This window comes from Zosterops lateralis, assembly GCF_965231275.1.
Source record: "Zosterops lateralis genome assembly, chromosome: W".
Lineage (NCBI taxonomy): Eukaryota > Metazoa > Chordata > Aves > Passeriformes > Zosteropidae > Zosterops > Zosterops lateralis.
Window position 1 is genome coordinate 14,043,875 of NC_139801.1, and position 72,089 is coordinate 14,115,963.

At 41.2% G+C, this 72,089-nt stretch overlaps 1 protein-coding gene across 1 annotated transcript; it reads right to left on the minus strand.

Annotated features, from left to right (window-relative positions):
• Positions 1–4,738: 4,738 nt before the first annotated feature.
• On the minus strand, positions 4,739–30,939 carry LOC310922156 (PHD finger protein 6-like). Its single transcript, XM_083882560.1, has 11 exons — positions 30,922–30,939; positions 26,046–26,225; positions 25,765–25,866; positions 22,611–22,744; positions 22,266–22,309; positions 12,421–12,584; positions 12,100–12,243; positions 10,784–10,888; positions 9,785–9,918; positions 9,017–9,146; positions 4,739–8,730 (listed from the first exon to the last, which is right to left on the minus strand). The coding sequence occupies exons 2-10, from the start codon at positions 26,181–26,183 to the stop codon at positions 9,017–9,019; spliced, it is 1,095 nt and encodes a 364-aa protein (XP_083738686.1). The 5' UTR covers positions 26,184–26,225; positions 30,922–30,939; the 3' UTR covers positions 4,739–8,730.
• Between the last annotated feature and the right edge of the window lie 41,150 nt (positions 30,940–72,089).

Genomic DNA, 72,089 nt, shown 5'->3' on the forward strand with positions numbered 1-72,089 from the left:
CCCTCATCAATGATGAGAAGAACTCAAAGTCCTCAATAGGAGTTTATATCAACCCAAACCACACTTGCTTTGCTGATCTGCAACTCTCAACCTGTCAGGATGAGAAAAAACAATTAGTCATAAAAAATACTGCCACCTTTGAGCAAAGCTTAACTGGAGAGTGCTCTATAAGAGAATGGCTTTGGCTAGGCAAACCTCTCAGTAAGAATTTGGTTATTAGTTTGATAAAAAAAAAAATAAGCTACAAAAAGTCCCTAGTAGTCAAAAATGCAGCCCAAATTCGGATTCCTTTTAACACCAAAAGCACCTCAAAGAAAGCCCCCAAAATTAAACAAAAAATGACAAAACAAAACCAAGCTGTGATTGATATGAGCAAAGTCCAAACTTGAACAAGTAAAGTTAAACCCCAAAAACAATCAAAAATTATTACCATAAATAAGTTGATGCAGGTTAAAAAACCTGATCAAAAGAAAAGAGGAGGGAATTGATAAAAATGAAATTTAAAATGTTTATCCTGTAATATAACAGTGAAAAGCCACCTCCGTGGCACCTTACCCCTCAGACCACCTTAAAGGCAGACCTCTGGGGCAGGAGCCCGTTCCCTTCAGAGACGCTCGGCGCCGCGCCCCCCCCCACCCCAACGACAGAGCAGGAGAGGGAAGAGTCGGCCGCCCGCAGCCGCGGAGAAGCCCCTCCCCAGCCCTGTCTGCAGCCCGAGAACTGGAGCGGGGGATCCCAAAGCCCGCGGAGCCGCCGCCGCGGCTCCAGCCGCGGAGCAGTCGGCAGTCCGGCACGGGGAAATCCCAGACCCCCGCGGCCGCCGCCGCCGGAGCGGGAAAGAGAGGAGCCGGCCGCTTCCCCCCCAGGCTCGGCACAAAGAGCCCCGGGCCGGACCGCCGCCCCGTTCCAAAAGAAAGAAATCCACGCCTGCCACGTTCCACCCCCCACCTCACAAGCCCTGGCCCGAACCTCCGCAAACATTGCCGCCGCTGTGAGGCAGCGTGAGACCGAAACGCCATGGCTGCGGCAAAACTGCCACGCGGCCGCAAGAGCTTCCAAGCGCCCGCCCCGGCTGATCCCGCATGCAAATAAAAGACTCCAAGTGCATCTCGGGATGAAGTTTAACACCAAAAAACCCCTCATAAAATAAAAACCAAGCAAAATTGAAACGCACAGAAACCAATTCTAAGCCGTGTAGACCCTGAAAGATCAAAAGAGATAATTTCTCCGGTTTTGCTTACTAGCTGTAAGTTAAAAAGACCAAACCAGAGATGAGACCACAGGAGAAAACAAAGAACTCTCAGGACTCTGGGGTTGCTCCCAGCGAGGGCGAGTCCTCCAACTCTGTTGAATTGCCTGCAGCAGAGCTGAAAAGGACCCTCCTCCTTCACGGCGACCACGGGCAGCCAAAAACCCCTCGAGCAAATATTGAAAGAGCTGATCAATAAAGGCGTTTTATGGAGATTAATATTTTCTCCGCCCATTTTTATTCATAATAATATGATTGTTCTCAGGTCCCAGTAATTACCTACTGTGCTCATTAAATCAACTGCTTGTTTAAGGTGATGACACTGAAGCATTGATTTGGAAGAATTAAGGACTTTAGTTAAAATAGATGTTGCTGAGGTAAGGTAGCTAAGTTTCCCTTTTGTTAACAGAAGCCAGATTGAAGGAACTGATAAATCATGGAACCTGTCAAACTAGGCTTTTACATCCTGAATAATCAATAGACTCCATGAATACAATACAATCATAAATCAAACAGTCCTGGAAAAACAGGATTCAGTTGTCACGTAACACTAAAGGTTAAAAAGTCAGAGCTGAGGAAGACAATCTTTCTTCATCATTTTGGGACCTCACCCCATAAAAAAAGACCACCGACCCATTTCAAAGAACAAACTACGCATGCTTGATGGCTCTTTGGGCTAATTTCCATACGAAGCGGGGAATGGGATGTACCAGAGCTATGAATATGCATTTGTAGTTTGTGTATTCAATACTCCTGTACATAAAAGGACCCTGTGATCATCTGTAAATTGTGGTGTGTATTTGGGAGCGATCCCGCACGCTGCCCGGCGTCGTAATAAACATACACTTTCTAACTTTAAACTGTTAGAGAGTCTTTGTCCGTCATAGTTGGATATTGGTATTAGATCAATATCCATAGTTTTTTAATAAATCAACATAATTATAAAATCTTCATCAATAGGGCAATAGTGCCCTTTTTCCTATGGAATTTTTCCAGCACATTTCTTGATTCTTTAAAATCGCTGACAGGTATCACTGTCTTGGGGGTTATATTTGTTTCTTTTTTGCTTATAGATTTTTTTCCCATAAGTTGCTAGGAGACTAACTGCTGGGTACTTGTGGGTGCTTGACCAAAACAAAGAGGTGGCCACAAGTTGGGGGAGGAGGGTAGCATTGGGCTACACTTCTTTTGTCTCTGGGAGTTTCCCTCGGAGGGGGAAGATAACACGAGTTTTGGGGGCAGCTACACCCTCTCTTGCTCTCATCGGAAGGAGGATGGCCAGGCTGTTGCTTGCAGCAGGAAGAATTTACTGTCAGCACCAAATCAGTCCTAGGAAATCTACCATCATCTGCTTGTATGCCCAGGAATTCTGAGCTCGACTCCTCCTGCCCTGCTGGAGGAGCTGGGCTAGCCCTGTCCCGCCGCTTCTTCCTGTTTTGAGTCTTTTTGCTACGCTGTACCCCCTCACTGCCCTGCCCTGCCCTGCCAAGACATCCCACAGTTCCAGCTACCACTGGCAGAGCTTCTGAAATATCTCATCCACCAGCCCGGGATTTTCCACTGTTCCAGCTTGGTGCTCTCAGAGTCCTGCAGGGGCACCGAGATCAGACTGCCCCAGGCTTTGTGAAGCAAAGCCCCTCGAGGTTCCTGGTTCTGTTTTGTTGTTAATTCTGTAGCTGTTGTTGTTTGCCTTGTTATACATACTAGTAAAGAACTGTTATTCCTATCCCCATACCTTTGCCTGAGAGCCCCTTAATTCCAAAATTATAATAATTCGGAGGGAGGGGGTTTATATTCTCCATTCCAAGTGAGGCTCTGGCTTTCTCTGGCAGGCACCTGTCTTTCCAAACCAAGACACACTGTCTTGCTCTAGGTAGTTATGTATTTGGACAAATCCAGTGATTTCCAAGTGAACCTTTATTTTGTTAATCTCTTATGCTACATTTCTGTGGTTCCAAAGTACATCCTGGATGCAGCTGCATGTGTACAGTGTGCTTAATTTGCACTGTCATGGAACCCCAGCTGGTAACTCAGCCCCACACAGCTGCTCACTCACTGCTCTTCCCGGCGGGATGGGGGAGAGAACTGGGACAGTTAAAGGTGAGGCATTGATTTAGAAGAATTGAAGACTGTAGTCAAAATAGATAGTGCTGAGATAATGTAGCTAGGACTTCCCTTTTGCTAACAGAAGCCAGACTGAAGGAACTGATAAATCTTGGAAGGAACTGATAAATCATGAAAGCTGTCAAACTAGGCTTTTGCATCCTGAATAATCAATAGACCCCATAATACAATACAATCATAAATCAAACAGTCCTGGAAAAAACAGGATTTAGCTGTCACGAACACTAAAGGTTAAAAAGTCAAGGGAGGAAGACCCATCTTACTTCATCATTTTGGGACCCCACCCCATAAAAAGACCACCGACCCATTTCAAAGAACAAACTACGCATGCTTAATGGCTTTTTGGGCTAATTTCCATACGAAGCGGGGAATGGGATGTACCAGAGCTATGAATATGCATTTGTAGTTTGTGTATTCAATACTCCTGTAGATAAAAGACCCTGTGATGATCTGTAAATTGCGCGTTTGTTTTTGGGAGCGATCCCGCACGCTGCCCAGCGTCGTAATAAACATACACTTTCTAACTTTAAACTGTTAGAGAGTCTTTGTCCGTCATAGTTGGATATTGGTATTAGATCAATATCCATAGTTTTTTAATAAATCAAAGGGAGAAAACACATGGGTTGAGATAAGGACAGTTTAATGGGGCAGAAAAAGATGAAAATAATAATGGTGATGATGATGATAATGATAAAAAATTTAAAATATATGAATCAGGTGATACACAATCCAACTCTCACCACTTACTGACAGATGCTTGGCCAGTTTCCGAGCAGCAGCCCCAGCCAGCTTTCCCCCCATTTATGACACCATATGGTAGGGAATATCCCTTTGGGTCAGCTGTCCTGGCTCTGTGCCTTCCCGACTTCTTGTGTCCTTTAGCCATGAGAAGCTGAAAAGTCCTTGGCTTAGTATAAACACTACGTAGCAACAACTAAACCATCAGTGTGTTATCAACTGTATTCTTACACCAAATCCAAAACACAACACTGTGCCAGCTACTAGAAGAAAATGAATTCTATCCCAGCTGAAACCAAGACACTCTGCATTCCCTTGGTCTCTTAAGTCTAAATTAATTCACTCTTGGAAAAAAAAAAAGTTCTTGAAAGGTGAGAAAGGGAACCTCCAGCAAGTCAGTCACTTTGCATTAAGCAGTGGTAAATCCAAAGCAGCTTGCGCAGTGCAGAGTTAGGAACAGAGACAAGTAGAGTTAGCAGCAAGTGACACACTAAGCATGATGCCTTCTCAGCTCTCTCCTGGTAATGTTTTCCTGGGCCTGTAACCTCAATAGGAAATACTGCATTTATGCATTAAAATGACAGTTTCAAAAGTTATACTTTTGGAAAAAGGACAGATATGCAAACATGAAATCCATAATTCATTTATTGAATATATATATATATGCAAGGATACCAATAAAAAGAAACTAATACTGCAAACTACAACTTTGGAAGTAAAGCCCATATAAGAAGAACAAAATATACATAACATTGTAGATAGGAATGCATTTACTCTCTTTCATACATTCCTTGTCTTTACACCTAATGTAAATATATGCTAAAGCAAAAGCTGCAAATGTTGGCCTAACCTGAGTGGTTTCTGACAAGCAACAGCTCTCCAGGATTCACTAAGGGCTGAGATGTCACTGCTGTCTAATGGCTGTGCATACATATGCATGTATAGGAACTGCTTCACCAAGTATATAAATCAAGGGCTGTGTTCTGTTTTTTCACTTCCATCACTAATATAGTAGAATCTGACTCTGATGACATGGAAGAGGAGTTACTAATTGCTATCATGCACTTTCAGTTCTCATCAGATTAATTTAATCTAATGTGGAATAATTTTCTTGTCAATCTGATTCAGCGTATTAATATTTTTGGAATGCCCTGATTATTGCCTGCCAGATAAGTCTGATATTTCAAATAGATTATCACCTCTTCATTTTTCACTCCGTTTCAGCATGAAGTTCTCTTTCCTATAGGCAGGAGCAAGAGGCAAACTCTTCTGTTACACTACATTTTAGGGCCATATTTGGCAGACTCAAACCACTGTAGATAAGCACAGCTCTTTGTACCTAAAGCTGAGACTTTGGAGTGTAGGTAAGACTCCTACTAGAGCCTTATCACAGAATCTCCTGTGCATCAACCCCTACTGAAAGAGTAGATTCTCTGCTCACCTCATGCTCGGGAGCTGCACTGACACTGAACCAGCCTTTTCCCCCTGCCCTGGACAGCACAGCCCATTGCTACAGGGTTTGACCTTGGGACTCTGGCATTGCACCAGCTGTATCCTCAAGATATTTGAACAGGATCCTTGTGATGCCTGTCCTTCCTTGGCACGGTCCTTTCTGGGAATAGCACAACCACAGATCTAAGACCACAGAGACACAGTGAGTTGGGGAGATCTCTTAATGGAGAGGTGCAGGGAGCTGGAGAGAAACCTCCCTTCTCAGAGGTTCCAGGCATCTTAAAACAGGACACAATCCTCTTGTGAGCTAAAGAAATGCCCAAAGGCAAAAAGTAACAGTAATAAAATAAAAAAGTGAAACCAGTTTTTTAAGACAAGTTTTGTTGAATTCATGATGCTGAATTCTTTGTGAGATGAAAGCAGAAGGTGCCTAGTAAAAAAAATCCTCAGTAACTAAATGACTGTATTAATTTAACTAATTTAAACATACCTGGTTCACCTACAGAGCACTTTCATTACTTCTAACATTTCTGGGAAGGCAGTAGATGCTCCAGAACAATTTTCAATATATGTCTGCAAAGATTACATTGCTTTACCAAAAAAACAAAACCAACCCTGCAAACCAAAACAAACCCCCAAAAATTCAGACAGACTGTCTGAAATTCCAAGCTAAAACACACATAAAAAGACAGTAATGGCAGTATTTTGTCTTTAAAAAAAATGATTTAAATGTTGTATACTATGATACATTGTCATGCTTTTTAAAACTACAATTAAGGACGTAAGAGATGTACAGTAAATACACTGCTGAGGTACATTTCTTCTAAATATTAACACCACGTCTGAATTACTCCCCAGCAGTTGATGCTACTTGGGAATATATAAATACAATTTTTACATTGTAAGGCACTTTTACCCAGCATACATGAGTTAAAGTCAGTTATGACAAATTTGAGGCTTGTAAGAAAAGGTTTTTGCTGTTGACTTTGTTTCCATGAATTCTGAATTGATGACAGTTTCACCAGGCCATTTCAGCACACAGGGTAACAGGGAAACCAGCCACTTGCTTTTCTGCTACGCGAAGGTAAAGTGCTGTTCTGGTTCTTCGAGGCATGGAATGGGGTCATTTATCCATAACAGGCGAGCTATTGGACTGAATATTATACTAAGCCACTGACAATGAATTAGTGCTCAGTCTCAAGTACAGTCAGTATGCTGACAGATCTACCCCACGCAAACTTAGTTAAGTACAGTGGCTGCAAACAAAGTGCCTTTTTCCCATGGGAGGGATGTGTCTGAGGCATAAACTGAAGTAATTTGAATATTGAAGGATGCTATTTTGCATTCTAAAACTGTTCTGAGTGGCTGAAAAATGTTCCTATTCTAGGAGAAACAAAATACCTTGATAAATTTCAATAATTGACCTGTCATTGCAATTCAAGTCACGCTTTTAATTTTGCAAGTTACAAATACAAAATAAAAATGATCAATGGCATCATGTTTAGAGCAATAGCTGAATATTTTCTGTACACTGCAATATTTCTTTCCAAACAGGATTGTTCTCCAGGAAAGCAAACAGAATTGATTGAATTCTAACAGGTAAAATGTTAGAAACTCTAATATACAGTAATTGAGTCTCTCAAGACATTAAGGGAATGCATAAGAAGACAAATGACACACATTAAATCTTTTAAAAATACAAGTAAAAAATGCTACAGATACTCATGTTACAAATGAACCTTTTTTGCAATACCAATCACAGAAGAACTGTAGCAGTTTATAGTCAAATCAGTCTTTTGCTTGTTTCCTTCCTTCAAATTCAGAAGTTTTGTTGGGAGTTCAGAGTGAAACAAGTCAAAACCCTAAACAAACAATAAAGTGATGCAGTAGCCACAGACAAACATGTGGACTAGATGCAGCTTTTTGGTTTTATTTGTCAGTCTGAGGATGTGCTGTAACAAACCAGTTGAAAAAGCCAGTAGCCATTAGAAATGACAAGGTGTTTTGAAAGCAGTCAGAGGACTGTTCTGTTAGGTTTGGTATAGCCTAGATCTGATAATTCCCTCAAGGAACATCAAATTCTAGCAAGTAGAATTCCATTATGTGATTGTTGACTTGACAGAGAAAGGAAAAAAATCACTAAAACAATAAGGATGATATGTGAAGTTTCCCATATAGTGGTCATATGATTAAAAAATAAATACCAATCTAGCAAAAAAAGGTTGTTTCCTCATTCTTCTTACAGAATATGGGACCTTTATGCACATTCTTGTCAAAACATGAAGTGTTCCACACAACAGAGAACACCTGAGGTATGAACATCAGCTATGGTGGCTAAATTCCATAGTGAGTTAAGAGTTGTAACTCTCTAAAGTAAAAGAGATTGGGCTGCAAAGTCCAAACATTTGTATAATAGGGTTTTAATCACACTTGTTGAAGTGTTCTTTGTAAATCAGGACACAGAAAGAGATGGGTTTTTGGGGAAAGAATGAACTACAGCCCTTTGGCATGAGTTCTAAAGCTCACAGCTCAGAACCAACAGCTGCTCAAGTAAACCTCCCGCAAACAATGCTGGGCGGAATGAGCAATCACAACAGGAACAACCTGAAATGTTCAAGCGTGCTTCGTGTACACCGAGGCCTTTCCTACTGGTGCTTCCCAAGCAAAAACAGCGCGGCTTTGCCATGTACAGCCTCGAGAACTTGTGCAGGAAGAAAATGCAAAATTCACAAAGTACCAGCTCGTTGCCACCACGGACTTGTCCATGTTGTTAATTAAACTAGCTAAGACCTTCCCTCATTGCATGAATCCACTAAACAACTTACACATTCCAAATCTTAAAGTTTTTATTCAGTCCAGAAATATAGATCTTACTTCATTTCAATGTCTGCCTTAACTTTTGACACTGTACATATTACATATCATTTATATAGTGTTTAATATTTTTCCAGACACTGCAGACTACAAACTACGTAATATTGACATGTAAAACTCTGCCACTTACTGAAGGCTCACACACATGAACGTTTCAGGCAGTTCAATGAAATCTCTAACAGTTGGGTAGTAAAAACTTACTAACCCTGTTCTGATTTTTAGAAAACAATTTAAAAGAATTAGTAGTTATGATGTCTTAGCCATTCCCAGTTCTATAACTCTGTCCCTTGAACCTGTTTAAAAAATGATGAAAACAACAGTAAATTTAAAATCATACAGAAAAGCATTTTACAGCTCTGACATTACATCTACATTTAGCAATAGAAATGAGGGCCTCCTTTCTTACACTGTTACAAAGTCAGCCAGTTTAAAAAAAAAAATACTCCCCATTATTCTACAGTATGCCAATAAAAAGTACTCTGCATACACTAGATTTAAATACTTCACTGCATTAAACTACATTAATTGTATATTGCATTTCAGTCTTGGTAACAGATCTGTCAGGAGTAACTTCCATACCTAGTTTCCATTGAGCTGCTGCTGAGGAATGTCATTATGGTCAGTGCCTGATTTGCCACGGCTTTTGCTTTCTCTTTCTTCATCCTCTTCATCTCTTTCATCATTTCCACTATGGTTTTTACAATAGAGTCTGGCACAATAAAAAGAACAGTGAGGATTTACACTGAAAATATCCATCAAAAACCTGACTTATCTCTCAATTAGTTTTGAGATGTGCTACAAGTCAGTTGCAAACTCTTAAGTCATTCATGGCCTTCAGTCAAGCACCAGTTAAACTGAGAAAGAAAACAAGGTTCAAGAGCAGCCAACAAAACTGTGATCAATCCCAGTTTTGCAGAACTGCCACCGCACTGCTAGGCGAATGCCCTCTCGTGGGCACAGCGCAGCAGCTCAGCTGCAGCCAAGCCACAGCTCTTCAGGAAGGATGGAAAGTTGTGGGGTCCAAAAAGCCCCAGAAGGAAGCTATAAACACATCAACATGAAGGAATCATGACATCAATTTTCTTGATCTAAATTATAGATTACTGGAGAAGGAAAATATAATACAAGTCAAATAATTTTCTCATTTCTCCTATTTACACTACAGAAATTTTAAATTAGCAGAGTAACTGAAATGTTTTGTAAAGTCAATGACTACTTAAAAATACCGTTTTAACTTAAATAATATCCACTTTTTTAAGAACACATTGACAAGCCAAGTTAGGAGGAAAAAGCGTTATGAAATATCTTTACTTTTGTAATAGATTCAACAATTACATAGATCCTTACTTATAAATTCCTCGTGACATATTCTCAATGTATTTAGCTTTGTCTTCTACTCCACAGTGGTAATGGTATGTTTTTATGCAGGCTTTGATTTCACACCCAATAGTAGCACCAGGCTGGCTGCAGAGTGTGCATTTCTGTGCAGGGGAAAGAAGAGAACAGCAACATTCAGCATCTCAGTCTTTTGTCTCTTAGTATTCAGTTTAGTGTTTCTCATATTTATGGCTAACATTTTGGAACAGAGTAATTCCTCTGGCAGATCATCCTTCCAATGAAAAGTTAATCAAAGACATGGTAAACCAGAAACTATAAGATACCAACCCACTAAAATATGAACACTAGGATTTACCTGCCTGTTGCACAGAAAATTGCTACATGATTGCAAAACACATTATTGCATTTCCAAGGCCATTTTATTGCTGCTGAAGTTAGTATGCTAATATATAGAGTCTTTAAATTATTTTTTTTCAAGGAACTATATTGCTAGTTTTTTATTCTCTCTCTGATCCCCCATAAATTTCTTAGCACTTTAAAAACATCCTGAGTTTTAATAAAATACAGTGTGATATTTTACCAGCATCCCCATCTCTGAGATCTTAATATGTTTTCCTACTAAAACAACAAAACAGTTGGAAACACTTATATTCACTGCAAGAACAGCATATTCTCTAATTTTATGTGCAGCTTCACATAGTGTCTTTGTAGTAACACAGGTCCAAAGCTGTTACTCTCTTGTAGTTACAGCATGGCTAACATGAATCATATGATTCTATGATAATAACAGTTATGTACATTGTCAAAAAGAATCTCAAATACCACTTGCCCAAAGACCACTAATATTAAGGTGATTCCTATCTGGCTGCCCTTCCCACAAGTAACAATATATTTTAATTTTGTGTTTAGAAAGAGATGGAAAAGATTGCTCCATAAAAGGAAGGAGGCAGAGCTACACAGACCTTAGCAGAATCACTAACACATTCACCACATTCTGCAGGTACATACCATTCTTTTTCCTCTCTTGATTTCTTGAAGTACAGTTTTGATATCAAAATCACCAAATTCTGCCCTTGAAGTTGTTGTTAGCTGGACAGTACCAGAAGAGAACAACTGTAAAACAAGCAAGTCAAAGTAATGTCAGGTCACCAAGATGATTGGAATTTTTTTCTTTACAGGAATAACTGAGCCCTGACCATCCTGTTTTGTGATCAGACAGCATGTGCTTTACCAACAAACTAGGAAAAACCCTTGCTGAGCAATTAAAGTATTCCTTCTGATCCCCACTTGACTGTTTTAATTAGAGTTGTTGTTGCCTTGGAGAAATATATTTTAAAAGACAGAGGAGTAGACTAGAAATAATGATAGGATGAAAATATAAAGTAGCAAATGGGCAATATTATCAATTACACTACTCAACTTTTTAGGAATATTCCATTTCCTTCCCTGTGATATATATGTAATTCAGGTTCAACCCTGATGTCAATATAGCTGTGAAGTCCTGAGGGATGAAAATGGAGGACAGAAGTACCATCCTTTCCATCATCATCCTGGTATATTCTGCTTTAACTGCCTTAAAACTGAAGTTTGGGTAGACAAAGTAACAAAGAGCTTTGCTAGAGTAAGACTCGAAGTTGCTGGCACACACCAGCTCTCTGTTTAGTGAGGCTGGGTACAGAAAGTCAATGAGTAACTCCATAGATTGCCTGGACTATTTATTCATTTTGAGGTACAACATGAACCAGTGAAGTTTGTTACCCAAAGCCCTACCTCACTCAGAATGAGTGATATGAAAGATGGCACTGTCTGCTCATGTTCATTGCAATTAGATCCTGTTCAGGCCGACAGTTCTATAAACATGATCATCTAAAGGCAAGAGCTTTCTAGAACTTCCATATCCCACACTCTACTTAAGTCACACAGCCTGAATCCACAGGTCAGAAAATTAACGAAGTTCATGGATTCTTCTCAGATTGTGCCTATGAAGCTGATTAATTCTTGGAAAAGATTCTTTTAGTTAAAACTGTTTTCTGTTTTCCTTTTTAAATACTTCATATGCATTTAGACACTAAGGGAGCATTTTTAATAAGCTAAAGAGTCTCCCTGAGTTAATTCCATCTCGTAGCATGAAGCCAACTTTTATTCATATTGCCTGCAGTGAAAATAAATTAATTGCAGACTTTGCAACACTTCAGTGCTTAAGATCATCAGCATACAGACAATACTCAGCATAATTACATGTGAGGGTACTGTATTAAAATCCAAAATAGCAATTCAGACACATTTCACAGAATAGACTGGTTAACAACAATACTGTTACTCACCATGCACTTATAGTGTGCTGCAGCCTTTTTGGCATTAAATATATGAAGCTTTCCTCTAGCTTCATTTTCTTCTTCACCTGCATGACAGAATCCACATTTAGGTTTTGTATCACTGGGGCTGCTTCTGTGGGGAGACCTGTCTCTCTGAAAGAAAAACATTTTACTAAAATATACTGCTGGGATACAAATAAGGTTGCAATTTTAAAAGCCTGTGGCCACCAGCTGGAGGCTCAGACAAAGGCAAATTTTAATAAAACTTATATTTCAGAGAAGAAATATGCAATTCTGTCTTCTAAGAAGTTTAGCATATTTACTGCTTACATAGGAACTGCTTTCTATTTCATCTGTGCCATGTGAAGATGTAGATCTAGTGTCTTCCGATTGCCCTTTTAAATTTGTTTTTCTTGGCTTTCCCTTATGACCCCTCCTTTTTCCTTTGGGAGGTGAAGGCTCCAATTCGTGTTCATTGATATTTTCTTCTAAATCTGTTTTAGAAGTCAGAAAACATCATTATATAAGATTCTCCACAATTTTATAAAAAACAAACTAAGAAAAAAAACCAAACCAAAGAAAAAAAACCCACAACCCATCAAAACCAGACAAGAAAAACCACAACATGTATTTTCTGAATTTTGGTCAGAAATAAAAATAGCACCTTTTCCCCATTTATTACAAACATGCAACTGCAGATCCTGAAAACATTACTTTTTATATGTCACACAGCTTTGCATCTTTATAACATAAGAAGGTTCAGTGTTTCTTACAACTTCTACTTTAAGACCTAAAATGTGTCCTCAGATACACATCCTCACCTTCACTGAAAATAACATTCATTTAAACTACACTGAAACTGCAAAGTGTTTTCATCCATGAAATATGCTAATAATTTATTATTTTAGGATGCACAACTCCAATGTAAATTGATAGTATGCCAGTGTACCCAAATAATACCTCTCTCTGTGCTTTATTAATTCATGCCTGTTGACTTAAGAAAAAAATTCATACATTGGGTTATAACATTAACATCAAGCTTGAAAACTGAAAAGTATTTTGCCTTCAGTGAAACAAATCTACAATTTTATGTCATTACAGAATATTTTTTAGAACTGCAGCTAAAAGCAGCCTGAAGTTTAGAGGAAATCATCCCTACTGACAACATCCCATATCAAGTATTTACAGACCATTAAGAATATAAGAACATATTTTTTAATACAGACATACCAAAGAGGCCTGACAAATTCCTTTGCAAATATCAGCTGAGCTGTGAGTGCTACACAGAGCTGAGCCCAGCCTTTGGGCACCCTGTCCTTTGCACAACTCACAGCTCTACGCAGGATATAGATCAATTCTGCAAGGTTAAGATTGCTTCCAATGTGATATAGTTAAATTATGTCTGATAACTACATCTAACAATCAGCTCTATTCAGTCACCAACAACTTTCCTACTCACAGGAGCATCCTCCTTTTTTTCTTTTAATATTTAGCACCCACCCCTGCTCGATCCACAAACATATTTCAGCAGACTTGTTTCAAGAACATGCACAGACCCCACTGAAGGACTTTTCTTCTCAAAATCTAAACCACAAACATCAGCATGAGCCCCCAAACAGAAGGAAACGGTTATCAGAAGACTTGAAACATTGACTTGATGGATATTGCCATATTGTTTTAGTATCCAGATAGGACATCTTAGTTGGCAACTAAATGCTGCCTTGCCAGCACTCATCTTTCTTACCTATTATCACATAAAAATCAGATCACATTTCTATCTCTTAGTAAGAGTGACTCAACTGCACAAAACTTGAAGTCAAAGTGCCTAACATATTCCACAGTCACCAAGTGGGAGCAGAAGACAACTGAAGCCCCGGCCCAGCCTGGCGCACAAGTACATCCTGTTCAGCTCCATGTATTGTATCTGTCACTAATCCCCAAGACAGCTACAGCTTCTGCTCAGTTATTAAGGAAGGACAGAAAACTCATCCAAATGTATCACAACAGGTTATACTGAAATTTATATAGATCTGCAAATTATTTTGGTTTAAACTTACAGATTATTCAGCTATATACAGATTTGCCCAAGTTGCTACTAAGACACATCAGTCAGTCTACAGCATCCTTATACTTTAATATATAAACTACTCTTTTCTAATTACATGTCAAAAGCACCATTTATTTTACTCTGATAAAACTAAATACATGATGACACAGATTATGTAATGAAACAATACATTTTACATTTTCTTCTCAGCATTTCCTATCTAACATTATTTTTCATTTGTCACCACTTGCTAAATTCCCCAAGCAAGATTATGCAATTTAGATATTGACCTCTTAGACTGCATATATCAAATTTTATTACAATCTGAAAACCTCTTTCAAAAAGAATTCTCTTTTATCTTGTTCATCATATGAACTCTCCACTGATTATTCAAAGAAATCTGTGAATATTTGTCTCTATTTCTACATTTACAGAAATCATTGATGGTTATTCTAGAAAAATAGTCTTACAAACATGTGACTATTGAATCCATGACCCTTTAAATGACATCAATAAGAAGTTAAAAATATTCCTTCCAAAATAATTCAATGGACTTCCCTAGTGTATTTGATGAAGCAAAACATAGTCCATTCACTGCCATTCCTTATTTTTTCCAAAGCTCCTTGTCAATTTTGTCAGCCAAAATGCTTTCCACCTCAGTCCACCCTTATTTTCTACAATAACATTAAAGCATGTCCTGAACTCTTTACAGTCCCTCTTACAAAACTAGAAGTGAGTTATAATTGCTAAAAACCAAGCACACCTTATGAAAACAAATTTCTTATAAGAAGTGTCAATCTCCTAATAAAATAAGTCCTTAAGTGCTATTTTTTAGTCTATAATTATTAGCATATTTAAGATTTATAAAGTAAAAATGCTGTATTTTTAAAAGATAGTTTCAGTGTAAGATAAAAGAACATAAAGAATGCACAGCTTTCCTCAAAGGACAATCTCTCTTCTGTGCTCAAAACTATGACTTTCAGAGATGTTCAGACATCATTAAAATCCAGATGCTACATGACCCTCCCTTCACTAAAATACCATTCCTTGAAGATTTACATCTACTTCAAGTGACATGGACCTATAGAGTAAAAGCACCAAGATGTGAGGATCTGCTCTACCACATCTGTCCTTCAAGACTGATAGATACCTCAAAACATTAAAGCTCTTCTTGTTTAAACAGCACCTTGAACTCACAGAATAGAACAGGGAGACTGTAACCAGCTGTCAAACACATCTGGATGGTCTTCATGTTTAATTTACAGCTTGGTGAGTGCCCTATCCCTCCCCTCAAGCCCACTGCCAGCTTACCCTGTGTCCCTGGCATCTGATGGTTGGGTGTTTCCAACTTCTCGTGTCAGCTTGAACTAAGGAAAACAAAAAGTTGTTCAACTCCTCCTTGACCAGGTGATGTTTTATCATGGATATCATCCATCCTCTGAATCCCCTGAGATTCCCGAGAATTCCCTCTTCAACTACCCTTCATCCCATATCCCATTACTGCATTGATTTTTAAAATCATGACAATTTTCTCAATATAACTGTATCTAAAGTGCTCCAAGGAGGTTTCCATGAGCTTCCCTCAGAAGTCCCTAAATGCTAGATCTGAAAAGAGCCCAATATACAACATGGCCTGAGAAGGAGGGGTAAGGATAGAAATCAAGAGGAAATAATCTACATTTTAAAAAGCATCTAGGAATATGATATTTTAAATTCAGATGAGTAGCAACGAGCCCCTAATTTGCATTTTAGAAATCCATGAGCAGTACAAAGTACCACAGAAGGAAGCATGGCAAAATGCTGTATTACATCGACTGTTAACAGGGAGATTCAGCTTCAGAGAGAAATCTAAAAATTTTCCTTTGATCATGACTAGAAGGAAAAGGGATCAAGATGTTTTGCTGTTTGAAATAAGGCTTGGCAGAGAAGAGGTTGAGATATCACTGATCCATATTGCATCAGCTTGAAATACACATGGAATCACCCTTTTCCAAAAGCCAGGTTAAAGCAAAGTAATAAAGAATTACGTAATTTAAAGGTTGTGAAAGAACAAAAAGAGGATGTGTACAATAAATACTGTTCTATTGACATCCTACGTTACCTTAAATAACAGAGTAAGAGAGCCAGAAACAAAGGAGGCTGAGTTTGTATGAGGAAGATAAAAACCAAAACTACTGGCAAAATATATATTGCAAGTAGGACTGGACATGAAAAGAAGGGAAAGCATAGAATGTTGAGGTGGCTGAGACATGCTGCTATATAAATCTGAAATCACATATATGCGGGTAAAGTTTTACAGGGCATTTGGGATAAAAGAGAAACTAAAAATTCAAGGAACAAAATCAATCTTATTAGATTTTTAGAAGAAAAATGGAATATAACAGAGAAAGAAAAGAGTACTTCAGCATGCTAGAGTAAAATCTCCTTAAACTATGGCTGAAACCAAATAAACCATATGAGCCAACATAATTGTTTCAAATTGGAAAGAAACATCAAAAAGAGCCTTATTGGCTCAATAGTTAATACTAAAAATGTGGATGCATCTATAAGCAATAATAAGAATCAGGAATTTGCATAAACTCTCTTGCAATCAAATACAAAATCAGGTAAACTAATCATGAAATAATAGTGGTTTTTATCAGCAGCTGATGTGAAATTAACAACCAAAATGCTGAATATATTTTTGCGTTATCTTTTTTAATGGAAAAAGAATAAGTTACATTAAACACATCTAAATTAAAGTAATAACAGAGAGGAAAAAAAATTAAATTACCCCTTAGGTCCTGCCACTAATATGTTTTCCAAAAGCCCCAGATACTTCAAGGAACTGATGACTCTCATGCAAATGTTATGAGGTACTTGAGATTTCTTTAATTAAGTACATTTAACATAGAAAAATAATAAAACAGTCCTTACTAACCACACAATTTAAATGCATTTTCAAGCAAAGAAACATTGGCAAAGACTGAAGACAGATGATGCACTTGGCTTATTTGCACAATCACAAATCTTATGACCCCTGGTCTGATGAATTTGTAGAGTAGCTTGACCAAGTCTCTCTGTATAACACCTTGCCTTGATGAGAGGGAGAATTAGAACACCACAGGACAGCTCCTCAGACAGGACAAACCATTCACCACATGACTTTTACATTTTTCCTTTTCCATTGCGGTGTGATTTTCCACAAGAAAACCCGGTGTGATACTTCTGCACAAACCCTCATTAGTCTATAATGGGACACTGCTAATTCACTGCCTGGACCAACTGTTTCTGTGGTGTTTTAGGTTACAATGCAAGATGTAACCAAAAGTATGTATTCTATTACCAGCTGTTAAAACTAGGTGGGGCAGTGTTCTTTATCTCTTCCACGACCCATATTCCCTCCAGGGGGATATCTGCTGTTAATGGGCCATTGAGTCTCACCTGCATGACTGATAAAATTACATCATCCCATTGTGAGATGTTCCACCCAGTGGGAGTAGCCAAGCATTCCTAACTGGATAAAATCTGAGACTCAGAACACCAAGGCAGCCTGTTTCCACTGGATTCCCAGAGGAGGACTGGACCCATCTACACCACCACTGGACCTTCAGAGGAAAACTACACCCTTCTACAGGATCATCTCTGCTCCAACAGAACCATATCTGTCACTCCAGGAGGACTTAATTGGACTGCTACCAACACCCTGACCAATAGGGTGTCAGGTTTTATTCTGACTCTGTCAGTGTTTTGTTTGGTTGGTTTTTTTGTACTACTATATTTTAATTTTCCTAGTAAAGAACTGATATTCCTATTCCCGTATCTTTGCCTGAGAGCCCCTTAATTTCAAAATTACAATAATTCAGAGAGAGGGGGTTTACATCTTCAAGGGAGGCTCCTGCCTTCCATAGCAGACACCTATCTTTCCAAACCAAGACCATGTACTACACATTTGATGCCACACCCAGAGCATTCTCCAGGAGACAGACACCAAGCAGGCAGAGTTAGCAGAGCCTGGGAAGACTTTTTTACCATCAAAATCAAAGCAACCCCAAACTGCAACATTACAGAAACATTTACACCTGACTATGTTAGTGCAAACAACGTGAGGCAAACCTGTGCTAGGACCAAGGCTACAGAAAATGCAACAGGGAACAAACACTGCTTGAAGAATCCAAAGATGAATCAGAATGTTACCTAACTAGAATGCCAAAAAGTTGCAGATGTTTTTCCTGCCAGTCTCTGCTTTTCACAGCACTTTGGGTAAGTACTCAGTGCACTATAGCTTGCAGTGTCTCTAAATAGGTCTCAGAGAAATATCATCCTGACTCAACCTACTGAGCAGTGTATGAAGCACAGATTCCATGTCTGATCTTTAGAATGACATGAAAAGGATGCTAAGACAGGGAATGTCCTTATTTCCACTGTGGAAACATAATTCCCTGAGGCTTTGAGCACAGCTACGACAGAAATTACAGATATTTTATTTTCTGACCCCACAGTTCTCAAGCATCTGCTTTAAACATTAAGAGAAGTCACACAGCTATTTGTTAGTCTTTGTCTTACCACTGTCCAACAGATGAAATTACATTCTTATCTTAGTTTATATTAAATTATTCCTCATCAGCTGAACTTGTTTTAAATTCAACACATGAACCAGAGCAGCTCCACCTGCAGGGAACTGAAAGGCCAGTTTTTTCATTTTTCAACAATTATTTCCAGTACATTGGAATAAATTCCAACAAACAATTCCAAAACATTAGTTCAACAATACTTCATTCTTCAAAAAGAATAAATGCAATTGTATCAAACTGAACAGTAATTCAACTAATGGTTAGCTGCAATCATTTGAAAGCACTGGCACCAATTCCTGTAACCTATTAGGTACTGAAAACTTAGACAGCTTGCCTAAAATTATGAATGAAGCCAATACCTGAAGTTCAGTTATTTTATTAAATTTGTAACCAGCAAGGCAAAAACCTAGATGCCCTTTTTCCAGTTAATGGGAACAAAGCACAGAAAAATCACACCAAATTACACAAAGGAAATATAGGAGAAATACAATTTTCCTATTCTATGTCACCCAAATGCCAGGCCATATAGATAAATTAGATAAACCAAACAATCTGTTGAAACAGATAATGAATTTAGGAGCACAGTACTCTGCTGCCATGTTTCACATTTTTATATTCAAAGAAAGCAGAAGGTAGTTCATCAAGTCCTGTCAAATGAAGAAAAATTAATTCCCATCACTCACTAATTTCGTCTTGATGAGTAGATACCAAGTCAGATGAATCCTCACACCACCTGAATTTCGTAACAGCAATAAAAAACATCTATGAGGTCCTTTTTTTTAAGTTTTAGCAGGTAACTTAATTCCAACATAAGTCCTTCAACAACATTTCCATGCAGCCTCAAGAGATTTTCTTTAATTGTTATTAAGTGTTTAACAGACAGTCTTTTTAAACTAGAACTTCTAACAAAAGTACATGAGCCAGATCTCAGACTTGGGCAAGTATGCCCCCAGAAGCATCCATTTTCTAGGGAAAGGAAGGAAAAATCTCACTGTTATGCAGCAGTGCTGCCTACAGAAAATAAACTGTTCTGGACAAACCAAACATTCCTAAAAACTCTTTGAACATCTACTAACATAAGTGACAGAATAAAAATACTTGGACTGGAACAATTAAATCTGGATACAAAGAACCAAGCATAAGAACCCACAGATGTTCTAAACTGAGCAAGAAAAAAGCCCACAATAAATAATAACAAAAAATCCCCAACCAAAAAGCAACCCAGAGAAGGAGCAGTTAAGTTTCCATTGTAAAGGACTGATGGTTCCAGCACCTCCATGCACCCACACTGGGTGACAGAACCACAGATAAGTCTTAACTGTTCTGTTAGGAAAACACTGCTAAGCAAAGATTAATGAAAACAAAACTAAAACAAGATTTTAAAAAAAGCCACTATGTTAACATAATTTCCCTGCCTAGTCTAGTCACTCTTCTCTGCCAAGTCCTTTATCTGGTTGCACACACCACCATTCTTTCACACTGAAATGCCTCCTTGACATTCACATTTTCATCAAGAAACAAACAAAATACATATAGAGCTTAATCTCACCATCCAACACCTTCCAGCTGTCATTTCACTGAGCAAACTTCAGCATTTAAGTATTAAGGAAAAAAACCTCCCAATTCCATTCTGAAACTCAGAAAACCATCCTGTAATTTCTGTCTATTAAAGTTAATTAGTGTTCAATGTAGCAAAATACTATTGTTATGGAAATTACTTATAGCATTGTATCAGGCATATGCAATTTGTATTTCTACTTTATTTGATTTAAAGGAGGTCTACCTCATAACAGCCCCAGCTTCTGGCATTATCAAATTCACAACTGTAAATATTAATTATTTTATGGCTAAAGTTTCCAAAACTGTATGGACTAAAAAGAAAATTTATTCTTTGGGAAAGAGCACTGGATGGAATTTCAGTGAAATATTAAATAAAGAACTGAAAACAGGAATGTGAAGTATAGCTACACATAGTTCTAGAAGTGTAAAGCATGACAGAAGTAAATATTTTAAACAAAAAAAAAGTGTGCAAAGTGCTAAATAATATACTATCGGGTTCTTTGGCCTCAGCTATTCTGAGTGACGTGTATTTCTTCTCTCCTACCCTCAATCGAAGAGGCTCTTTATATGAGTCTAGATTAATGTTTTCATAAATCACCATCATCATTATTTAATAAAAAACCCACTAATTTTTCCCAGTATATCTATATAAAATTTAAAAGCCTTTGCTATTAGAAAATGACACTGTAAAATTGGAGATAATGGCTTCCAAAAGCTCTTAAAGAAAAGCACAAGTTCAGATACTGCAAGAAATCCCAAGCAGAAAAAGTAATCCATTGGTTTTGAGCTCCATGCAGAGTTGGAGGCATTTTTAAACACATATCAAACACTGAGACATTTGTGAGTAAGTATAAAATATTATTTTAAAATATCAGTTAAAGAAATTAATCTCTCTGGACTCAAAATGTCTTTCATATTCTGTGTCTGCTAACACACAAAGCAACCCCCAAATCAAAGTGCCAAACTACAAGATAATGTGGCCCCTTCTCTTTGGAGAACTAATTATAACATATATATTATTTTTCTTGTTTAAACCCAGTAACAGTAAAATAAGAGTTTCATATATAGGCACACAACAATAATTATGTAAATAGACTAAAAAAGAAATCCATTTTCTTTGGTATTTTCTGCTGCCTTCAGAATCTTTCTGAACATTGAAATAACATCCAAACCTTTGTCATTAATAAGTCTACTACCCATAGCATAAAAAGCAAAATATTCTCTTAAAAATACATTTGGCATAGAGACTGAAGTAATTTATCAAGTTTAATCTTCACTAAAGAGTTGTATACTCCTCATTACTTAAATCTGATGACATTTCAGTTGAAAGCAATGCAAGAAGTAAACTACCAACTGTTTGCTTATCCAAATTCAGATACAGTAGAAAAAAAGAAAAATACCTTAATAAATACACACTAGTCTGGAATTTTAAGAGACCACACAATATATCGACATTTGTGGCATTACACTATTCCTTTCTGCAAAGCTACACAGCTTTAATGAATGGATCCATAAAACTTTTTTTTTTTTAATCAATATGATTCAGAAACTTATCTGTAAGTGAACTCATCACAACCCTTTTCATTTACTGTTGGGTGTTTCTTTTTTCAAGAGTTAAACTCTATTTACTAGTCAAAAAATAAAAAAAGAATATTTAGGAACATTAGCAGTAGCAAAAATCAGCTGTTACCTGACAAAATATTTCAGATGTTAATATTGTGAATACTTAACTACAAATATAAGCCAGCTTCTTCCAAGAAGGGAATGTATAACTTCTACCCAAACTTTGGTTTTATGGAGCATTATATCTTTTGAACATCCTAAAATTTATGGTTGGGGTTTTTCTCCAACTCAATCAATAATTTTTAGAGAAAATATAGAAATCAGATGGGCTTCCAAACTTCTCAAAAAAATGTAGTTCCAATTTTTACTGAAAACATTTATATTCTCCAGAAAAATTAAATTTAATCAAGTATCTTTCTACAATGGGAAAAATTTATATTGAATAATTTTACCTTCAGAGTTATGCGTAGTTTTCTTGTGTTTTCGACATAAAATCCTATAAACAAAGTAGTTGAAAACTGTCAAGTCAGTCATGAATCACAGATTATTTACTCATCTTTTAAATTTAAAACCAGTACATTTTTCTCCCACTTATAAGACTCACTGATACACAAATCTTGCAGTGAAAATATGTTTTTCAAGCACATCAATATTTTGAATACCACAATCATAGTTAAAATTTTTTGCAACAGTTGTGTTTAGATTCCAAAGTGGAGTTTTGTTTTGCTTTGTTGTTTGTTTTTAAACAAAGAATGTAAAATACAAAATAAAAAATAAACATAACAAATAACAGTTACATGTAAATGCCTTGTGAAGGTTTCTCTCTTATCTGAGCTTTATCATGCAAAGCACAGTAGTAGTGATATGTCTTGTGACATGTTTTCACATCACAGCCAATGGTCGCTCCGGGACAGTGGCATAAAGAGCACATCTGGAAAGGAAAAGAAAGCACAATTCATGGTACTTTTTGTTTAGTACTGAGTTCAAAAATAATATATTTACCACTCCTGGTGACAAAACAAATGGTTTTATGCACTTGGTATTAGTCTTCCTGCTCTAAGGTGTTTTGCATAATTTATTTGAAAATTAAGAAATTTGTTAAAAGTGTGCAACAGTGCAATAACCATCGGATGCATTATCAACTCAACCACCATTATCAACTCAATGAAGAATATAAGTAATTTATTTTTGTGGAATGTATCTGATGAAAGTGACACAGCTATTCACCTGAATATCCATCTCACAAGGACAGTCTGTACCAACCATTTTAGAAAAGTTAAAATCATAATTGTACCTGTTTAATTCTGAATTATATTATAAAGGCAAGAGGGAAAAAAATTACATCCATTTGAGAATGAATCCTGCAGCCAGAAATACTGATGACCTGCAAATTTACCTCAGCATCAGCAGCTAACTTTAATTTTTTTTCTACAGTTACGTCCTAAAGTTTTTCCAAAACACTGAATTTAGTGAAATATTTGGTAAACACAATTAATTTATTTCAACTAAACCAAATTTTGCTCTTTATACTTATATTGCAAAAAATATTAAAAGTGAGGCTGTTGCTTTATTCTCCTTTCCCATTAATTAATTCTTCTTGTATCAGACACATAGATAACAGCAGCTATTTGCCTTCTAAATTGCTCATGGTCTTTCTTATACTGTGGTAGGAAAGGAAGTAATTGACAGTACCACAACATTTTTCTCTTTATTGTTCTCTACTGACTTAATATTCCCCAAAATCTCAGAATTTCCCATTAAACTCACCTCCCAAGACACTGGAGCATTTTCTTTGCATCTTGCATATTGCCCACAGCCCCAAAAGGTTATAATTAATTCCAAATTTAAGTATGCAATGTAGGATATTCCCTACGTATATTTATATATATATCTTTGTGGATACATTTTTTCTCCACTGCACTCATTTAGTCAAGTTTTCCTTGCTACCCTAAAATATGCAAAAAAAAAATATACCACCAAAGTTACCAAATATACCACCAGCCTGTTTTTCAATTTTAACAAAGTCAACTGAACAGTAAACATGTCAAAGCCTTGGATCATCTCCATTTACTCCTCTGCAAGCTCTGAAATGGTAGAGTTATATACTGTTCCCTAGTTGTTATCTAATTTGTATGGGCATTTTATCTCAAATCTGTTACACATTATGTTTTTATATATAATAATTTCTGATCAAAGTCCTTTAGAAAAGCCGAGGCTTATATATGCAGCCAATCAAGTTCAGTCAGAATCTCAGTTTTTTTGAAAGCCAGAAATGACTAAAAGAAAACTTTATTTTTATGAACACCATGATGTGTCTGTAAAACAGGGCACACATGTTTTATCCATGTTTCTAATAAGTAATAAAATACTTATTCCATTGGCGCATGTCTGCTGTCCAAATGGTCACTAACTCAAGTTATATTGGTTATATAAGTTTGATAAGCTGCAAATTACATGTTCTTCAAAAAAAACCAAAACCTTTCCATTCACAGATACTAGAAATAATACAAATAAATAAAATAATTAAGATATCAGTGACTTGTACTTCCAAATATTTAGACTTTATAAGCTTTTGTGACTGGCCTACCAAGGTTTGAACCTACCACCTTTTCTCAGACAGATCTATTACCATCAGAAAGTCTCTGCATTCTGTCACTGTCACTCTGGTAATGAGGTCCCCACTGTTAGTGCCCACCTGGCCGGCAGCACCTCCTGAGGGAGGACAGAGCCCAAGCCATCAGTATATTCACTTAACCCAGTGCACTGAGGTTTTTGCTGAATGTGTTCCCCCAGTATGGACCAGGCTAGACCAGCAAGCAGACCTGAGAGAAGGGATTTGGGTAATGATAAACCTTTACCTTTTAACTTCCTACATGCCAATGGAGAAAGATAAGTTTCTCCAGAGAGTGATTCAGAGCTGCAACTTTCTGGCAGCTACAGAGACACGGCACCTTAGTTAAGATCTAAAATTGTCTTGTACATTTTCTCCAAAGAGGAAACAACTCAGGACTATGAATCCATTAAATTGACCAGAACCAGATTTTCTACAAAAACCTGAACAAAGTGCCTAGTACACACAGCTGGTGAGCTACAAGAATGGAGCCATTGCAATAGAAGGAACATAGAGATTCAGAAGCAGAAAGAGAAACCACCAAAGACATAAAAAGAAAAAACCTTTAAAACCCTTTAAGAGAAACAAGAATCAAGAAGTTTCTTTATGATCAGTAGTTTCATTTACTACCATGTTCTTTGGAAAGTCCTAATCACAACATGAATGACTTGTGAACAATTATTTCTTTATACTTCAGCTAATTAGAGCAAATGAAGTTCCCTGGATTGGAAAAGATTCAAATGAGACAGTGGATGAAATAGTAGACTATTATTATAAAATTGTAGTTCTAAAATAATACTTTGGACTTCTCTTAGTGGTCCAAGAACTGGTAAATACGTAGCTTTAAATAACTAAGCTGAAAGGTTTTAATGTGAGGAGTAAACTGATAATCTGCTAAAATTATTTTAAAAAGAGCTTCACTCATTCCCCAAATGGAAAACAACTAGTTCTAAATAAATAATAATAAAAAAGTTCCTCATGAATTAGCTTCTCAGGAATTAAAAAAAGTCATTGCTGCTCAATCTCTTTAATTTGGTGGAGCTGCAATGACTACTGTACCCACATACCTCATAAGCCCTCTATATTCACAGCATTATTTTTAAATCAATATAAAAGGAGCAAAAAGTGTATTTGCTAGTTAAAACTAGATTTTGTTAGCAAACCCAAATACTGGTAAAGGCACAATAACACCCTCCCCAGGACCCTAGAATGTGGGTTTCTTTCAGAAATCTAACAGAAAATATTAAATAGATTAAATACACTGAACAACTTCCTTGCAAACTTTATGGAAGGTATGAAAATATCATCTTCCATTTTCAAGAGCCAAAATAGGGACTTACCAGTTTTGTGCCTCTCTTTATTTCTTTCTGAATATCTTCAATAGAGAATCCACCAAGACTCTCATTATCAGTGTGTGAAGAAACCAGTGCAGATGAGAATAGCTAAAATTGCAAAGACAAAACCTGTATTTTAATTTTTAAGGGTATAAGTGATAGAGAAATTTATAGATATGAAACCCACCAAATTGCAGTGGTTAATCATGTGTGCCAATTCCCATCTGGTTGGCTTTTCCACGTGTTTGCAGCGTTTTCCCGGCTTCATCCCATTCCAGGTCACTCACCATACACTTGTGATGTGCCGCCACCTTCTGGTTCTCCGACATCAGCAATTGCCCACATTCGTTATCTTTATTCGACCGACAGAACCCACACTTCCTTTGTCTGGAGGAGACTTTCTTCTGTCCGACTGAGCTTGTCATGATTTTAAATTACTTTAGAATGCCACTGCAATCCTCTCAATGCTACAGGGAAAAAAAACTCTGCAATCAGCATGTTAACAGCAACAAAAGGCAAATTAACATAGCTTTATACAGTATTGGATGCCTGGAAGTGATTTGTCCCTTTTCTTTATGCTACTTCAATATAGCCAAATAAACAAGCGACTGGCAGAGGCAGTATTTTGCCAAATTGTAATGACATTTCTTCAGCAAGAAAAAGCAGTTTCTTTACGCAAAAAGGTTTGAGAATTAAAATAAAACTTTGGATGCTAATACAAAAGCAGAAAATGGAAAAGAAATAAGTGGGAAATACAACAAGAGAATCACTGGGGGGAAAAGTTACTGCAACTCATTTTTATGAATATTTATTACAGGAAAGGAATTTGTAGAAAATATATATATGTACATGCAATGAAATTCATGCTACTGAACATCTTCAAAAACAGAAGCAAAGAAAAACCTAGAGTCCAGCATAGCCTCAAGCACAGGTTTTGGCTGTAAAGGCTCACAAAGTCTCAGGGCAGATGAGATGATAAAATGTTACCACTTGGTATCAGAGGTATCTTGTGGCTACTCAAACAGCAATAGGAACAAAACTAGACACCTCTCTGACTAAGGTGCTGCAGTGGAAACCTCTCTGTGACCCACAGTTAGTTTGGCAGTACCACACCAGGTTTCAGTAACTGTATGAGAGTTTGCTGTTCTCAGCTCAGAAAAGTAACTTAAAATTAAACTCAGTATCAATCACAAACTTTTCATGTGCTACCAGCAACACATTTTAAAATGTAACACTGAGGTCACAGTGCCCAACTCAGGCAGACACGGCTTGTGCAAAAGTGAAAATACTCAATAAGCATATGAACTTCTTGGCCCAGTATGAAAAAGTTTGTGTTCACTTGCTTCTACATCTACCAAGAAATAAAAAAATCATCTTCTTCAAATAGACTTTCTTAAAGCTTTTTACTTTGGAGATTTGAGCCTTACTATCAGAATTTGCCACAACTACAATAAAATCTTCCTCAGCCTTTCTCTTCATTTGACTCGGCTACGTAAGAAAAGCCATCGTAGAGTTTGATATTTGTGTTGGAAAAAAGTGTAAAATCCAGCCATAAATAAGAGAGCAGAGTTGCAACACATCTGGACTGGGCTACAATGGCACAGGATCTGCATGAAAATGCACGACTACTCTCTGGAATTTGCACAGACAGACCCGGTGCTCCCCAGTGTTGTCAGAAGCTCATAATGCTGGTATCACTCACTCCTCCTCTAACCGAAAGCAGCGCATCCTCCTGCTGACAGACACTCCTGCTGCCTCCTGCTTCAACAGATTTTCACAGATCGAGTTGTAACTGTTGGCCTTGCACTGTTTACTGCAAGACTCCGGCCTCAAAAGGTGCCTGTCCTGTCCCCCTCGCCTTTGCTCTCCCAACAGCTTCATTTGCTTTCTGTTCTAACTGCGAGCAATGTACGTGGCTGACACACACTCAGAACAAGAATGCAAAGATTTTGGATCTTGCTGATTTGCACAAAAAAGTGCCAATCTGGATAAACTAGTCATACCCTTTTGCAGTGGCAATAGGGAGTCCTTAAGAGTTAAACACAAAAGAATTATTATACTGTATTATTCTAAAGAAAAAATAAAACAAGACTTCTGTAATCCCTTCTGAGGAGAAAGAATGGTTCCTGAAGAGACAGAGAGATAGATATATAGATATGTATGTATGTATGTATATTGAAAAAATAATCTGGGTAATTTTTAAAACTTAAATAATATTTGGGAGCAGAAAAAGACCTACAAAAGACGAGTAGGAAGTAATACCACAAAGCAAAAAGTTCTGGTTTTGTATAAACAGTGTGGTATATACACACAATCACTTGGGTCTACCTGTTTCATTTTATATTCAGATTATATTATTAAAATATTGACACCGACAAAACCAGTTATTAAATGGAAGATCAGGAATTTCCTTGTACGTGTGCAAAGTTCCTACTGACTCTCAGGAACAAGAATTACTACTAAAACAGAGCTACCCTTGAATTTAAGCAGCATGTTTGTATTTTAGAAAATTAAAGTAATTTATAGCACACATAAAAAATTGTTAACTGGCTCTCATCATATTTAATTTATAGGAAAAACAACTTTCCAAGACATGAGATTATAAAGAACCTTCTTATAGCTCGCTGCTTTCCACTTCCCAGTGCACTACAGGCAATTCACTGCAGCAGCACCAGAACCTGACACAGCCTGACTTCCTCAAGTACTTCTGCATAATTAGATTTTTAAGGCTCACAGTGAAGTTTAAAATAATGCCAATCTTTACTCAATACATGGATGCTGATGTCTTTTTTTTTAAAAAAAGCAAATATATTTTGAAATATTTCACAATAAAAAATAATTTAACACTTGAAAAATTATTCAAAACTCAAACAGGCCAAAAAGGAAATTCACGTTCTTTTCACCATCAGATTAAATTACTCTGAAAGCATTTTACAAGGGTATCTAAAAATTTTTTCTCCAGCCCTGCATTTGGGTTTTTTTTTTTGTTTGTTTCACTGGGCATTTACCCTATTTATACATTTTTAAAGTGTAGAAAAAAACCTGAGCATGAGAAACATCTATAGACCTCTCCATAAATTATATTTGCTTTCTCATGTGAGAAGACACTACTCTCTGATCACTTTTCTTTGTGTCAAAATGCACTTATCCTGTCCATTAAAAAAAGAAACAAAACACATTTTCTGAGAAAGATGAACCAAGTTATTCAGCTACAGCCCTACAATTCTGAATGCAAGTATGCAAAATTCTGTTTTCTTCTCTCAAGTTAAATCACCCAGAGCAACTAATCTAGTTTGCCAAGTATCAAGCTACATTTCATTGGAATGAGAAAAAATGCAACTTAAAAACAGCTCAATATTTTGGTTTTCCATGTTTAAACAGCTAACAAATGAGTAAGGATTACAAAAAATAGTGATTACATCTACTGTTGCCAGAATCTTACTTGTCAGCTTTGTCAAAGTCTCACAGACTGGATCACAGGGAGTGACATACTGTGGAATCACTGGCTGGGAGATTTTCACTGTCTCCACCAAAATGGAACACACACACTACAAACACAAAGATTATTCCATACAGATCAATTTTCCACGGGCTTGATCTAAGAAATGAGAAGTTACCCTAGAATCACACAAGTAGAAATTCACTCAACCATTCTTCACTGAAAAATTTGGGTTCATTTACATTCACATTTCGTATGTGCACTAAAGTATTAAATGTGGTGCTTTCCCTCACAGCATCTTTATTTTATCATTAAAGCAGCAGGTTTTATACCCTCCTGTAGCTTCTGTGCTGCTTTACTGAGCTCTAGACAATAGATCTCCCAATATAATAGTGCAAGTTCAATGACTCTCAGGCACAAGATGCCCTCAATACAAGACATTGTTCAGCACCAAAGAATGGAAAGTAACCTGGACTCTAATTTCTATTTATTGCCTAAACATGTTTCAGGAGCCTGATTATAGGAGTTAAAATCTCACTTGTATTTTCTACAAAGGATAGTGACCTACATGTTGCACTTTTAAAGTTTGTTTTGCTGTGTGACCTGTACAATTCCCTAACTATATTTCAAAAAAATTACAATTTATATTTGTGAAGAAAATTTCAGACACCTAAGGAAAACCTGTGAGAAGTAAACAAGCTTCAGAAAATGCCACTGCAGATGCAGAAGTGGTTTAGTCTCTCAGGAAAAGCTACAGAAAATATTTGTGCTGTTTTTTCCAAGATACTTAATGGAGATACCAGAGTCACAAGCTTACAAGCGTTTTGCAGTTTCCCAGATCGGTGACCCATTGGAGGGAGGTTTATTTTGGAGAAGGGGGGAGAGAAGAAGGGGAGAGGGAAAGCATCCTGTAGGGTTCTGTGGCTGAGAACCCAAATCACAGGTCCCATAGAAATTCTTATCTAAGAGTTACATACACACAGTCACCATAAAAAGTAGGATGGGAATTTGTCCATGCAACTTCCTTAAAAAAAAAAACCCAAAAGACACCGAAGAGGGAGCAGATGCGAGGGGAGAAGGGCAAACCCTCGAAAGCCTAAACAGTGAGAGCAGAGCAGGTGACTAAAAATGACACAGAGAAAGCACGCGGTCAGGGAGAGCTGGCAGACGGCGCTGAGGGATCTCCAGGAAAGTTTACATCCTCCCACAGGGAGCGGGAGATGGGCCGATAGCGGCACCTCTGTCGTCGCCTCCCCGGGGAATCTACGAGGCAGGATGGCATCTCCCGGGGAGGAACCGCTCAACCTGTCCGCGGGACCCGGCCGGCACCACGGGGGCCCGACCCCTCCCCAGCCGAGGGGCTACCGGGGGGGCGCAGGGGGACGCGGGAAGGGCGAGCCCCTCCCAATTCCATGAAATTTTGGGGGAAACGGGACCGGGAGACAAGGGGCGGCAGATCCTCCCCGCAAGGAGGGCGCGGGCCAGGGCGGGCGGAGTGAGCGGCACCGCTGGCCCGGAGAGGGGGCAGGGGGGCGGTATTGGCACCCGGGGCACCCCTGAGGAGATACTGCGGAGTGCCGCGACCCTCGCGCGGGGCTGCAGGAGCCGGTTGAAGCCCCGGTCCCGGCGGGCGGGCCGGGGGCGCTGCGCCTGCCCCTGGCGCGCGGCGCAGCGGCGGCGAAGAGGGCAGCAGGCGCTCGGCAGGCCAGTCGTCGGTCACTCACCCGTGCGACGGGCGGGGTGCGGGCGGAGGAGCCGCTCGGCACGGCACAGCCCGTCCCCGCTCGCGGGTCGCTCAGGGCCGCTCGCCCGCCGGGACCGGCACGTTCATTCGGGGCTCGGGACGCGCCGCCGCCGCCAAGCGCACGCGCGCGCACGCACGCACGCACGCACAACGCACCTAGGCCGCGGCGGCGCTGCGAGGCGGTGCCCGATTAGCGGGAGCCCGCTCGCGGCCTCCTTTGCGCACGCGCGACGGCGCGCGCGCCTTTCCCGCTCCCGGTTCCCGCTGCCCTCGCGGCGCTTCTCCGCGAGACCGGGAAACGGAAGATGGGGGTGTGGGGGGAGCGGCGGCTCCGCGCGTGCGCACCCGCCGCCGCCACTTCCCCGCGAGGTCCCGGCGCGAGCGAGCCGGGCTGGCGGGAGGCAGACACACAAGGAGCAGTGCGCATGCGCAGCCCTCACACGCAGCCGTTGTGGGGGGGCACACGGGACACGCTGCTGCGGCCGCGCAGCCGCAGTGCCGCGGGCGTGCGCAGAGCGGGCAGTGTGGGGTGGGCGATGCTGTGGCCCCGCGCGCGCGCCCCTTGGGGAGGGGAGAGCGGGCCTGCGTGCGCTCCCTCACGGTGCCCCCTCCGCCCCCCCTCACGGCCCGCTGGGCCCGGAGGAATGGAATGGTCAAGGTTGAAGAAGACCATCGAGATCAAGTCCAGCCGTCCATACAGCACTACCACTACAACCCCTAAACCATGTGAAAAACGAGTTCCACTCTCTTAGAGAATTTTTTAAGTTTAATAAAAAAATAAAAATAGACAATTGGGAGACAGAAATGAGGCATTGATTTAGAAGAATTAAAGACTGTAGTCAAAATAGATAGTGCTGAGATAATGTAGCTAGGACTTCCCTTTTGCTAACAGAAGCCAGACTGAAGGAACTGATAAATCTTGGAAGGAACTGATAAATCATGGGAGCTGTCAAACTAGGCTTTTGCATCCTGAATAATCAATAGACCCCATGAATACAATACAATCATAAATCAAACAGTCCTGGAAAAAACAGGATTTAGCTGTCACGAACACTAAAGGTTAAAAAGTCAAGGGAGGAAGACCCATCTTACTTCATCATTTTGGGACCCCACCCTATAAAAAAGACCACCGACCCATTTCAAAGAACAAACTACGCATGCTTGATGGCTTTTTGGGCTAATTTCCATACGAAGCGGGGAATGGGATGTACCAGAGTTATGAATATGCATTTGTAGTTTGTGTATTCAATACTCCTGTAGATAAAAGACCCTGTGATGATCTGTAAATGGCGCGTTTGTTTTTGGGAGCTATCCCGCACGCTGCCCGGCGTAGTAATAAACATACACTTTCTAACTTTAAACTGTTAGAGAGTCTTTGTCCGTCATAGTTGGATATTGGTATTAGATCAATATCCATAGTTTTTTAATAAATCATTTTGGCGAGCCAGCCAGGAGAACTGCTCTCTCTGGCCGTGGGGCCGGTGGGGTCTGGGACCCCCTCGAGGCGCCTGCCCAAAGTTTTCGGGGTGAGGGCTCCTAAGACCTTATCGTCCACCCGGGGAAAGACCAGAACCTCCTGGAACTACGGACAAAAGGTATGTTTAAAGAAAAACATATTGAATGCAGGTACCTTTGAATAGAGGCAGCTTATAAGTCATAAGAGATGTCTTATGCAAAGCAGAGGCCTGACTGGGTTTTGGAATCTCCGAGGAGTGTTGTATGGTTGTTGTGTTCCAGGTAAAGCTGGTCACTTGTTGGCTGCATTCCAGAGGGAAAGCAGCGGTGACACAGAGCTGCTGGTTTTGGTTATAGGAGCAAAGTGGCTCCAATTTGGCTTGTAGTTTAAAGGTGCACTTTAGTAATCCATAATCTGAGAGGCTAGCCTGAATTTTTGAGGTGAACAGGGTCCCGTTCTGAGTTGCGGTCGCGAACGCTGGATGTGTGTGTATTCGTGTCTGTTTGGGTTTTCTTTGTAATTGCGTGCTTACGAAGAGAATAATTTGTGTACCTTGTGTGTGTGAATTGTGAAAGTTTGTGTTATAAGTGTTTTTGTTTTTAGTGTGTTACTAACCCTTGTAAGTGTTATAAATTTAAAGTTGTAAGAGATTTTAAAACCCCCTGCCGATCCACAGAAAATACCTCTGTTTGAAAAGCAGAGGAATTCGGGGGGGATGTGCTTGGGCCGTGACTGGAGGGTGTCACGGAGGGTGCTGTGAGTCCTGACTGGATAACTGATAGTGTGATTTTAATCAGTGTGTTGTTCAGTAAAAAACATCTGTGGGTGAATAAACTGTTTATTGTTTATTAGAAAAACAAGCAAGAGTAAAGAGTTTTGGGTGTTCTTTTGTGCTTTTTGCAAGCCTATTCCTGACATATCACAGTGATCGGGCAGGAATCTGAGTTGCCCTGGTGACCAGCAAAGAGCCAGGATTTGTAGCCTCAGGCTGTGTCTTTGAAATTCTGAAAAAGCCTGATGTGTTTGTTTTAACTGTTGTTTGTTTGTGGAATGCAGTTTTAATTGTAAAAAGAGCCAAAACTGCCTGATCAGGAAACTCCCCTTTTTTCCTCAGTGCAGAAAAATTTGTGGAGTGTTTTTGATCGGAGACGCTGTGTTAAAATCTTTAACTAAGTGAGTTTGAAGTCGTCAGAACCCATTGTTTTGTGAGCTTAAAAAATTGCTATCACACAAACAGGTTTTGGTGAGGGAGGAAAGAACCTAGTCTGGTAGTTTTGTGCAAGAAAAGCAGAGAACCCAGAACTTATGTCTAATGCCGGCAGAAGAAGATGAAGGATTTTTGCTGCTGAGATACACGGGCAAAATAGTTCACGCTGCGTTCTGTAACATTAATAACCAGTAATTTGAATTAAGTGTCTGGGTAATTGTGTGGGGTTGTTCTTTTAAATAAAAATAATTTTTCCTTTTTTATGTAAACATAAATTCTTTCTTCAACAGCTGGTGCTTCGAGCCTTGTTTTAAAGAATACATATTGCTAACTTTTTGTTTTAAGATTAACAAACTGTTCTTTCCCTTCTTCTGGTTAAACTATATGCCCAGGAATAGAAGGCACAAGAATTGAAAAGCTGGTTCAAAGAGTTCCCCTGCCCAGAGACAGAATTTCAGAAACCCTAAAAATTAATAACCAGTAATTTGGATTAAGTGTCCAGGCAATTGTATGGGGTTTTTTCTTTTAAATAAAAAGAATTTTTCCTTTTTAAAAATTCTTTCTTCAACAGCTGGTGCTTCGACAAGCAATGACCTCTGATGGAGAGACAAAACTGATTAAGGTCCCCTTTTCCTCAATTGATTTAGAGATTTGGGAAAAGGGTGCTAAAGGCTATCGAAGTGATGCAATAGGGGTTGCTAAGAAAATGAAGTTTATAATCAAGCAGCATTTACCCGATTAGGCAGACCTCCAATTGCTGCTTGATGCCTTAACAGAGAAAAAGAAATAAAATTCTTGATAGACACCGGGGCAATAAAACCCTAACACCTGTAACCAGTAACTATGTAATAGTAAAAGAAGTGGCTGGCCAACCTAAAAAGGGCTTACTTTTACAAACCATTGAAGTTTAAATTGGGGAAACAATGAAAAATTCACCGATTTCTATATGCCTAAACCTCCATCTGCACTTTTAGGCAGAGATCTGCTAGAGCAGCTGGAGGCAAAAGTAATATTTAAAAATAGAAAAATTATTTTGGAGGTAAAGAATCAACAATATGTAAAACTGTTAAGTTTAATGTAGATAACCAAAAAAATTGAAATTGTAAATGAAGAAAAGATATTAAAAAAAATAAATAAAGTGTTTCCTGGAGTGTAGGCTCCTGACATGCCGGCAGGGCAAAGAAAACTTTTTAAAGATAAAACTACTGAGGGAGTGTCAGTCTGATTTCAACACTCCTATCTTGCCAGTGAAGAAGCCTGACGAGTCATACAGGCTAGTACAGGACTTAAGAGCTGTCAACAAAATAACTGAAGATCTGTACCCAGTAGTTGCCAATCCTTATACACTGCTGACTCGCTTAACACCTGAGTTAACCTGGTTTACCATTTTAGATTTGAAGGATGCCTTCTTTTGCCTCCCTCTCCATGAAGCCAGCCAGAAAATTTTCGCATTTGAGTGGGAAAACCCCAAAACTGGACGAAGAACTCAGCTCACATGGTGCGTTCTTCCCCAAGGTTACAAGAACTCCCCCACCATATTTGGGGAACAGCTTGCAAAGGATTTGGAGTCTTAGGAACCCCCACCAGGAGAAGGACAGCTACTCCAGTACGTGGATGACCTGCTGATAGCCACGCAGACCCAGGAGACATGTGTAGACCGGACGGTAAGCCTCCTAAACTTTTTGGGCTTGCAGATCCCAGAAGAAAGCCCAGCTAGTGAGGCAAACAGTCATTTACCTGGGTTAAGAAAGCTATTTAAGCCTTTGACCAACTAAAGAAGGCCGTCATGTCAGCTCCAGCCCTAGGACTTCCAGACGTGAGTACACGGTTCCTAAAGGATGGCCAGAGTGCCTCAGAGCTGTTGAATTCATTCTAAGCCAGAAGATGCCTGTGCTAGTGTCCCATACAATGTCTGCAGTCCTTGAAGAAAAGGAGGACATTAAATCTCCCCACAGAGATTCCTAATGTACCAAGCTATACTGGTAGAACAAGATGATGTTGAGATTGTGGTAACTAACATTGTGAACCCAGCTTCCTTCCTCAGCGGGAGTATAGGAGAACCAGTGATCCACGACCGCCTGGAGACCATCGAAACCACCTACTCCAGTCACCCGGATCTGAAGGACACTCCGATTGAGAATGCTGAGACCTGGTTTACTGACAGAAGCAGCTACGTGGTCAGTGGAAAGAGGCATACTGAGTATGCAGTTACCATCAGCAGAGAGGTAATAGAGTCCAGACCATTACCCACCAACACCTCTGCACAGAAAGCTGAACATCTACTCAAGGTATGCCTTTGAGGTAGTCCTTGCACACAGAGCCATTTGGAAAAAGAGAGGACTACTAAATTCACAAGAGAAACATTAACAAGAAATCCCAAAGCTGCTAGATGCTGTGCAGCTACCTGAGAGGATAGCAATCATGCACATCAGATCACATCAAAAAGTGAGCTCTAATTGAAAGAAGAGAATATGCTGGCGGACAGAGAGGCAAAAGACGCAGCTAAAGGTGAGGTACCCGATGAGACAATTGAGGCAGCACTTATCCCAGATGGAAAAATTTCAATTAAAGGTAAGCCAGTATATAATATGAAGGGCAAGAAACTTATTAAAGCAGAAAAAGCAAATTATAATCAGGAAGGGTGGGCCATGACAGAGAAAGAGAAGCTTGTAGTACCCTCCTATTTGTTATGGTCATTAGTGCAAAGAGAACATGAGAAAACACACTGGGGAATAGACATCTTGTATAGTTATTTGAAAGAAAGAATTGTGACCAGAAAGTTACAAGGTACAGTGATACAAGTAACCCGTCAGTGTAGTCTTTGCCTCCAAACTAATCCCAAAAATACCCCAAAGCCTAAAATGGGACAAATTGGGAAAAGCTGTGGACCTGAGCAACAATACAGAGCTGCCCAGGAAGGGAGGATATCGTTACCTATTGGTGTTAACTGATACCTTTTCAGGATGGCCAAAACCCTTTCCTGCCAGGATGGCTAAAGCCCAAGGAGTAACCAAAGCACTGTTGCATGAAATAATACCAGGGTTAGAGTTCCAGCCACCATATCCCCAGATAGAGGGCCACAAGTATATGGTGGCCCTAAATAGACAATTTAGAGAAATTAAGAAATATGTGGATGGAGCTCAAAACAAAAATTAGACAACCTAGAAATTAAGTCTTTTGCAGAAAAGTTCTTGGAACCACAGTGCGAAGGAGCATTCCAGATGCTTCTTACTACTTTCACTGCAATCAAGATCAAAGAACAGAAGGCCTGGATCCATCATTCCCAAGTGAAGAAAGCCCCAGAAGGAATCTGGAAGATCACACCAGGCGATGATGAACTAAAACTGAATCTCATTCGGAACCACGAATAGATGGACTAATAGTTATTATGGACATTATGTGGAAAGTTGTAATTATTGCAGTAATAAGCTTAACCATAACAAGGGTCAACACAATACTGCGTAGGTACAATGTGACTGAGATAAACAGGTGCCAAAGAAAAGCTTATGATGCTTACTCTCGTAAGGCTTTAAATAAGATGCTAAGGGTTATGGGAAAGAAATGTCCTCCATTTAGACTCAAAATAGAGGGGTGTGCAATAAAAGGGTATGACTCAAATACCTGTAATAGAAAAGCTGTGATCCCCAAGTGCCATCTATCCAAGAAGTAGAGGATTTTTAGAAGTAAGAGAGATCTCTCACTGGGGTGCTAGGAACAGGGTTGGGAGTATTTCACCTATAACCCTGTGACTAGTACAGTGACAGCCTTTGTTTTACCCTTCTGAACACCGGATGTGAGCACAAGAAATTGAAGAAAAATGGCAAACTGTTAATCTAGAGCCCTGTACTGCAAGAAGACAGTTAGGATCTGTCACTTTGAGACAAACAGAAAACTTCACTGGTGTATACAGGGCAAAGTGTGTCTGTCCAAAGACAGCATGCCGCATCATAGACCCAATTCAATTTGTGTGTTTGCAATTTTGTTAGAATTAAGGGATGTGATTTTTCCTATCGGGCACCTGTAAGATACTGCCTGTACCCATAGGAACATCCCAGATTGAAAGAAATCTTAAAGGAAATTAGAGAAGGGGGAAAAAAGACATTAATTACAATTCACCATGACACAGAAACCATCAAAGGAGTGTTTAAGAGGCTTAAAGAACATTTGTCCCATCATTGGTGGGATGTGCCTTTTTAGTGGTCTCCAACAGCAGCCGGTATACTAAATGCCTTAGTCCACCCTATAGTTGTGTTGCTTATTCTGGTTAGTATAAGTTTAGTTTTATCTGTTGCGATGCTTGTTTGGAATTGGAGGATGCTACAATGAATAGCAGCCTTAACCTCATTATCAAAAGCGTGTGGCTTGGTCTTGAGAGACACTAGCTGTACAGATTGGATTGATGAGGAAGACTCTTTTGAGTAAAAGAATTTACTCACTTTAAAAAAGAGAAGTGGGGAAAATGAGGCATTGATTTAGAAGAATTAAAGACTGTAGTCAAAATAGATAGTGCTGAGATAATGTAGCTAGGACTTCCCTTTTGCTAACAGAAGCCAGACTGGAGGAACTGATAATTCTTGGAAGGAACTGATAAATCAGAGAAGCTGTCAAACTGCTGCCCGATCCCGAGAGAAAACACAAACCAACAGAGTGTCAGTTTATGCGGTGCTTTATTTGAGGCCCCGGGGACCTGAGGACTAATGTCTCAAAGTCAGCGTCCCAAGTTGGTTACAAAAGATGCTCATCTTTTATACCTTTATTACAAGTCTTACTTCATCAGCCTACGTGCAGTCTCCTACGTACATTCACATTCATCTTCCAGGTAACCTTTCTAAAGGCTATAAATTTTGCACGCTTGCTCTAGCTAAAATAAAGGTTAATTCTCTAAGCTTAACTCCCACCATAGAAAACATTTTATTGGTAACCATGTAATCATATTTCACAAGTAATTTGTATACCTATATGTACTACATGCTCTACTAAGTCTTTTAAACGTTATTCCTTGCATCAGCAGATTCTCAGGCCTCATTTCTCAGGTTTGGTTCCCATGGGCCTGCACAGGAACCAACTCCTTAGCCTAACTACTGCTAACGGAGGCCTTATGGCAACAACTCCCCCCTTTTGAGCATTCTTCAACCAGTTGCAAGGATGCTCAATTCTCTTCTTCATGCAGCAGTCTCTATATAAGATGGTGGTGGAGTAATTCTTGTCATGACTTCATTTTGGGTCATGGCCTTCATGACTCTTCTCGTATGCATCCTTTTCCTAAAGATCATTCCTAAGAAACAACGATATGCTACAAAAATAATCACAACCAAGATTATAATCATTATTACATATTGAATAACAGAGGATATGCAACCAGAAACCTGGATCCCTAAAGAGCTAAATATTGCTCCAATCCAATTGTGTTTAGCATCTTCTTTGGTTTCCTGTATCTTAGACTCTATATCATCCAATTGACTTATGTCTTTTTCTACTTCCTTTGTAACGTTTGCGATATGGATACAGCAATGATCTGTTCTATCATGTAGGTACCCGCAGACACCATGTTCCTTTAATAACAACATATCCAATGCCATTCGATTCTGTATAGCCATCCTACTAGTTGCTTGTAGCTGCAAATTCAAATCCTTAAACCCCTTTTTAGTGGCTGATGCTAATCTCTCAGTTTGTCCCAAAAGCCGGTAGAGCATTTCCCTATTTCTATAGGTCGATATGGGAGCAAATAATGATTCTAACATCCAACCCAATTTGACCCCTCCTGATGGTTCATGCCATTCATCTTCTGGATCTATTCCCTCCATGACCTCTCTTTTATTCCTCCTTCCTATGTCCAAATCTGTCAATCTTGATTGTTTCCAGAATGGGCATAATGTGGGCACTCTCAACATTATTTGGGTTACCAATCCATCTATAGGTATATGTGTGGTCCACATTCCATGTCCCATGACCCATACTAAATTCCCTGAACTCCTTATGGTAGTAGTTTTGCAATTCACCTGCTTTTGTCCTTTTAATTCTCCTTTTATAGAGTGGTTGTATCCTCTACATTCACATCCCCATTTCAGCAAAATCTTCACTGGTACCAGCCCTATCTGCTCTCCTGGTGTATCACACGTAATTACCCTTGTGCAATTCCATGACTCTACTTTCTTTGTTATTTTCCTATGACTTGTTTCTGCTGTTAGAACATGGGCATGTGTCTGGTTCTTTCTACCAGTTCATTGTATACACCATCCAATTTTCCCTAGATAACTATATGTCTCCAGCAAGCTTGGCCCCCAGATTGCTTGCCATGTAGTCCACTCTTCCTTGCCATCCTGGCAAACTACTTCATAGTAATATTTTGTAGTGGGCATTTTATGCGATTGTACCTCATCATATTCACACCATCCTACATTTTTGAATCGTCCAACTGTGATGAATTTGGAATTGGGTAAGGCTTCACAATCCCCTCTGCTTCCAGGTGATGACCACTGTTTGTGGAGAGTTGTTGTTTTAACTGTCCACTCAGTACGGTTATGCAACTCTTTCCTACATTCTTTTGTCCCATTTCTGGTGATCGGGGGCATTTCAGTGATAGGAATAATTCCCCAGGGTATGGGATCTCCTGCTGCATGGGGTAAAGGTAGACAAGCAGTTATGGATGACACATTCTGAGTTTTTCCAAAGTCTCGTATCAGTCCTACTACCAGATTTTCCTGTTTAGAGTTTCTTGGTAACCCTACCTCATTATCTACCTGCCGAGTCACTCTCATCTCATCTAGGTACATCATCGTTCTTGCATGTGCCCACCAATCATCCTGTGCTATCCAACACCAGTAAATGCCTTCATCTTTTCCTGGCTGCACATTCCTTACTATCAGGATAATTGATTTTCCTAATCTCCTTTCTATCTGATACTTTCCTCCAGATGTTAAATTTTTCCCAAACCACCATCCATACTCGGAAAAATGCTGGCCTTCTTTAACTTCACAAGTAAAAATCACATCCTTCCCTTTGGTTACTTGATATTCTCCATGCTGGGCCTTAATTTCAGAGCCTAAGTGGGCCCTTGCCTCCACCTTTCGTAACCCAAAATTCCCTTTCCCTCCACAAGACACTATGCACAGATATATACCTTCTGTCTCTATCTTCGGATCAGTATAATTCAGCCACCCTTTCCCATAAGTTCCCAGAGTCCACCAACTTATATTCCCCAGCTGTCTTTCCCATTGCTGATGTTTATTCTGTTTCCACCATTTGACTTGGATATCCTGATAACATTTCTTTTCCAATTTGAAGGTACAATTTATTCTCAAAGGAGGTCCGTCCCACATATCCACCTGAGTTGAGACTGGAGTTACATTTACAGCTACAGTTTCTTCACTTATTTTCCCAGTATCCCATGGTAAAACTTTCAATTTGAAACTCCCATAATCAAAACTTTCTCTTATCCAGACTACGCAACGATAAACGTCTCTGTCAGTTATCGTGACATTGGATAGTTGCAGGGTGGTATTTCCTTTTTGCTTATCCTCATCCCAAACCATAGTTATACCTGTATGAATTTGTTCTGCCCCATGTCTCCTCCACTTTATATTGATTTCTTCGGATCCAACTTTCTGGTTGTCCGTGAACAGACAGGTCATAGACACATTCATTCCTTCCATCATCACTATCTTGGGTTCGAGTTCTGTAATAACTAAAAATTCATTGGTTAAAGGTAATAAACAGATCAGCAAGAACCCATCTGTCAGAATCCGATCTTGGGCCGGAACACCATTCGAGTGGAGGTTAACGGTTGAACTTCCCAACGGGTCGGCACCTTCTTGACTCGGGTGTAATGTATCCAGTTGTCGATCCCCTCGACTTTTACTGCGGTGAAGGTGGTCATGATCACTTGTCGTGGACCTTCCCATGTTTCTTTCAAGGGGTCTGTGTTCCAATTCTTCACATAGACCTGGTCTCCCGGCTGGATGTCATGGACAGGATTTTCCAGCGGCAGGGGTCTGTTCCATTGCAGGGCTCCTTTTAGGGCAGTGAGTACCTTGTTCAGAGACAACACATAATTAAAAAGTACATCATTCCCTACTACATGAGGCTCTCCCTTTAATACTGTAGCATGATATGGTCTGCCATACAGTATCTCGTATGGACTTACTCCTATCCTCTCCCGGGGTTTAATCCTAATTCTTAACAAGGCTAATGACAGGGCCTGAGGCCACTGGATTTTGGCCTCCTGACAGATTTTCTTAATCTGTCCTTTCAGGGTTTGATTCATCCTCTCTACTTGCCCGCTGGATTGAGGACTCCATGGGGTATGCAAATTCCAGGTAACATCTAACAGTCGGGCGACTGTCTGTACCACTCCTGCCACAAAATGAGGTCCCCTGTCAGAAGAGATCCCTAATGGAACCCCAAATCTTGGAATGATTTCTCTCATTAATGTTTTCACTACTTCTTTGGCCTGATTAGTTCTGCAAGGGAAAGCCTCTGGCCATCCCGAGAATGTGCAGACATACACCAGCAGATACTTGTATCCTTGTGATCGGGGCAATTCGGAAAAATCTATCTGCCAATAATCTCCTGGCTCTGCTCCTACCTGTAATTTCCCTAGTTGTATCTGCTTCCTCACTATTGGATTATTTTTAAGGCACACTGGACACATGGCATTCACTCGTTTAGCCATTGTTAACATCTGGTTAGAGATAATTTCCCTCTTCAGAAATTTTACCAATACCTTTGCTCCCCAGTGGCATTTATTATGCTCAGTTTCTAAAATCACCTTCATCAATTTAGTAGGGACCACTACTTGGCCAGTCCCAGTCACATACCATCCCATTGCATTCTTCTGGGCCTGGACCAGTTGTGCCAATTTCTCATCCTCAGCGGAATAACTGGATTTTTGTCCCATATAAGGTTGTACCGGTCCTACCTTCGTTGGAATCAGCGCCATTTCAGTCCAGACCTTTCTAGCAGCTTTTCGTGCGACTAAATCAGCCAGCCAATTCCCTCGAAAAATCTTTCCCTCATCTTTCTGGTGTCCTTTCACATGCATCACAGCCACTTCCACTGGCTTATACACAGCTTCCAGTAGCAGCAGGATCTCATTCCGATGTTGAATGGATGTCCCCTGTGAACTTAACAGTCCTCTCTCTTTCCATAAAGCCCCATGTGCGTGCAGAACTCCAAATGCATATTTTGAATCTGTCCATATATTTACCTTTTTCCCACTGCTCAGGACCAGGGCTCTGGTTAATGCTATAATTTCAGCCTTCTGTGCAGATGTTCCTGGGGTGAGGGCCTTAGCTTCCACCACCTGCGTGAGGGTCACCACTGCATACCCGGCATACCTGGTTCCGTTCTCTACGAAGATGGATCCATCAGTATACAGTTCCCAGTCTGGCACCTCCAGGGGCACATCTCTCAGGTCCGGTCGGCTAGCGTATACCTGTTCGATGGTTTCCATACAGTCATGTGTTAATTCGCCCTCATTCTGCTCACTGCGGAGGAACTCTGCTGGATTGATGCAATTAGTCACTTTGAGCTCAACATCATCCTGTTCTCTGAGCAATGCATGGTATTGTAACAATCTGCTAGAGGACATCCAATGCCCCCCTTTTTGTTCCAAAACTGCCAGTACCATATGGGGCACAAACACCTCCATCTTTCTCCCCAGAGTCAATTTTCGGGCCTCCTGGATCAGTATCACTGTAGCTGACACTGCCCGCAAGCATGCCGGCCATCCTGCGCTCACAGTGTCCAGTTGTTTAGAGAAATACCTCACAGGCCTCTTCCATGATCCGAGGGTTTGGGTTAGTACGCCCAGGGCTAGTCGCTGCCTCTCATTGATGTATAGCTGAAAGTCTGTATTTAAATCTGGTAGGCCGAGTGCAGGTGCCTCTTTCAAGGCCCGTTTCAGATCTAGGAAGGCCTTCTCCTGTGGTTTGTTCCACTGCAGTTGAGACTCCTTTAAAGCTTCATAAAGGGGTTTAGCCATTAGCCCAAAGTTTGGTATCCAGAGTCTACACCAACCCACCATTCCTAAAAAGGATCTTAGTTCTTGGTGGTTTCGGGGTGTGGGTATTGCACAGATAGCTTCAACTCTATTGATTCCCAATTTCCTTACCCCCTTTGAGATTTCACAGCCTAGGTATATCACACTCTCTTGGACTAATTGGGCCTTTTCCTTTGAAACCCGATATCCTCCTTGTCCCAGCATATTCAACAGTTCTATGGTTAGGGTTAAACAGACCTCCCGTTGTTCTGTAGCCAGAAAGATGTCGTCCACATAGTGGAGGAGAACGTAAGAGAAGGGTGATTCTCTTACCTGAGTCGTCTTCCATTCCTCCAGCTCTTTGGCTAATTGATTTCCAAAAATTGTAGGAGAATTCTTAAATCCTTGGGGAAGTCGTGTCCAAGTGAGCTGCCTTTTTCGTCCGGTATCCAGATTTTCCCATTCGAAGGCAAAATATTTCCTACTTTCTAATGCCAGTGGGATGCAGAAGAAGGCATCTTTTAAATCGATAACTGTAAACCATTGGAATTTCTCTGACACAGATGTTAACAAAGTATATGGATTGGCCACCACCGGGTGAATGTTTTTGACAATGTTATTTATTGCCCTTAAATCCTGCACTAGTCTATACTTACCATTTGTATATTTCTTTCACTGATTCTAGCAATGTATAAGGATTAGCAACTACTAAATGAATGTCTTTTTAGTTATCTCATGTATGCCCCTTAATTCTTGTACAAGTCTATACTCACCATTAAATTTCTTTACTGGGAATATTGCAGTATTGTATTTTAATTCACATTCTTCTAGAATTTGGTACTTTAGGAATTTATCAATGATCTTTACTATTCCCTATCGTGCTTCTGCTTTGATAGGATATTGTTTAATTTGCATGGCACTTGACTTGCCCTTCCTTCAATTCTACCTGTACTGGCTGTGCCAATTTAGATTTCCTTAGTATATCTGTTTCCCACACAGAGGGAATCACTACTTCTTCTACCTTTTTAGGAATATTGGAGTTGGTTTCTCTTTTACTGTTAAAATCTTTCCTGGTTTAGACTCGGGTATCCTCATTACAAGTTCACCATTCTCAAAAGTAATCACTGCCTCTAGAGCTGCCAGAAAATCCCATCCTAAAAGCAGAGCTGAACACCCAGGCATATATAAAAATTTATGTGTTAAAGTTTTATTTCCAAAGCTCAGATCTAGGGGCTGCAGGAATGCAGGAATGGCCAGATCTCCTCCTTCCTTGTGGCTCCAATAATTACAGTCAATTTTTTTTTCCAATCTGCCCTTCTACATAATTTAATATGAAATATTTACAAGAAAAGTGATATCTTTCCCTTCTAAGCGCAGAGTGACCATCTGTTCCTTTGATCCTGGCTTCCCCTCACAGATGCATGACTCTGGCTATGCTATTCAACTGAGGCTGAACATACTGACTAAACCAGTTTGGGCACTCTCGCTTTCAATGTCCTTCTATTTTATTTATTCTTAATACTCCACAGCCTCTGCCAAAACCACTTCTATTACTGTCCTGACCGGTTCTGCCACTACGTCCTCGCCACCTCTAAAAGCTTGTCCAAACTTCTTAACTTTCCGCTTTCCAGTTCCTGTAACTTTTCCTAATGTCCTCCTGTGACTGGTCTAGAAAAATAAAGGCGAGCTGAATCCCCGCTCGCCCACCATCCACCTGAAGACCAGTATACCTCCTGGCCGCATCCGAGCCATCCCCTCCACCACCACTGCTCTCCGCCCTGTCCCTTCTGCATCTCCCTTCCCTTCATCCCCGCCCCACAGTCAAATCCCGATCGCTGCCAGGGATAGAAGCAGTGGGCAACTCCGGCAGAGGAGGATTGGGGATAGGGGACAGGAGCCGATGACATAGGCGTAGGTGGAAGAGGAGGGTCGGTAGAGGGATAAATCTTTGAGCAAGTGTCAGCAGAGAAGGGGGATAGCCAGGAGAAGCATTTTGGATAGGCGCAAGCAGGGGAGAGGAAACAGAATCAGGTGGGGTGAGAGTAAGTGGAGTAAAACTTAATGCTGAGGGAACGTTGGTAGGGGCAGTGAGTCCTACAAATAAATCAGCTTCCAAATCATCTCCTCCCTTTTTTTTTCCAAAACCAGGTGTTCTACACAACACTTATCTTGGACGCAAGCCAAACAATGATTATTTTCTAAGACCAGTGCTTGTATTCCACATTCCACCAACCATGCCGGTTTTTCTTTTAAATAAAAGAAAAGATCTATGTATGGCAATTCATCAAGTTTCGATTCTCGTTTACAATGTGGCATCAGTTGTGATATAAGTTCTGATTGTAAAGACCCATTTTCCGGCCATCTCTGGTTTGTTTTTGAGAGCATAAAACAAATCAAGATAAGGTATCTCATCCCATTTCTCATTATTCTGTAAAAAGCACATCAAGGGGGTTATAACATCAGGGTTAACAGATCCATTCAAAGGCCACTCTGGGCCACCAGTTTCATATAGTGGCCATCGATGATTACAATAATCAATCATTTTACTTTTATGTAACTCTTGGTGGAATCCTTCCTTTTTCCACCTTCCCAGTAAACATCCCAAGGGGGAATTCCCTGGGACCTTATCATTAGATTGTACCAAAGCCTTAAAGGTTTTAAACGGCATAATCTTTTTTTTTTTTCTTTTTCTTTTTTCTTTTTTTTTTTTTTCACCTTAAGTTGCTCACACACACACACACACCCCAATACTAATACTAATACCAATACCAATACCAGTACCAATACCAATACCAATACTAAACTTGCCACTTCTCGTCGCCGCGAGGGGCAAGTGCCGAGCCTGCAAGGCTTTCGCCTCGTCTGACGGTCGGCGCCTAGGCTTCCCAGACCATAGACGTCTTTAGCCCAACCCTGCGGGAATCGCCGTCCCGTCTTATTAGGCAGGCACCCAAACCTAAAGAATAAAGCACCTTTGGGCTTACCTTCTCACAGTTGTCCGTCAGGCGCGGGGTCGGGCGCGGGTCGATGACTCCCCAGAAATCACCTGGTGCCGGCGTGGAGTTGATCAGCTCGCGAACCGCCCCAGCCACCTCCGGAGTCCTGCCGCGGTCGCCAGAAAACTGCTGCCCGTTCCCGAGAGAAAACACAAACCAACAGAGTGTCAGTTTATGCGGTGCTTTATTTGAGGCCCCGGGGACCTGAGGACTAATGTCTCAAAGTCAGCGTCCCAAGTTGGTTACAAAAGTTGCTTATCTTTTATACCTTTGTTACAAGTCTTACTTCATCAGCCTACGTGCAGTATCCCACATACTTCGCTTCAAACATTCACATTCATCTTACAGGTAACCTTTCTAACGGCTATAAATTTTGCACGCTTGCTTTAGCTAAAATAAAGGTTAATTCTCTAAGCTTAACTCCCACCATAGAAAACATTTTATTGGTAACCATGTAATCATATTTCACAAGTAATTTGTATACCTATATATACTACATGCTCTACTAAGTCTTTTAAACGTTGTTCCTTGCATCTGCAGATTCTCAGGCCTCATTTCTCAGGTTTGGTTCCCATGGGCCTGCACAGGGACCAACTCCTTAGCCTAACTACTGCTAACGGAGGCCTTATGGCAACAAAACTAGGCTTTTGCATCCTGAATAATCGATAGACCCCATGAATACAATACAATCATAAATCAAACAGTCCTGGAAAAAACAGGATTTAGCTGTCACGAACACTAAAGGTTAAAAAGTCAAGGGAGGAAGACCCATCTTACTTCATCATTTTGGGACCCCACCCTATAAAAAAGACCACCGACCCATTTCAAAGAACAAACTACGCATGCTTGATGGCTTTTTTGGGCTAATTTCCATACGACGTGGGGAATGGGAGGTACCAGAGTTATGAATATGCATTTGTAGTTTGTGTATTCAATACTCCTGTACATAAAAGACCCTGTGATGATCTGTAAATTGCGCGTGTGTTTTTGGGAGCGATCCCGCACGCTGCCCGGCGTAGTAATAAACATACACTTTCTAACTTTAAACTGTTAGAGAGTCTTTGTCCGTCATAGTTGAATATTGGTATTAGATCAATGTCCATAGTTTTTTAATAAATCAGAAAGGCAAAAGTTTCAGCTGGGGTGCCTCACCATGAAGCACACACTTCTTTTTCAATTACTGTGTTTTAAGGATTGCTGTTTTACATATTCAATAGATATGATTCAAAACATTGTTTTCAAGTTTTTATCTGTTTCAAGTATCCCCAATCATCTTATCTGATAGATTTATTTGTGGGTGGCTCCACTCTCTCTGGTAACATGGGTCTCATAAATCTTTCTCTTGAGGTTTTTTGGTTATTTTCATTTGGATAAAAAACCAGAAAGTTAGCAGTCTTTATGCAGGGTTACAAGGTGATGACACCCACCCCCCCCAACCCCCCCCCATACCTTCTGACTTGGTCAGTTTAGATGTTACAAAGAAGAAAAAAAACCAAACCAAACCAAAACAAAATAAAACAGTCTTTTTACTGTTAACTCTTTGGTACAATCAAAAAATATCCATTCATTACCTTTCTAAACTCTATTAATAAAACATAATACCGTACAATTATACATATAGATATTGCATTCATGTTAATATTTGCAAAAAGCCAACTATATAAAATGCATTTATAACAACCACATATCTCAGCACCGGATCTAGACGCCTCTTAAACACACCTTTGGTTCAGGAGTTGCAGTGGCAGTGCTGGGTGATGTAGTTTAGTGGTTTTGAGGTTGCATTGCAGCGCTGAGTGGATGGCTGGACTTGATGATCTTGAAGATCTCTTCAAGCCTTGATGGTTCTGTTATCCTAAACCACACCACTCAGCACTAGATCCATACACCTCTTAAACACCTCCAGGGACAGTGACTCTGTCTCCTGGAGCCTACCGGCTCCCTCAGCCGCTGCTCATCAGACTCATTCTCCAGTCCTTCCAGGAGCCCTGCTGGCCTTTGGTCCAGCACTTCCACATCCTTGTAAAAGTAAGAGGTCCAGAACTGAATGCAGCACCTGAGGTGTGGCCTCACAATAAGTAATAAAAATTACACTTCTTTTTTTACAAAGTTGTCATCATATTGCACATGTTGACCGAATTACAACATAGTGAGTAACCCAAATGCTAATACACATTTAAATTTTCAAGCTGCTACCATTTTACATCACAATACATGGATGATTTACGCACTTATCCCTGCAGAAATTATTCAGCCATCTTGTTATTTTGTTTTTTATATTTTATTAATTAATTAACTTTATTAGTAAAAAAATTCTTTATTTAGTTCTAGAAGCCACTGCACATCGTAAGGAAAACCTCTCCTTTCTCTTTGGTGTTCTTTGGTGTTTACATAGCAGTTAATGTTTATTGAATATCAGTTGTTGAGGAGGGAAATAAAGCCATAAAACAATTGCTTTGTGTTTTGCCTGAAAAAAACTTTTCCAGTGGTTGTGCTTCCTTCTGAAGACAACTATTTTTGTTCCCCTCTGGCAATATTTTTGTCCTCCTGTTATGGGTTAACATAGTTTGGTTTTTAGTTGAAGAGGAATATGAAATATTGCCCTGTCAGGACCCTTAGAATTGTTTGGAAAGGACAGGGACCTATCAGGGATCAGTCCTTGGCTACTGGCATGTGGTTTGACCACTGAGAAAACAGAATGTGACTTTTGGTGATACCCATATAAAGCTGAGACTGTGTTCGAGTCTCTCTCTTGCTCCCAGCTGGCTACCAGGTAACATCGTGGGCAGCCGAGGAGGGCCTGGCTTAGGCCCCGCTGCCCCAGGGTGGCCAGGCCTGCAGGAGCCGCTGCTCACAGGGTGGGGTGGCCCGGCCGGCTGAGCCCCCTTTTCCCCGGCTGCCGGTGGGGGAGAGGGGAGGCTGCAGCTCAGGGCTGGCCGCGTGCCAGGGGCTGCGGCAGAGGAGGCCTGGCCAGGTTGAGCCCAATAACAGCTAGCAGCGGGGAAGGGGAGGAAAGCCCTGGCTACTAACATCTAATGAGTTTTAAGCTCGCCCTGGCAGCTGCCCCGTGCTGTAAGAAATAAAATACAAGTTTCTGAGTTCAGTTGAGTGCCTTCTCAGTTGGATACTGTTTACCTTGCCTGTGGTAAGGCTTTTCTTTTTTAAATACCGTTTAGCTCAGACCTATTGTTATTGTAATTGGAAATACCTTTCCTAAATGTTTTCTCTGTTAAATGTTAATTACCTGAGACCCCTTTCTTTGTAACTATCCTTTCATCTAATTGCCCCTGTGCTGCAAAGACTCAAACACTCGAAAGCAAGCTGCCGCTCACTCTCTCCCTGCCCAACCGATGACACCACCCCACATGCAAACGCAAACGAAAAAGCCTCAAATGCTCATGGGACACTATTCGGACATAAAACCCCTAAAAAACAACGAGCCAACACAAAACCAATGTGAAAAACGAGGTTCACTTTTTAGTAAATTTTAAGGAATATGTTTAATAAAATAATTAAGACAATTAGGAGATAAGAAAAAACCAAAAACGGCCGGCCGGGTGACTTGGCATTCAGCCAAGTCCACACCTTGCTTTCTCAGAGAGACTCGTTAAATACCCTTCTCGTTATATCGATATATGAAATTCCATAAACTAGTTTCCATATTCCAGGAACCGTTTTGCATGGCCCCTCCTTGGGTCCGCCTTTTTAGAGCATGCGTGTTTCGTGGCTGTGTCCTTTTTATCACGTCCAGCTTGGGCCTTGGTCCATGCTTTCTGCAGGTGGTAGATGCTGATAGTTGGTGTTATCAGTAGCAGAGTCTTCTTTACATGTTCACTGGATGTTATCCCAACCAAACAGACAGTTTAAGCAGCTGCTACATCAACTACTCCCTTTATATCTAGTCTTACCAATAGCAGAAATAAACTTATATCCTTATATCCTTACTATGTTATTAATCATATAGCACACATCTTGCGAAAAGCCAATTTTATAATACACACATATAACACCAAGAACTAAAAATAACCACTCTGGGTCGGCAGAACCATAGAGAACCTCACACCAATCAGAGCTGGGTTCCACCTCGTTACCATAACGTAAAAAGTACTCTCTACACAGGACTACCCTAGACTTTTCAATGGGCCAGCGTCTTCCTGGGGTCTATCCCAGGGACTGTTGTGAGGAGAGAGCCCCAGCATTGCCATGCCGCTGAGCACCTCCTTCTCTGCGTTGTGGCGGCGGCATTACAAAGAAGCTGGTCTTGCTCCATTTATTTCCGTGCCAGCAGCCAGGGCTGGGAGGATGTTCATCCCCTCCCCGTTCCTTCTTCAGGCCCCAGGGATCAGCTCTGAGCAGCCCAGGCCATGAGACCAAGGGGTGGAAAAGAAGGCATCCACCAGCCTTCCCCACCAGCATGGCTTTGAAATCTTTGCAGGCTGCCACCGGGCAGAGATCACATGACCACCGCAGACCTGGGCAAGTTTTAACTCTTTCCTGCCAGCAGATGGAACTTCCACAGCACTACCCCTTCCCAGAGTGAGAACAGACAGTGATTGAACTATAAAAGGACACAGCATGGAACTGAAGTCGGTGGAGAGTGAAAAGACTATTTGGAACAAAGGAGGAGGAGTGGCCTAATTTGGCTGGACGTCTCTAGTAAACTATGCAGAATGGACTATTTTTTCCTGTAACATATGAATGCTGTTGGGGGTGATAGCATAGGGTTAAAATGATTTCTGAAGTAGCAGGGCCCGAGAACAGGACATCGGCTCCACCGTAACCAGGATGTTATTCCATGCTATTGTTTTAACCAAATCAAGTATAACTTTGCTTAGGTGGTGGAGGGAGAAAGGGGGGGGGGGGACGCTGGTGATTCTGGATAGAGCACATAGGCCTTAAGAATAAAGTTAGGTCAGGAGGATCTGTACCTGTACAATCATCAGTACGATATATGATAGTATTGTCGATTGTGATATTAGTTTGGTAACTAAATATGATTATTTTCTCAAACCAGAATCTTAAGCAAGAATCACAAAGACCATTGTTACTTAGGGTAGAATCAATGGAACAATGGAGTTTAATGATTAACATGAATCCTTATGTAACAAGAATGGTATAAAACTGTATCCATTTCAAATGTCCAATGGAGTTGAGATCTGGATCCTGGACCCCCGGCTCCCAGAGCTCTCAATAAAGCACCGCATGCAATTCTGTGACTGTGTGTTCTTTCCTACGCTAACAGGGTGGATGTAACGTTCTAGTTAAAAGTGATATGAAGCTCTTTCTCCTAAGGAAAAGGAGATTTTTAGTTTTTGAGATGAAGATGATTTTGGAGATAGAAGAGAATCTTTGTTTTATACTAGAGGGGGCATCCTTAAACAGTACCCCTAATAAGCAGATATGGCCCATATGCAGTGTTGGGAAAGCTGCTAATGGGTAGGATTTCACAATTTGCAGAGGTTCCTTTCAGGCTGCTGCAGATTTGTGGCATGGAAGCCACCAGAGGACTGTTTCTCTTCTGGCGATGTCTCCTCCATAAGACTCTAAGAGAGACTCCTCTCCTCAAAGAACTGATGAAAGACTATTTTTAATGGTAAAACTGACTGAAAATTACAAGTTTTGTCTCTTTTATGTTGTATGTGGGAAAGTGAATTGTTAGTGGAGAGGAAGAGTGCTTTGGAAGTTTTCATTTTGATTTTAATTTTTCCTTCTTTTGGTGTGTTAATAAATCTGTTTTATCTTTAAGCTTGCTTTGCCTCTCCTAATCCTACTTCACAGGAGAAAAAGAGAGTAAACACTAAGACCACTACACTAAATTTTGCAAACAGAATTCAGTGAATGTGAAACCGGTACACCTCTTTTGGCACAAGGAGCTTTAGAGGGTAGCATTTGAAAATACAATAATAAAGATAGTGGCGATAGTTGTTTGATTTGGCTGCGGTTGAAGTCAGTGCAATGCCAGGTGCTGCTGTATAGCCGCAGCACCTGTGGAGGTGGCAGGAAAAGCTTTCTGGGGAGAATCCTATAGATTTCACATTCAAGTACAAGGCTGAGAACCAAAGGTGTGGAGCACGGGCTATAGGTGAAGGCTATAGTTTTGTGCTTTATCAGAAAGTGGTATTTAGTCCTATTTTATTCCTGATTTTCCAAGCATGAGTGTATTTTCCTTTCTAAAGGAACTTAAAATGAACATAGCCAGTAGCTTTATTCCTTACAGTACAGCATCTAAGAGCACTCTAGGGATGCTACACCTCACAGGAATACCAAGTTCTTACACACTCATTTTCAACGAAAAGTTCAGCAAGGCAGAAGGATTAATGAATTTTAGAAACAGCACATCCAGCTGACTTCATGTTTTGTCATCATGATGTTTTACAGCCAAAGATCCCAGGAATAATGGTCATGTGCAGAACCATCACAGATTTAGTTTGAATTCCTAATACCAGGTTGTGATGAGTCGATTGGTTTCACGGGGGAAAATGACAACAAAAGGAAATCCAAACTTTATGGTAAACTATTTTGACCATGTTAGCAAGGAGCCCACAGGCATTAACGACTGCAGGAGCTTTCAGAACTTCTCAGTGCCTTGAGTTTGGCAAGCTCATTACCCACAAACTCAAATATTTACTTTCATCCATCTCAAGAGAACAATGTTATAAATGTATAATATAAAGTTGGCTTTTCACAAGATGTGTGCTATATGATTAATAACATTGTGGTAAAGATATAAGTTTTTTATTTCTGCTATTAGTAAAGAAAATTAGGCATAGTGGTAGTAGTTGATATAAGTATGCTTAAACTGTCTGTTTGGTCAGGATAACATCCAGTGAACATGTAAAGAAGACTCTGCTATTGATATACCAACTATCAGCATCTACCATCTGAAGTAAGTACAGACCAAGGCCCAAGCTGGAGGTGATAATGAAGACACAGCCAAGAAACACGCATGCTCTAAAAAGGCAGACCCAAGGAGGGACCATGCAAAACAGTTCCTGGAATATGGAAACTAGTTTATGGAAAAATATGAATATGCACAAACTGATGCAATAGAAAGGGTATTTAACGAATGTCTCTGATATAGCAAAGTGTGGACTTGGCTGAGTGCCAAGTCACCTGGCCAGCCGTACTTTGCTTTTTTTTATCTCCTAATTGTCTTAATTTTTTATTAAACATATTTCTTAAAATTTACCGAAAAAGTGAACCTCGTTTTTCACAATAAGAAATGTCGTAATAAAGGATCTAAAAAGACTGAAATTACAAAGTGGAGGTTGTCATTTAGTCACAGACTCAGCATTCATCCAGTTACTTTATAGACCTCAGACATATAGAAACCATTTCTCTCTCATCAGAGACATGATCAGCTTTGTTGATTTTCTGTAGCCCAGCTGTAGTGCAGTCCGGTTTACCATGACTTCGGTGTGTGCAGCTAATTATTTTAGTTAAAATGCTGGGGAATAAAAACTTATTTATTTCCCACAAAGCAGTGCGTGATTAAAACAAGCCCCAAATATCATATAATATCTGTAAGAACAACCCAAGGGGGAATTATTTAAGAAAAATCATTTTAGGAACAGGTTGAATCCTCTAAAAAAAATCTCTCTTTAGCTGCTGTATTTCTATGAAGCAACTCAAGTACCATCCAAACAGGAGCAGTTAGACAAATCTTGCCCTTTCTGCAGTCTTGGTTTAGGTACAAGATGTAGCTGAAGTTAAACAGGGTGAGACCTGTGCAGCTGCCAAGAACAAACAGCCCAACCAAAACCCAGATACTCATTCAAACATTCCTCACATTCTCTCTATTTGGACAGTGCTTTACACCTTATGAACAAAGGCAACCTGTGTACAGGATAAGATTCCAAGACAAGCTCTGCCAACTTGGCTTTAAGGACATTCACAAAAAACTGATTGCAAGGAGAGAAATGAAAATAATAAGAAAATTGATAATGGATGTAAAGTGTTCTGGGAAAAGAGAACACTGAATGGCTCAGCCATCCTGCAGGTACTCCCATTTATATCTTCTCAGAAGGAAAAACAAAAACCCAAACAAACCAATAAAACTTCTTGTAATGTTATTAGTGACCATTCAAATGTAGTTTAAAAATTATAATGAGTAAAGTTGACTGTGTGTCCCAGTTGGAGTCAAATATGGACATCAAAGGCCTGTGCCAAGGGAACTTGTGTCAGAAAGCTTTGAGCTCCACCCCAAAACACTTCAGGCAAACAAGTCTGTTCTCTGATTTCACTGTACAACAGCAGCTTGGTTTTAAACTCCGGAATAATTCTAAGCCAATATGTATTAGATACTTAATTGCATTTGCTTGGTTTTTTACAAGATTGTTGATCTTACTTCCTTTCATTCTCAAAGCAACTACAAAATGTCCAGATGTTAAATCTAAAGTGAAGCAAAACAAGTCCCCATAAATCCCCTTCAAAAGAACAAATGTTGCCAATGGTGACTGAAACCCTAATTACTACTACTGATTATTTTAGCATAAAGATGTGTAAGGTACAGTGTTACCAGTCCTGAAGCAGCTCTATCATCTTCCACAATTACAAAATACGGAGGTTCCTCACTCACTCACTCACTCACATTCATATTAATTGAGCTCGAAGCACACGAGTCCAACAGCACATCAGCTGGACAAGATATCACATGTGCACTGTGCTGTGTATCCATCCACTGGTTTAGTGTTCTGTCAACTCAATAGCTGCATCTTCTATGTGCCACACACTGCTCTCTGTTGTTCTGGGATAAACGCGCTGTTAAAGCATGAACAGATGCTTTTCCCAACCTAAGCCCAAGGTTTGTCTCTCAGTTTCTTGATGTTTCACATCATACATGTTGTACCCACAATTAGAGTCTCATGTCACTCCATCTCACTGCTTTTTTCTCTCTGTCTTATCCATATAGGTTGCAAAGGTTACAAGCAGGAGTTTCTATCTACAGGCTTATACTGCAGCCAGCATCCTGCTATTTCCTAGGCCTCTAACTGCTATGTTATACAAGTATTTAAGAGATGATATTTCATATGTATAGACAGAGGTCTAGGTCTCAGTTACTTGATTCCTTACCTGTACTATGGTATCTTGCAGACTTGAGCATGACAAACAACAAACTTGGTCCTGCTCCTGTACAATTCACAAACTAATCCTTAAAAGGAGATGAGCATTACAGATCATCGGGATATTATAAGTACAAAGATAAAATGGCAACAAGAAGTAAGAATTTCCCACCATTTATGAGGTGGAAAATATAATTCATTGTTCAGATTCTTCTTTTGGAAAAGGAGAGAACTGAGATAAATGTGAATGCTGTGTGTAGGCTTAACCAGGTGGACTTCACTGCTAATATCAAGAACATTGAATTTTGTATTCTTTTATTTCCAAAAGTAACAGAACAATTCCAAACAAATCTGAAAAGGATTAATACAAGTTGTACTTGTTTTGATTTAAGATGTAATTAATGCAGATTCTGCCCTTGTTTAAAATACACAACAGATGTTTGTGGTTATAGTCAGTAAGTGGAACATGCAAACCATTTAGGCTAGAGGCATAAAGAAGATAAATTTAAAGATCAGTGAAGGCCATTAAAACCATTTGGGTTCTAATATTTTTTAGAGATTTTTTTCCTGCTAAAATATAAATAGCTAATGCTACTCTCATTTAAATAACCATCTTTAAGTTTCTGAATTGAACAAGTCAGGAGCACTGGATAGTTCTGGGAGCCATTGACAGAGCTATTGTTTCAAGACATCTGTGGCTTACGGCAAACATCTTCTCATTTGAATTCAAAATATTTTTAAAACCCTCATCACTTCCTTAAAAATAAACCATTTTCAGCTTGTACACCTCAGTTTTTCGTCTAGGAGAGGATTTCACAGCTATGGATTTAACACACCCTTGTGTTTCTTGATACAGAATATCTTCTTTATAGTCAGACAATAAAGATATCTTAGACTAGCAGTTCCTAAACTTTCTGGATGAACAAATACTGTTAACTTCTTTATGAGTTAGGGATCATTGTCAGATGGATCTGAAAACATTGGCTTGTGAGTACTGGCAGAGGCATTGCAGAATGTCCTCTGGGAATACCTGCATGAGACAAGTAAAGCTGCAAAGTGTGTGTAAGACATGGGGTTTAGAATGACATTCAGAGTGAAGACATTCAGAGAACAGTCCATAGTTTTGGTCAGGCTCCCTCAAAAGTGGTGGATAATCTGTGTATGTGATTTGGGACTTGACTCCTGCCTATGTGGAGTTTATACCCTTTATCACAAAGAATACAGATCCTTCTGACTCCCAGAGGAGATGCGAGTGATCACCTGTATCTTTATTTTTATAACCAGCTCAGCAACCTGTTCTGACTGATTTTAGGCCAGCAGCTCTGCCTGAGCCTGGGAGTGACAATGTGTGTCTGGGTAGGGAACCCATTCCATTGTCAACACAGTCCCAGCTGGACTGACACAACTTTGGGAAGGCATTTTTTTTCAGGCTGTTTTTCAAAGCACAATAGGACAATTTTGGTGTACGGCCCAGGACAGTCTGCTGTCTGGAAATCCACCTGGCCCCACAAGGTAACTTTCTGAGAGCTCCAACCTCTCCCTGTGAGAAAGATGACTCATTATTCATTAAATATCAGCAACCAGCATGTCACTACCTCTCACACAACACCCACACATGACTGACTTGTTGCCAGATCTTGTCCCAGAGCTGCTGGCTTTGAGCTCAGCTGATACAAACCACCCTTCAGAGCTCTCATTACTTTACACTCCAGCAACATTGTCTGTTTGAATGGTGTGGAACAGCCGGGCAGAAAAGCTGTAAACAAAACATGAAAGAAATAAAGTTTAAAAAAAACTCCTGAGTATATGTTAAAAGTTTAAAATGTTAAAATACTCTTAATTGTTGTATAATAAGTGTATTAGTGTTCTAAATAATTTGTAAGTCCCTGTGTTGTAGCAGTAGGGCCTGTTTGCTCGCTGGAGGCCGACAGCCCCCCCCCCCCACCGCTGCCGCCGTGGAACCACCGAGGCCGTGCGCCCCCACGGAGCCGGCCTGGCCCCGCTCCTCCACAGCAGACCCCCCCGCCGCCGTCTCGGCGGGGGCCGGGGCACAGCCGCTTCGCTCTTCACCCTACAACAAGCCAGCATTCTCAACGCCGCAGAGGACCCCGGGCCCGCCGCCGGGGCCGCGAGCTGGCCCGCCGCCGCCCGCCGTCGGGGCCACGGGCTGCCGCCGCTACCGCTGCCGGAGCCTCTGCCAGCAGCACACCCCCCCGCCGTCGGGGCCGCGGGACCCACAGCTGCCGCCGCTACCACCGCCGGAACCGCTGCCGGGACGGCGCAACACCCCCCACCGCCACCCCCAGCCGCCGCCGGGGCCAGAGCAGACCCCAGGCCGCCAGAGCCGGTCCGCAACCGCTCCTGCCGTGGAGCCGCCGGAGGCCAAAGCACATACACACACACCCCGTCGAGACCGCGGGACCCCCGAGTCGCCAACAACCGGCCCGGCCCCGCGCCCTCACAGCCACCACGAGGCAGCCGCCGCTGCTGCAGCCGGCGGCCCCGTGCCCCCAGGCGCTGCCGCGTGCGGCCCACTAGTATAGAAATTAGAAAAGCCCCGCTGTAAACTGGGACATATTCGGCCCTAAAAATCCCCCGCCAAAACAAACCAACGTAAAATCTAGGCCCACAAAAGACAGTACTGAACTGGCTATGCCCTAAAGTGTTGATAAACAGTTTTTTTTGTATCTCGCTGTAACTTAAAAAGTGCCCGAGGGGAGGATACCCCCAAATCAGCCCGGCAAAAGTGAACTCCTAGCACGCCTGTGAGGGCAGGGCTCCCGGCTCTGCAGTGACCTAAGACTGCAAAGCCGAACAGACCCTCTTCCTTAAGGTGAACCAGGAAGAGCTGACCATCCCTTGAGCCATCCCTTTGAGAGCTGATCAATAAGGGCATTTTAAGGAGAAAAATATTATCTCCCGCCCATTTCTAACAAAACGCATACTGCCATTGTGTCTTATTGCAACTTCCACAGTTTTCTGAACTGTAATTGTGGATTTTCCAGCAAATTACATTAGCGCTGCTGCAAAGTCTTTGTATTGCTATTTGTTACCTGGCCAGCAGCACAGAGGCATCTCAGTGGTGTCCAAAGTGCTTTCCCATTTCCAGTACTTTTGGCAATGTGTGTTGCCTTCATACTCTTGTATCATCTTGGAGAAGATAAAATTTAGTTATCTCAAGAACTACTGCCTGGCAGGAAACCAGCCTTCTGACAGGTATAGCAAAGGCTTGCAACAATAAAAGTATCTGTATGTGCGCTAAAACTTACCAGGATTTTACATATCTCATCTCTAGTAATGCACTCCCACACCTGAGCAGGTGTTTCTAAATAAGGAAAAGAGGTTTCAGTTTTATCCCCGACTATTATGGAAAAGTACCAGAACTTTCTATTCTTTGCTCATCAGCATTGGCCAAGAGCCAGCACAGAGGCACTGGCTGAGCTTTGGAAATGTACCTCAAAACCTGTAGCTGCTTCTATTGGCAGCAAGCCAAATTGTCACTGGGAGGTTGCAGGTCAGCCCTCAGAATTGATCCATCTTCACAGAGCTTATTACACTCTGGCCACGTGTAAGACTGTATCACCCATCAAACAGTTCTTGCCAGTTTTCAGCTCATCACTTCACGGAAATGCACTGCAGTTATCAGCAACCTATTACATTTAAGATTAAAAAACAAAAAGCAATTCTCAGTGCAAATAGACTGTGAAATGTATTTGAAAAGCAATGTAACAATGGCAAATTATATTTTAAGAGCTTTCTTCTTGTTACAGCATGCGGGCAGTCACAGGGTCCTAAAGAGCGACTCCGTGTCTCTGAGTCCGGGAACCCGGGACTGTAAGGGCACGACTGTAATGGCACTGACGAAGCAGCGAAGAGACGGGTTCTCGTTTGAATATCCAAAGACTGTTTATTCAGGAACACAGTGAATGGGGTCCAGGGACACAGAATAGAGGTTCAGGGATGAAAACAGCTTTGAATAGAATCAGGGACGAGAACGAGGAGGGGGCCGAGGACACAGGATTATATATGAGACAAAAGGGGCAGATCTGAGGGTCAAGGTCCAATAGGGATAGGGAAAAGTGGTGCAGAGGGGTAAATAGGAACCGGGGGGACTAATAGGATCACAGGGGTGGGGTATGCAGCAATACAGAGCCAATGGGGTTCAAGGGAAGGAAGAACATTCTAGGAGGGGTGTATATATAGTGAACGGGGGCTGAACAGGGTGACATAAACTTAACAAACCAGTAGAACAAGGAAACCTAAGAGATATTAACATGTGGCTGCAAAGGCCCATGGGAGGAAGGTTTTCCTCACCCTAATCTATAGGGATGATTCTCCTGGTGTCTGCCTCAGCCCCTCTATGGCTGAGGCACAATAACCTTGGTGGCAAGCCCCTGGGCCTCCCCATCTTCTAACAACTATCACACTAACAGTACAACATTGGGACACTGGGAATACTTAAGCTTGATAGTCTAGCCCAAGGACTGCAGTAAGCTTTAATAAGATTATAAAGTCATTACCTGGAGTACCATTTACCATGGTTTCACTTGTCAGAAGTCAAGAGATGGACAGTATTTTAAAGACCCATGGCTCAGAATCTGCCATTGTACACTGCCATGCTTCCATAGTCTGAATCTGAGCATTAATTCTCAGAAATATCCCAGGAGTATGAAAAAAAAAAGTGCTAATCAGATTAAGCGCAGTGTTGGACTTTTCACTTTAAAATAGTAAGCCTTACCTTAAACACATGGTAAATCTAGCAATTGCTATAGTGCTGAATTTGTGTTTATCTCCCCTTCTTTCTTTAGCTCATTTGGTGACATAATCTATGCAACAAAATTGTGGGAATAAAGCCCCAAAAGCATTTAAACCCAGGAAAGGCACCAAACCAATCACTCCAAAGGGATTTAAAATTATATTACCTAGTAAACTTCCAAGTTCTTCCTTCCAGAATAGGCATGATGGAAGAAGGTGCAATGCTGGGCAACGTTCTGCATGTGAGAGCAAGGATCCCAAGGACTAAAATCAGCAAATGGCAAGTGAGGGAGTTTTACTGCAGGAGAGGAGAGAATTAGGGAGAATTCACCACTGGAGTCAGGTAGGAGATTAGTTTTCATTTGGTTTAGCTTCAAGTCAAATGGGCTTCTAAACCATCATGAATGCAATTGTGATTGTGGATTTGGGAGACAGAGGAAGAGGAAGAAGATTGGCAGCAAGATTGCCCTTGGCCACAAACGCCGTTTTTGCTTTAAAAAAGCAGAGATGAATACTGAGCTGTGCAGGCTCAGCCCTATGTAGAGCAGCCCGGAGAAGACAAGCCTCAAACACAGGACAGGACAAAGGCCACAGAAAGCTGCTTCAGCCTGTCACCCCTGAACTGAATGCTTCTGCTTAAAATATCCCAAACAATTCCGCAGTCTCTCCCCTTCCTCCACTTACCGAGCTCCAGACTCGACTATAGTACAGCTGTAAAAAAATGAACAAACCAACAACAGTTTGAATCAGTGCACTTCATTTTACTTTCTTGCATCCATTTTTGTTTCTCAAATTGCCTCTACCCAGTTACTTTTCCATTTTGAACATCCCATCCCCTGTCCCCCTCCCATAAAATTCAGCCTCTAGTTATAGGGTAATTTCGTCCTATAGCTTCTTATAACTTGATTTTTTTAAAGCTAGCTATTGTTTAATTACTACTTTGAAGTCAATTTAGCAGAAGAAAAAACCCTAGTTTAAGGTGGCTTTTTGCATCCCCACCAAGTTATTCAGCAGGGCATTCATCCGGGATACAAAACTAGGCTGAAGCTTTAGGAGTTGAATGGATCACTCCAGTAGAGATTTAATTTCCATGAAAATCCATTCACTCCTCTTAGGTCTGACAGACAGGCAAAGATCAGCCACTACCTTTGAAATGAGTAATTTTTAAATGCATCCCACCCCTCTTTGCCCCCCATGTAATTGCTGAGGCTCAGAGCGCCCTGGTAGCCTTTAAACCACTCACTGAGTGCGGGTAGGAGGGGAAGCAAAGGTAAGCACGTCACTCCGTGATGACTGAACTTCGATGAAGGAGCCTCAAATCGCTCTGCTGCCGGCTCTGTCCCGCTGCGACTGAACCCAGAGCTGTTCACGCAGGGGCAGCGGCCGCGGCAGCGGAGCCGCCGGCTCCCCCCGCGCCTGCCGGGCCACGGTTCGCGGAAACCTGCGGGCAGCCACGGCCTCGGGCAGAGCCGGTCCCGGCGGCCCCTGTTCTCTGATAGCGCCCGGAGATGCGTCGCCCGCCTGATGCGCTATTTCATTCCCGGATGTCTGCGCTTATAAACCAAACTCTCCCTGCAGGCGCGGCGAGCCCGGCCGGGTGCGCGTCGGTTCCCGAATGTAACACGGGAGAGCCGCCGCTGCCGCCGGAAGCTCGGTGTGCGACCCGAGTGCTGCCGGCAGCACGGTCTCGGTCCTGTGCGAGCGCTTCCCTGTTCCCTTCGCAGCGAGAATCATCCCCATCCCCGGCCGTGTGCGGTGGACAGCACGAAGCCGAGCTGCCGGCGCGGATGTGGATACCGCATCTCTCCCCCAGCCTTTTCCCGCCCCCTGCTACTCCTGGACTTCCTTCCACTCGTGTGTTTTAGAAAACGCTCACCTCGAAGTGACCACGTGCGTCACTTAATGGTTGGGACAAAACACGGGGGGGGTTATCTATTTATAAAGCTTTAATATACCAATCAGGCAAGATTTTTCTACATTTATTCACTTCGCCTTTTCTTCATTTAACAGCTGCCAATTCGCTCCTTATTTTCCCGAGCGGTGCTGCATCCCCACCTCTCTGTGCAAACCCTATTCCCGAGTCCTGGCTGCTGTTTTAACTTTGCTCAGATGAACACTTGGCTGTTCGAATTTCAGTCCATCGCCAAGCGCTGCTTTTCTTGCCTGAAGCAACTCTTCATTTCATCTCCTGAAGTTTGCTGATTTTTCCCTTAAGCTTTGTTTTAAACCCTCAGTTTCGAGATCTTTCCTGAATCTTGCCCGTTGGGTGTGTAAGCAGGGGGCGAGGACAGGGGTGTCCGCAGTGAACCCCATTTCCCCTCCTCCCATCCCCGCTCCCCCTCCCGGAGCTCCACTCGCGGCTCTGAGCGAGCTTCGGCGACTCCCGGGCATTTCTCGCCGCAAAGCTGCGGATGCCTTTGCATTCCAGGCACAATGACCCTCTGTTCCCTGAAGCTTTCTTCAGCTCCAACATCTAAATTACCAGCCTCACAGCAGGCAGAATCCCCTGCTCTTTCCTCCTTTGAAATGTTTATCTTTGCACCTCCTAACTCAGGTTCATATGCTCCAACAAGGAATTTGGGAACACCTTCTCTTCCTTTTGAACTCTTTTTCCTCTAGAATTTTTGTCCGCGCTGCAGAGGGTTTTTTTGTTTGCTTGTTTGTTTTCACTCTTTTTTGTCCCTCTCAATCCAGTTTTTCAAATATCAGTGATTCAGATTGATTATCTTGACTAAAAAAGTCCTGAGACTGAAATTAGGAGACATATCTCCTCCCAGTGTTTTCTCTCCATTCCTAAAAGTTTGTTTGCTATCATAGGGCAAAAAAGAATGTTTGAACAATATAATTTCACTTTGATGTGATGGTTTTATTCTAAAAAGGCTTAAAACTTTTAATACCTTTTCTTAGCAGTCCTGACATAAAGAAACATACCAAGGTAGTTTCACACAGTGTGAGAAGGGATCTGACAATACACAACTAAACACACAGGAGCTCAGCTGTGTTTTAGCTGTTGGAGAGATATTAAAGCTGTTAGTATGATATTAGTTTGTTGGAGGAAATATACACTTTTAAAAACCAAATAAATGTTACAGTTCATGCATTAAGCAAAACTTATTTTTAAAATTCAGTCAATTTTATAGGACCTATGTTTGAAATGCTTACATTTATGGATTACAAACTATGTTGTAAACTTGCTTAATTTAATCGCATCACCACTCAAACTCCTCAGAGGTTCTTACTTTGTTTTAACATTTACATTGGGATATGAATATATGAAACATGGCTGTGGTTTAGGCACTAAGTGTTATTTAAGAACTGTGGAGGTGTCAGACCTCATTACACCGAATTACTAGAAAGCTCTGCAGAGTATAGACAGGCAATATAGTCTGCGTCTGGTAACCCTGACAATTGCCCTTTAATCCTGACCTGCAGGATTCCTGATATTCCAGCCACAGTCCATTCTTTGTGTACAAACTGAGCGGAGACACATTTATACAGAAACACATTTTTGGAGGAACTTCAAGTGTATCTCCAAATCCCTGTCAATTGAAACTAAATTAGGACATAAATCAAAACTTCCAGGAGTGAAAAATTTGGAATATGTTATTATCATATTTACTCAGAGTTATCTGTTCAGGTATGTTTTATTGCATCATAGTTGCTGAACTGAGGCAATGAAAAACAGTTGTTAAAAACAGAAAAGTAACAATTTTTATCTGGATTTACATCAAAATCCCATAAGAAAAACTATAATAGGTGAAATATATTACAGAAGGATTATGGTAAATGTTTGTTCTCAGAATTGGATCATCTAAAAAAAATAAAATTATAAGGAATATAAATGAGACAAGATTTTTGACAGACTTTATATTCGTGGATGAGGAAAGTTTTAACTAAATAACAGCAGTAATATTTCACTTAACCAAAATTAAATAATTGGGCAGTAGTGAGTTCAGAGATGCTTTATTAAGTGTTGAGGTACCCCTATGTGGTATGAGTATGAGTAAATTGAAATACAAATGCTGCAGAAAGGATGTCTTCTACTTCAGTTTCAATTTAAACTTCTCATTGACATTAGAGGAGGTTCAGTGTGGAGGCAGGCTGAAGTCCTGAATTTCTGTCTTAGTTGACTGAGGAATAATAATCATAGAATCTGTCTTTCTCCTCTGTGAGATTTTGATCCTCCTGATCCAGCAGTGATCAGACAGTGGCACAGTTGTTTCAGCCCAGATTCAAACAAGCAAGTACCTCTGTCTCAGAGGAGGTCAGCACCATGCTGGGCTCAGAGACTAAATTAATCTGGAGAGGAGTCTGAAGTCACACAGGAAGTATCTTATTGATCATAAGAGAATGGAAACTTCCCCTGAAGTCATCCTACAACACGAGTGATGTGCACTACAAATGCAGATGACAGAAATCTGCAGCCTTTTCTGCAGTGAGCAGCCTTTCAGGGCTTCTGTAGGGCAATTTGCCAGTGGTGCTTTTATGGAACAGATATGGAACAAACCCACAGCTAGATAAAGAACAAAGGGAAAAGGAAGAAAAGAAGCAAGACAGGATGAAAGAGAAAGAAAAGACAGGAAGAGAGAGAAGGAAGAGAGGGAGGGAGGGAGGGAGGGAGGAAGGAAGGGAGGAAGGGAGGGAGGGAGGGAGGAAGGAAGGGAGGGAGGGAGGGAGGAAGGAAGGAAGGAAGGAAGGAAGGAAGGAAGGAAGGAAGGAAGGAAGGAAGGAAAAAGACAATGTGAATACTATTATTTATAAACTATAGTGCTAACCTTTGACTCATTCCAACTGCGTATCCCAAAACTCAGCTCCAAACTTTGGAAACAGGATTTCTGACCTGAAACTTCCCAGGGCCTGGCCCAGACAGTCAGACCCCTTTGAGTTTCCTTGGGACTCAGCCCCACAGCAACTTGAATGGAGAGAGACAACTTTGATCCAGTTGTCTGAAAAGTACTTTTAATAATACAAAAAACACCAGACAATAATAAGGCATCCACTGTATTGGACCAAACCGGTAAAAACAGTACAAGGGGCAAAAGGCATGAGGCCACAGGTGGAGTCCAGGGGCAGAGAGGGGTAGTTATACACCCCGGTGTGGGTGGAGAGTTAAGGCGTGGTCTGAGGGAAGGGTCTAACGGGGAACAGCGATTAAGAATATTAAAATTCTTGCACCAAAAATCAACCTATGATAACACAGAGAACTGAGAACTTTCTGGTAACAATTAGCATAGAGAGCATGTCAATCAGCTTTATGCTTATGGCACTGAGAATGGGGTTTCCCAAGGCATTTTTCCAGCATTTTCTTCTGCCCCAGGAAAACTGCCCTCTACATCTCCCCCATTTTTTCTTTCTAAAGAGAAAAATGGAGTTGGTTGTTTGTTTTTTTTTCCTAAGGTTTTGAACATGAGTTTAAACATACAACAGGAAACAATCATTATAACTACTAAGAAAATTAACAGTCCAGTTTTAGCTATGGAGATTACATGAGGATGCGTTTTAGACTTTAGAAAGTTCATTGAACCAGTCTTTGTTGTTCGATTTTTTTTCATGTCTTTCTTGTAGTCTTGGAGTCTTTAAGCCAGAAGATGCAGCATATTTGGTGATTGTGGCTCAACATTAATTTAGCTTGGGTTGTTGCTTTGTTTATCTTTGCAGCTTTTTTTCTGTAATATAGGACTTCTATCACAGGCTAGATTATTTCAAGACTCAAATGAGATGCTATATGGCTAAACATAAGGAGGACACATACAAGAAATTAATTTTGACATATGTAAGGGGTAAAAGATATAAATAAGTAAGCTTAATGTAACAATTAATATAACAATTAAAACCTTTTCTTTAATTTCTTTGCTCTCAACCTAATACCTTTTATTCTTAGTAAACCACTTGTTTTCTACAGTCTCTCTCACTATCTCTTCTTTTCTTTCTTTCTCCTCCTTTCTATACTATCACTCCTCGTCTTATCATCAAGTACCTTACACGCACTTTTTCTTCACTTGCTTTTCTGTTCTTATTAAATTTCACTTTTTTATTAATGAAAATTGTAGTTTAACATATGAGGCATAAAAAAAGGACTTCATTATTAAGAACAGAAAAGTAGAACTTATCATTTGTAAAGAGACTTTTTAAACTAATGAAAAATCAAACCAGACTTATTATACCTTCATACTTGCCCCCTTTATTATTAAATTGTTTGTAGGGGTGAGAAATATTTATGATGTCACTAAACCTGTAAACCTAATCTTTCTAGCTATTGGTGTGTCCCATCAAATTTCTTACTATCATGTTCAGGAGCCATTAAAGGTACAATATTACTGGGTAGTTTACTGCAGACTAATTACTTGAAACTTATAAATTACAGCTTGTACATTACAAACAAACTTAAAAACTAACAGAAGTAACATTTAAAACTTAGAGGTAGTATTTAAAACTATCAAAGGTGCACATTTTTTTTGCTAGTACATGTCCTTTAAAGTGTCCAACTCTTGAAGTCCAGGTGAAGTTACAGGTGACTTGTTATTCTAAAGATTTTTGATTTTTATCTAGACAGTGCAGATGGTTGTTATCTATTGAATACCAGCATCTATGGAAATATATTCATCCTCTCTGTTTTACAAAGGCATGCTTTACCTGTGTTAGCATGTCTGGTTGTCATGAGTTGGTGATGGCAGTGTGATAAATGTGGCATTGGGTAAAAATTCGTGATAAAAGAATATAGCAATATATGTTAGATTGGTGTTAATATAAAACGTGAAAAGGTACAGTCTGTAGAAAACTTTCCTCCAAGCCAGGCTTCTGCCAGTCCTGGGACAAAGAACAGGACAGGAGCCATCAGGAGGAACAAAGACACTAGCCAACCCAGATAAGAATTGGCATCGCACCCAGACAGAGAAATTCCTCTCCGAACGAAAAAAGAATTCTCCGCCGAGGAATACACATTGAAATAACCATGGACCGGTGGGCTCCATCCGCATATGAAAAGAACCTTCCCGGAATACGATCTGCAAAGTTCGACAAATCCGGGAAGCCCATCTGAAAATTATTTGGACTATTTGCTGGACTATCCCGGGCACCTGTTTCGCCTCGGGACACGAAAACCCCTATAAAACCCCGAGCTGCGATCTCCTCTGTGTGGATTTGGGAAAACTGTGCCTTAGAGTGCGGACCCCTCATCCACCCAGCGCTGCGCTGTGAATCCTATTTGTGGTTTTCTCTCTTTATCGGTGATTGGGATTGTTTTATTAATAAATTGTTTCTTTATTAATCCGATCTTTGCCGTTGCATTTATAACAGCAGCTTATAATTTTGTAAATAGGTTTTGCTGCTGAGATTAATACATGTGACTTCAGAGTAAAATTTTGCTACTTTGCCACAGTGATAAAATTTCAGTGAGTTATGGTCTTAAGTCTACAAGTGTTGGGTGTACAACAGGTTGGAGTACATGGTGTTTTAACCAAGCTCATTTAAAAGGTCTTAGTGTTCGTGCAGGATTTAACTTGGTGAGCACTAGTCAATTCCAATACATATTTGTCATTTTACTAATTGGATGTTTTTACATTGTCCTGGGTTGTAGTGTAGGATGTACACAAAGTATTTATTCTATCACCATCTTCATGAGCTGTTGGAACCAGGTGGGGCAGTGTTCTTCCCAGGCCCCCTTCCTTTGGGCTGTCTTCTGCTAATGGCCCATCAACGCCTTGCCCCAAGACTCATAGGTAACTCCCTCCAGGAGTTATCTCTGTTTAATGGGCCATCAAGGACCCACTTCACGACTCATCATCCCATTGTGAGATGCTTTGCCCGGGGGGAGGAGCCAAGCATTCTCACTTGGATATAATCTGAGATTTGGGACAGTGCAAGCAGCCCTTACCCACTGGATTCCCAGAGGACCAGAGCTACCAGACCTTTCTACAGGATCACTGCTTCAGGAAGAGCACCTCATCTGGACTGTTTCCACCATCCTGCTCAGGCTGTATTCTGACTCTGTCAGTGGTCTTTTGTATTATTGCATTTATTTTATTTTATTTTACCTTTTTACCTTTCTTCTTATTAAATTGTATTTCTGACTTGGAGCCTCTCACTCGTTTTGCTTTCAAACCGCAACATACATTAAGGGAGTATTCACTTGTTTTTGGTCTTAATAACTATAACATGAAAATAATTTATCCTGTTAAATCCAGAAGCATGTTTGGCATAATATGCACTTATCCTATTATGAACAGAAAGACAATACATCTAATCAAAAAAATAAGCACCACTAAACAAAAACACTTATACTGCTTAAATGCTTACCGTCTCCTAGGGTCTGCTATAGGTGGGGTGTACGAAATTAAATACAAGTTCCTGAATTCAGTTGAGTGTTGTTACTGTAAAGTGCCTTCTCAGTTAGATACTATTTACCTTACCTATTGTAAGGCTTTCTCTGTTAAATACTGTTTCTCAGACCTATTGTTATTGTAATTGCAAATGCCTTTCCTAAATGTTTTCTCTGTTAAATGCTACTTACCTCAGACCCCTTTCTTTGAAACTGTATCCTTCCCATCGAGTATTGCCCCTGCTGCTCCCGCATGGCAACCGATGACACCACCCAGCATGCAAACGAGGGGAACTCCCATGGGCCTTAGCACCCAGCGGAAGTGGAATTGCTATCTAAAAACCCCTAGAGCAAGTGAGCCATTGCCCAGACCGGACTCCAAATTACATCAATGAGCAGAGAAAAGCATCGGGCTACCTGCTGGGGCTCTGTGTCTTGTCACCATGGGTTGAACAACATCCTCTCCACATAACTACCCCAGACTTCAAACAAGCCAACATCTTCCCAGGGACTCTCGCGAGGACGGAAGCCCCAGCTCTGTCGTGTGGCAAAGCTGAACACCTCCTCCCCTGCGTCATCCATCGGGAGCAGCAGTGGTGTGCGTTACCTCTTGGGCCCCCACCTAGAGCTGACCTTAATAAAGGCATTAAAAAGGAGCTGGTCTCCTTGCCCATTCATTTCATGGGGGAGCCCCTTTTTTTAGCAAGGACTTGGAAAATGTTTTCCTGGGAAAGACTTCCAACTTTACTTTGAAAAAGTGTGTCCAGCTTTATAAAATCAAATTAGAAAGTTAAAATGACTTGATTTCACTTTCACTGCAGAAACACCTGGGTCTGATGGTATAATTCCCAGTTAGCCAGGGCTAGGCCGAGCCAGAGCCTGAAACCCTGACAAGAGGGTTTCTTTAAGATATCTTAAAAAACAAACTTTTATTAATATTTACTGAAAAAGTTTCCTAACATAAACAACTTATGAATAATTAAAGAAATACACACAAGTAACATCAAATAATATCTTATAGCTGGATATTTGTTTATGCCAGATATGAGAGTTTGAAGCTTAGCAAAAATACACACTTCAGAAATAAGGTCACATTTAGATTTTGATTTCAATTTTGTCATATAGTATTAATTTTTGCAAATGTATTATCAGTATATTTAATAACATCCCTCTCGGGAAGCTGTAGCTGATATGATCTCACACTAATTCCAAAAAGGCACTTTTTTTAGAAAAACTTTAGCTTAATTTTAAGTGGGTAAACATTAAAACCAGCCAGCTGAATTAAACACTAGATCTTTAGAGGTTATTTTTTTGCATAGACAAATGCTGCAAGATGACCTTCTTTAGGAAAATTTCAGTCATGACAAAACTGACAAATGCATAGATTTGGCTACCAATTTCCACTTTTTTTTTTTCCCTCTTTTTTTCTTCTTTTTTTTTCCAGAGCCGCCGCGCTCGCACGGAAGCCAAGGCGGTGGCAGGACGCAGCCCAGCAGCGCAGCTGGGGGACGTCCCGCGGCCCCTCTGCCGCAGTTGGGAGCGGGCGGAGGGGTTGGAGACACCCTCACCTGGTGCTGTGACATAGGCAGAGCGCCATGTTGTGTCTGGAGCAGCCTCGGGGCACTGCTCGGCCGCTGAAAGCATGGAGGAGGTGGGAGGGGGGCTTCTGGTTCTGTCTTCCCCGGCGGGAGCGTGATCCATGATGAAACAGTTACAATCCCGAGAGAATGGTCTCTTCCACCTCCCCCCCGCCATCGAGGGTCTTCCGCGGGGAACAGCAGCACAGTCACCATACACTGCATGTTATCAGGTGCCAGGACAAGCGAGGAAACGGTGGCTACCCCCAAGCTGGAAAAGTACAGCGAGTCTTTGCTGTGCTCCCACACAACAGCTTCACCAAACTCTGGCTGTTCTGGGTGGTGGATAGTGCAGGTGGGGTCTCGGAGGTTGTAGCGGCGTTTCAGCTGCGGCGGCAGCACGGGGGCTGTGTGGGGTCGAGCGGTGCCGCTTTTGGAGCGGCTGGCTGCGGGCTGCCCCTGCCCAGCTCCCTGCGCTGTCCGCGGTGGGGTGGTGTTAGTTCGGTCAGAGGGCTTAAGGGAACATAAGGTGACCGGCAGGACGGAGCAGGGGGTTCCAGAATGACTTGCGCATTGCCATTGTGGGACCCCAGGTGTGAGAAATTAGGTTGTGACTTGTGTCAATCAAATAGCATGTGTGTCTGTGGGCAATGTGGACAGAGATCATGGGATTATTATAAAGAAGAGTTTTAAAAAATCACCTAAGTAAGGCATGGAAGTGGGGTTTAACAAGGCAACTATACAACAGTAGGCTTTTAACTAACAGTTTGTTTCAACAACAAAGTTGTAATTATTTGCAATGTAAACCTTAAATCACCTTGTAGTATAAGTTTTAAACTACCCTTTGTGTTAAAAATGGGCGGAGATAATATTTTTCTCCTTAAAATGCCTTTATTAATCAGCTCTTACAATGGTTGCTCGAGGGGTTTTGGCTGCCCGGTGCGCTGTGGAGGAGGAGGGTCCTTTCAGCTCTGCTGCAGGAAGTTCAGCAGGGCTGGAGAACTCTTCCCTCGCTGGGAGTGTTCCCGGAGTTCTGAATTCCCTTTGTTTGCCTCGGGGTCTCACTTCTGGCTTGGTACTTTTAAGTCACAGTGAGTCACAAAAACTGGAAAAATCAGTTCCCCTGATACTCTAGGGTTTACACGGCCTAGTATTGGTTTTTGTGTGTTTTAATTTTACTTAGGTTTATTTTTATAAGGGGTTTTTGGTGTTAAAAGGGTCCCGAGATGCACCTGGGATTTCTAATTTGCATGTACAGGGTCGCTCCAGGGCGCAGGGGCTGCAGGCTTTAATGATCTCATGGCAGTTTCGCAACAGCCATGGCGTCTTGGAGGTCTCGATGGTGGGCAGCGCCGGGGCTGTGAGGTGGGGACGGAACGTGGCGGGCGCAGGTTCTTTTTTTTTTTTTTTTTGGAGCGGGGCGACGGTCTGGGCGCGCCACGTGGTGGTTTTGCGAGCTTTGGGGTTTTCCGCGCCGGGCTCAGGCCAGTTCTGTTCGCTCTCGGCTTCCTCGGCGGCGGCTGGGGTCGGGAGACGGGGCCAGGCGACCCTGCTCACTTTTCGGCTTTCTCGGCGGCGCCTGGGGTCTCCGCGGTGGGCACGGAGGAGCGGCCGGCTTTCCCTCCCCCGGCCCTGGCGGCGGGAGCACCGGGCCCCGGCGGAGGTCCGGCGGTAGCGCCCGGCGTCGGGGGTGGGGGTGGGGTGCGGCCGCTGCGGGCGGGGGGGCTGTGGGGGCACCGGGAGCCAGACCCCGCGGCGGCGGGGAGCTCGCAGACAGCCACCCGCACGGGGGGGGGACC

Excerpts from the sequence above, each read along its gene's own strand:
- LOC310922156 (XM_083882560.1), bottom strand. The coding sequence starts at position 26,183 with ATGACAAGCTCAGTCGGACAGAAGAAAGTCTCCTCCAGACAAAGGAAG. Across the intron at positions 9,919-10,783 it reads TCAAGAGAGGAAAAAGAATG|AAATGCACACTCTGCAGCCA; the intron begins GTATGTACCTGC and ends TCCCCTGCACAG. Across the intron at positions 9,147-9,784 it reads ATGTCACGAGGAATTTATAA|ACTCTATTGTAAAAACCATA; the intron begins GTAAGGATCTAT and ends TTATTGTGCCAG.